This window comes from Henckelia pumila, chromosome 2 (assembly GCF_033568475.1).
Source record: "Henckelia pumila isolate YLH828 chromosome 2, ASM3356847v2, whole genome shotgun sequence".
Lineage (NCBI taxonomy): Eukaryota > Viridiplantae > Streptophyta > Magnoliopsida > Lamiales > Gesneriaceae > Henckelia > Henckelia pumila.
In genome coordinates, this window is record NC_133121.1 from 187,597,895 (window position 1) to 187,669,983 (window position 72,089).

The 72,089-nt window shown below is 36.6% G+C and overlaps 2 protein-coding genes across 2 annotated transcripts; both read left to right on the forward strand.

Moving 5' to 3' along the window:
* The first annotated feature begins 16,000 nt into the window (after nt 1-16,000).
* Nucleotides 16,001-28,136, forward strand: LOC140879200 (aspartyl protease AED3-like). The gene is made up of 2 exons (XM_073282873.1): nt 16,001-16,384; nt 27,669-28,136. The coding sequence occupies exons 1-2, from the start codon at nt 16,001-16,003 to the stop codon at nt 28,134-28,136; spliced, it is 852 nt and encodes a 283-aa protein (XP_073138974.1).
* A 1,341-nt stretch (nt 28,137-29,477) lies between these two features.
* On the forward strand, nt 29,478-31,586 carry LOC140879201 (protein C2-DOMAIN ABA-RELATED 7-like). The gene is made up of 3 exons (XM_073282874.1): nt 29,478-29,585; nt 29,978-30,073; nt 31,281-31,586. The coding sequence occupies exons 1-3, from the start codon at nt 29,478-29,480 to the stop codon at nt 31,584-31,586; spliced, it is 510 nt and encodes a 169-aa protein (XP_073138975.1).
* Nucleotides 31,587-72,089: the final 40,503 nt, after the last annotated feature.

Below are 72,089 nucleotides of genomic sequence, written 5' to 3' on the forward strand. Positions count from 1 at the left end.
ATATGTTACATTCCTATGTTATATTTTTTCAATGATTTATGTATAGTTGATAAGTTTTGAAATGATTTATGGAGCTTTGATAAATTTTGAATGATTTATATTATTTATAATGGTTTATTTTATTTGATTAAATTTGAAAGATTTATATAATTTATAACATTTTGTATATGATTGATGAATTTTGAAATATTTATATTGCTTATAATAATAATTTATACATGGTTATCGGTTAGTGAATTTTGAAAAATGTATGAATGGTTATTTTAAAGAAAAATTGGTAACTTCTTTAATATTTGGGTGTCTAACTCGCGGGTTAGGTTGGACCGTTGGAGTTTTTCCTACTTGTCAAGTCGAGGTTGTACGGTCTGATCTTTTTGACAACTTTATGATTGTTTTCCGTTATGTAATTCATTCAAAAATATTATTTTTCATTGCAAGTATAGATAAAATTGATCGTCTCACAAATCTAGATCTAAAATCATATTACGAAAAACTTACTCTTTCATATTGTGACAAATTTGATCTATTATATTCATTAGAGTTTGGATATGTTTCGTGTCTTTAATTAATTAATTTATTTTTATATATAAAAAAAATTGGTGAAGCTCGAGAGATTATAATTACTAATATCTTGAGGTACACATTGAGCCCAGTTGACTAGAGAAGCTAGGAGGATAATTTTTTTTTAAAAAAAACACTTTAATTAAAAATTATTGCGTTTCATTACAAAAACCATTAAAAAAACAGTTAAAAAAATATTTTTTTAAAAGCTAATTTTTATCTTTTTAGGTTTTTGTTTCTAACTATATTTTAAAATTTAAATATAATTATTTTTCAATATTTATCCAAACGACAAAATGTTTTTGATTTTTTTTAAAAAATAAAATAAAAGTACTTAAAAAAGAGAAATTATTTAAAAGCTTTTTTAAGTTATATATAACTTTTGTTTTCAAACTGACTCATTATATAATTATTATACAATCTATATTTTTGTATGCATTACATGCTTGTACATTATGTTTCTTTAATTCGAAAAAAGCGTAAAAAATAATTTTTTTAAAATAATGGAAAAAAATTTAAAATTGGTAAGGTGTATTTTGGAAAATATGAAATTGGAGAAGGGGGAAAAAAAAAAAAAAGAAGAAGAAGAGATTGTCGGTATCCCATGAGAAGGACTAATGCACAAATATAGAAGTTATATCGTTTAGTTAGTACTTGAAAGTACGGTACAGACAACTCTTTCATTTTCATGGGTGCTTCGAACCGGGGGCAATACCTCCTTTGCATTTCCATGGCCATGATTGGCCAATTTACATGTGGAGCCCACAATTTTCATGTGGGCTCCACATGTAAATTACTTGTGGCGGTAGATGAGATCCTAGCATATGGTTAATATCCAAATTATGCATCCAACAGTTCATATTTTTACACATAGACGTAATTAATTATATGTTGTTGACGTGATAAATTATGAGTCATAAGATCTATTATTGGGATATTATCCATATGCTAAGTTGAAATCTACCGCATGTGGCCCAATCATGACCATGCAATTATTAGCCCCTGGGTCGAAAAACCCCATTTTCATCTCTATCGTGTGATATACACTCTATTCAATTAAATTTGGCGGTCCATTTCTACGCATAAATAAAAAAATTATTTAAATTAAAGTACGTAGATTCTCTTATTTGATTCCATGTATGACTTTTATCACATGGACAAATGTTGTTTGCACAGACAATCGACAATCGTGACGTATGTTCAAATTATCTTTTTAATGGATTCATAATTAAATTGTTGTCATGTCACATGTGGCTTTATAGGATCCCAACGGACACAGATCACTGTTCATGAATAGTCTTTCTAGGTCGCTATCGACGGACGTTAGATGAGATCGAAGGTCAATGCCGATGCTTAATCATATTGAGCTTAGCCGATCATGTCGTCATGGGTCAGTTTTGGAACATATGGTTCTTGTTATAGTTAAAGGGCCGGATCTTTTATAAAGCTAAAGAGGCCTCCGCCTCAAGGCCCGATCTTGAAAGGGCTCAATTTTTTTTTTTTTTTAAAAAAATTATATATATGTTGAGTTGACATTCAGTGAAATTTTAAAAAATCTAATTAATGTTAAATAAAAATAATACCAATTTTAAATTTTTTTTTATATAATTGTTCAAGAATAATTTTTTTTTTTCAAATTCGGTTTGAATAATTTAAACAATAAACTTTTGAGTATTTTTTTTTAAAAAAAGTGGAGAAATTAATAAATAAACCTTAAGATTGAAGGACTCTTGTATGAAGCTTCAACTATTTTTTTTAGTAACAACAGACGTTCAGACATTAATAGTGAGGAGTTGTGTTTGGAGTTAATTATCGTAAAATGCTATTAAACAAATGAGAAAAAGTAACTGATATACTATAATATTTGACAAAACTGAATAATTTATTTTTAATACTAATATTGCCCATAAAATTTGTTAAACATATCAGGAACAGTTATATGAGCAAATTAAAGTAACTTCTTTAGTTGAAGTAATCAAGAATGAACTTTGATAAAAAAAAAGTGCTAGCTATATGTTGTATATTGACAAATAAATTATTGACAATTAGATTAAATAAATTTGAAAAATATTAGCGCATCTAAAATATCTATATGATTATTATTTATGTTATTATTTCAAATCTTTGTGGACATATTATTGATGTAATATATTATTTATGGTGAATTTATGTAGTGTTTATTACGAATCGAACTTTACCGTTATTGTAATAAGAGGGCCTATATTTTATCTTTCGCCTCAGACCTCCTCAAACTCAGGTACGACAGATTATGGTTTTTGTTTTAATGTGAGTAATAACGGTAATACTCGAATCATGTATTCGATAGTTCGTGTCTCTGTACATGGATATAATTGAAGTTACATTGCTGATGTGACAAATCATGAAAAATTAGATGTATTGTTAGGTTAATACGCTTAAAGTAGTGTTTAGTCCAAAAATAAATTTATCTTTCGACCTAGACTAATAAAATGCATTCGACCCAATTTCTGAAGAACCATATAATGCAGCAAAAGAAAAGGGCCGAGAAGAGAAGCCCAGGGCCGTGCAAGTAAGGCGGCACAACTCAATTCAAAGAGAGGAGAGCAAGTCAAGTAATAGAAGGAAAAACATGGCCCATGATGCAAAGTGGAGGGAAGTTGCCCAAGAAATAGAGGAAAAAGGAGACGGCAGCGACACTTGGACAGTTGGACATCCATTGAACAATCATCCAAAAAGCATACAACTGCAAAAAATTCTCTCAAAATTATAGCAAGCAATTTCTGCAAAATTCTAGGCGTTCAGGCCTCGGATTTTATCTTCTAAATTTCAATGTATATTTTCAGCATATGTCCTTAGTTCCTCAAGCAATTTCAGCACTGTATTTTGTATTTTATGGCAAGTACTTGTCCATTTTTAGTTTCTTAGAAACAAAGTTAATTTTTCGATTGCTATTATGAAATTTTCTTTGATCCATTTCTTGTGTTCTTCGTTGTTCAACTAGCGAAACTGAGACCAATGGTCAAACTGGAGATCATAATCGTTTGATTTAGAAGTTAGATATATTTTTCTTTATTTTTTGTAGGAAAAATTGTTTTTTTTTTGTTCCTGTATGTTTGTCACTTTGCGATTTTGGTCCTTTATATTTTTTAGATTTCAGTTTTAGTCCGCTATATTTATTATTTTGACGATTTTAGTCCTTTTTTCGATGTGGCACTGATGTGGAGCTGCTGTTTAAAGTGTCACGTGAGCATTTTCGAAGAAAAAAGACTAAAATTATCAAAAACCAGAGTATGCAAGACTAAAACTGAAATATGAAAACATAGAGGACCGCAATCACAAAGTGATAAATATACAAGTCAAAAAAATTACAGTTTTCCCTTTTTGTATTTTGGTACGCTCGTGTCTAGCATGTCCGCAACACCACGTTCGTCATTTTTTAGTGCAAACATAATTTTGACATGCCCGGTGGGACCTCGTGCCACCGAAGGAAAGAGGAAATATCGAGAAGGACGACAAAAAACAATCGTCGCAAGATGACAAGTCTGGAGAATATGTTCCTGAAATTGATGCTACTGAAAATATTGTTAAGCAAATGGTTGAGCATATTGAAAATAACAAGCAAACTAATGATAGAGGATCTGGTGGCAACCCAGAAATTTTGGTGGTTCTATCTAAACATCTTGATTCTATCGTCTCAAAAAAGTTCAAGGACATGGATTTGATGGTTGCTAATACCATGGATCGCATGGAAGCACATAAACTGATGATTATTGCCATGAGATACATGAGAGGTGCGATGAGCAGAATCAAAACAAGTGGAGAATCTTTGTCAAAAATCACCGAGAAATCTCAAGAGCAGATAATTAATCCGAAGAAAAATGCTGACGAGAGCCACAAATATTACAAAAGTGGAGGATCTAGTGGAGGTTCCCCGGCTGGTAATTACCGCTGCCCTAGAAACTTCAGATTTGGTCATCACGGTGAAAGGTACAATCCTCCTCACAAAAGAGAGGATGAACTTTGGGAAAAATTATTTTGAATAGAAAATAATTTTGATTCCATGCATTAATCACAACCCTCATACGAGGTCAGTTCATTTAAAAAATTCTTGGAATTTCTTGTTTAAGGAATCTTTCCAAGCTAAAGGTTGTGATATAGAATAGCATCTTTTGTTGCCTTGATTTTCTTCTAAATATTATGGCTAGTTGAGGCTCGTGTTGGACATGATTTTCTTCTAAAGATTATGTTCCGTTCTTGGTGCTTTAGTATTTGACACTCTTCTCTTAAGATATAACTATGCTTGTGATTATATCATAGTAAATCACAAATTTCTCAAACCAAAAATGATATAATCTCTCTTCTTTTGTTGAAGAAAAGCAACGAGCAATATGAATGCATAACGTGAGAAAAAGACAATCAGAAAAGTGGTTTAAAATGAGTTTAATTCTCCTATTTATTTTGGTTTTTTTAAGAAACATGTTCTTTCAGAAGTAGGGGTGTCTCTTCACTCAAAAAACGAAAAATTAACCACGAAAAAGACATATTTCTAATGAAATGACATTAGAAACTCAAAAAATAAGTTCATTATAGTAGTAACCAAAAATTTCTGTTTTACATAGTTAAATGGTTAAACATGTTTATTATAAAGAGAACATGATTAAGGGCTAATTATGATTAAATCAAGTGAAAAATCGACCTCAGAATGTTCATCATATTAGACCCCTAGGAAAATTTGGGTTCGAGTGGTTAAAGAACCACCGAATTTTCAATAGTACAATCGGAAGATCCGAACTGATGGAAGGGACCAAGTGAGTTCGGAAGCTAAGGGTCGAGTTTGAAACTTCCGAACATTGTATCGGAGCTTTCGAAGGTTAGGTTATGCACACTTGTGAGGCATCAAGTGTGTGTAAACACATGGAGATTCATGCAGATATGAACTTCCGAGGTTATGGATCAGAACGTTTGATCATGATCGAAGCTTTCGATCAGAAGCTATTTGATACGTGGCAAGCATACGAGTTCGGACCTTCCAAACTAGGATTCGGAGCTTTCGAACTCGGTCTATAAATAGGGAAAGACTTTGTAACAATCAGTGCATGTTTTAGTGTGTGTGAGTTTTGATTCAATATAAGTCTTAGTGTTTTAGCCTTATACTCGAGGGTCAAGTGATAGCGAAGTGCTACGGAGCTTGTAGCGGAGCTGTGATTGGGTCAGGGCCTTCGACATCAACGATTTGACGACGAAAGCAGGTATAGTCCGAGATCCCTAGTAGTGGGAGTATCTATTAGCTTAGTTAAGACCTTTAGATCAGTATTAGTAATATATATTATCTGACGCAGTGATGGACTGCAGATGATTGTAAATATTGGCAAGTTGTTGATGTGACTTCCCGTATTTTTAGAAATTTTCAAGTATTAAGATGTGGAAAAGTGTGGGAAAAATTTTGAAATACAGCAGTGCAGAGCATGCATCACGTTTGAAAGTTCATTAAATTATGCTTGAAATTAAAATCTATGTAAATAACACTTAAAAATTCTCACGACTCTAACGTGTATAAAAAATTTAAAACAAAAGATGCAATCCTAACAATCAACACCTGTTCTTATACGGACACGCAAAAATCTCTACTGACATAGCAAACCTGCACCGACAATTAAAATCTTAAGAAATCAGACGAAAAATTAGTTTCAATAAAATAAAATTAGTGCAAAAAATACTTTATAAAACATTCGTGAAACAAAGCATCAAATTATCATAATGAAATAACAACATAAAAGATTAAAAATATAAAATCATAAAAAACCATCATCACGAGACCGTCATTGAAAATACTTAAATCTAAATTTTTCTTTACCACTGATTTTTAATGGCCGCACATCAAAATAATGTAATAACAAAATAATAATAAATATAGGCAAAAATTTTTGCTTTAAAATGCTAGAGATTCGAACGGTCGTTCCATCTTTTCGCCTCTGGAACTCTTTAGCCTTTCTACCATAACTTCAATTCATTTACTTCTAATTTTCAACTGCACCAATTAAGTATAATGAGTCTAAAGACTCAACAAGAATTATTTATATACATAATAAATACGTAATAAAAATAGGCATGCTTTGGACGTGTAAAACATAAATATAAACATCGTTTATAAAAACATAAATTCAACTTCTTCATTTTGGAGTGATGAAATACATGCAATTGTGGTAACCACCATTTAGGAGCACATTGGGTTCCTGTGATCACGGTCGTTGTACAACAAGCATATGAAACATATTGACCGTGGTCAATATGCGTCTCATCTCGGCCTTGGCCACGTAAACTTTCATTCTTTGGAAGGGCCCCTCCGAGACTTAATTCGGAGTACCAATCCCGTACTGTTACCACAAGAACACATACAACATCAAAATATTTTTCATGCATCATCAAATCATAATCATAATTATGAACTTCGTCATGCTTTCTCATCATAAATGTCATCATCATAAACTTTCTCATAACCTCATCATTCTCATTATAAAACGTTTCCATCATAAAATTTCTTATTTTTCATGAAACATACTTAAAAACATCTTAAAATCATTATGTCATCATGAACCTTGAAAATAACTTGAAACTTGATATATCATGCTCTTGAATTCTTTCATGCTTGAAAATCATGCATGCTAAATAAAATAAAGATAACATTTCCATTAAAATTTCACAACATTTCATGTTTTTCATAAGAAACATAGCTTTCGTGAGTACATACTAACATATAATAACATTACATAACTAAACCGATCCATGTGAGTCGTTATTTCCGTTATAATTTCAAAACTTGAACATATTTCCATGAAAATATTTTAAATTAGTTCCAACACTTAAAAGACCTTAAAAATAGCTTTAGGACATCAAAAATACCTTACAAATATGTTTCGGGGTGACCCCTAGCGCCGAGGCACCATCTGGAGCTAGGGCCATTCCCAGGTGGCACCTAGGTGCCAGGGCTTTGGCCCCGGGCAGTGCCTAGGCGCTTCTGGATGGCGCCTCAGCCCTGCCTCCTGCAAAAAACATGAAATTTTCATGATTTTGATCCCTAATTTGATATTTTTGTTTTCGATTCAAAAATACTTACTCACACATTGAAACTTTTGATCATACACATGAAAAACTTAAAAGACTCGAAAAAGATTCAACCAAAAACAACTATCTTCAAAATCTTTCAACCAAAAAAACATACATCGTAACACACACTAAAAACTCTTGGATATGCGCCTTTTGATCCCTTTTCTCATAAAAACTTTACTCACACTAAACATCTCTGATATAAGTATCTTGAAATCATTTTCTCATCAAACATTAAAAATCTTTACACAAAACGTCATGAACGATTCACGTTTCACAGTACTACATCATTCTCTTCAAAATATCTTCAAAATCAATGTAATAAACATTACATACACATCAACATACATGTGTGTTTTTTTTTTTTTTTTATCAAAATACATATATTCTCGATTTGTGGTTTCAAAAAAGTTTAAAACTTTCCTTTTCTCCAAGGTAGAAAGTGATCGGTACTTCAAGATCTCGACCTAGCCTTGCCATGAACGGATCATCGAATGATTTCTTCTTCAAAACTCCACAAGTGCATATTTTGAATATTGGGGGAGAAGGGAATGGTTGGAGGCTAGGGGAAGAGAGAATTCTCCTTTTTGAATATCAACTATGTTTGTATCTAATGGGCCGAAAGCTGGCTCATTAAATAAATAAATACTAACTTTTAAAATTTCTCTTTCGCTTATTTTAAAACTTGACTGTAAGGCCCAACTTTATATAATTTACACCAAGAACACTTTTAACTTAAAACTTAAATAATATACACCACTTTTTAATCAGAAGCTGCATAATAACCATCTACCTCATTAAAATCCTTAAACTCCGTTCGTAGGCTACTCTCGATTCTTTCGTCACTGGAATTAAACTCATACCTAAAACATATTAAAACTAACTTGAAACTATTGAACATCAGACAAATTACATAATATTAAATCATGCAACACAACATTTAAACATATATTTTAATATCTAAAACTCAAATTTGAAACATAAAATCTCATGTAATATACATAACACAAAATCTTTTAATCACAACTTTTAAATCATGAATATATCATATAAAAGCATTTAATAAAACATAAATTTTAATAAATAAATAATATAAAATAAAATCATTTACAATTCATTTAAAAAATTTCTTTAATACTCGTGAGTAGATTTATGAATTTTTCAAATGTTACAATTGAGGTACGTAAAGAACTGATTGAGATAACCATTGATTATGCATGATTATATGTTACATTTTATGTGTCATGATCCATGTTTTACTTCTTTATTATATTATGTTGTGTGTTCATGTTGAGTTGTATCTCATTTGAGATAGCCTTCGTAGTAAGGTCACTCAGCTCTACATGGTAGTACACACTCATTGGCGCCTAGATTGAGCAGGACTTGACAGTTAACCAATTATCCAGTAATTTTCATGCTTCATATTATTTTTATACTCGTGCTTTTGTACTGAGAGAATAGAGTTTACGTCAATTTTATTTTCCATGGACACCTCATTCGATGAGGTAATTTCATGTAGCTCAGCAGATGGACCAGTGCGTAGTTGGTGACCAAGGCTGGGCAGCAGAGGTTGATATTAGAGTACTTAAGCAGTAATTTCGATTGGGTTTTATATTTCTTTATTTGAGTTTTCAGTTGTTTTTACAAGTTTTATTCTGCCGTGCGCTTTGATTGATTAAATATATGTAGTTAATCTCTGATTATGATTTTTGTTTAAGTTTAATTGCATGCTTAGTGTTAGATAATAGGTGATCCGCGGTTAATGTAGTGACTCAACCCGAAATAACCAATTAACCAAAGCTTAAATCATGCAAATCAACTTAAAAGCGGAAATCAAAAAATCCAGCGAAAATATAATTAAACAACTAAAGCCTACCGGCAGGATACAATCGGTCCAAACAAATACTAATAATAATCAATACTGTTATACAACCCCATGGAAGGTAAAACTAAAATCCCAAATACAATAGAAACATGGTACAGTACAAGTCCTCCCTGCTGTAGCTCAACTACCGCTACCACCGGATTCGTCCAACCTTAGTCCTGTCCAGAACAAAACGAGGACGTGAGCATAAAAATCCCAGTACGAAAGCATGAGTATACATGTGCTATGAATACTGATGCAAATGAAGGGTACCAAAAACCTATCCAAAAATCACTGCTCAGTCAAAGGCGCCATGGTATGTAGTACGCTGGACCGTCGCATCAGGAAGCACCCTCATACCATAAAACCGTGGAATAACCGGATCCAAAACTATGGTATCCACCACAAATATAACATGGGGCTGAGCGACCCCTCTACTGGTAATATCAATAAAATACAGGCTCAACGTGCCAATGCATGCATCATAATATCCGTGACATAATAAATAAACATATAATCAATGCTACATAAAACATGCAATCAAAGAAAATGCATATTCAACCAGGATATCTCGGATAGTACATCCGTACATCAAAGTAAGCAACCTACCGATACAAGCTCTATAGTCCAAGCCTATAAGCAGATAATCATTGTATCACTATAAATCTTCTAAAAGCTTTAACTAGACTAATAGATACTCACTTAGACTAATCTGAGTCTAGTAGTATACATGCGTCCGTCATTATCCCACTGATGGCGATAGCCCCACAACTTGGGCACAACTCCGCAAAAACTCCGGTAGCGCTCCGTCGCCCCTTGGTCCTCAAGAAAAACACGTAAAGGCCCCTAAAATCGAGCTAAAATGAGAGAGGAAGAGGAATTGGTGCACTGAAAATGGCCACCCTCGGCCCATATTTATAGGCAAAAATTGGATGGTCCGATCTCTGAGATCGGATCGTCCGATCCTTCTCAAGCAACCTCCTCCGAACACGTGTCCTGCCAGCTGCCGACAGGAGATCCGATCATTCGATCCCAACCTTCGAATCGTCCGATTTCTGCGTGTTGTCAAATCAAATTCATATCTCTTATCTGAACGCGATCGGATCGTCCGATCCTGACTTCAAATCGCCCGATCTCTTCAGAGCGTCCGAACCCCAATCCTAGCTTCCGAACTTGTTCGGATGGTCCGATCACTTGGCCTGTACAGTTCGGATCGTCCGAACTCTCAACCACTAGGAACTTCTCTCGGACCATTTTCGAACGTCCTGAATCCTATTTTCCAATCCTTAAACTCATTTAAGAACTCTTTAATATTGTTTTAAGAAATAGATTAGTTAAATTAGTAATCGGACTACTACAGTTAATCTCTGATTATGATTTCTCTTTAAGTTTAATTGTATGCTTAAATATTAGCAATGTTTCGTGAAACATTGCCACAGGGGCCTCCCACATGCTTAGAAAAATGCTCTCGCACAAGTGCGGGCCTATATACAAGTGCCCCCATAAAACCTTAGGCACCTAGGCCCCTGTGCATGCTTATGCATTAGCCTACGCAATAGTTGGGGCACCTCAAATTGGCGCCTGCGCCTCTTTTCATTTTTCCTTTCTTTTCCTATGCCCAAACAATAGCAGGGGCGCTGGGCCACCTCAAATTGGTGCCCCTAGCCTTTATTTATTTTCTCTTTTTCGAAATTTCTTTAGTTAATTTCAATATTAAGCACACATAATTTGTACATAATTAGTAATTAGTAATATGAATAGATTGAAGTAAATTCGTGAGGTAATATGTGAATAGATTTATGTAACTCATAAATTATATAGGGCAAATAGATAATTAGAGAATGAATTTTGCGAATTTGTTAGAAAAATAAGTAAATTCAAGTAATACTCTATTAATTTCTTATCTTAAATTTTGGGGAAAATATTTTTTCCCAGTAACTTGTCAAATTTTGCATTTTATTCAATTAACTTGTCAAATTTTACTTTTAGTGTATTAAACTTTTAATTTCCTCCAATTTTGGTCCTAGTCCATTTGCTCAAATAGTTTTACATATTAATTCGGTATTTTTCGACATCTCGTCAGCAAAATCTAGTATCACGACTGTATTCTCATGTAATATAAGCAAGGAATTAAGGATTTATCTTAGACAATTTTAGGCTATAGCCCACCCTAATTTTTTTTATTAATTACATCACTACAACAAAAAAACTAATAGACAAGAGTGAAAAAACTTTGTTAAAAGGAGGTCTGAAACCGATGTTAAAGCTCTGTTGTTAAAAGTGCGGTCAAAGACAAACCGTTGTCTTTTTGAGCCAACGACAACGGTTTTACAACGGTGAAAAACAGTTGTCATTGACTCACAAAGACAACGGTTAAAAACTGTTGTCTTTTTTATCGCACTTTTAACTACTGGACCTTTAACATCAGTTTTAAAAACCCATTTAACAACGGTTTTTCACCCTTGTCTTTTTTCAAATATAAAATAAAAAAATACAATTTCCAATATTATAAATTGCTCAAAATTTGAAATTTGAAAATAAAATATAATATACAATTTTTCAATATTGTAAATTACTCAATATTTATAATTTGAATCCTAATCATGCACATTTGAAAATAGAGCTATGCTAATATTTTGATAAACTTGAAACCGCATCGATATTTTTTTCTAAATAGAGATTCTTCATGAAAGCCGCATCCATACTTAGTCTACTAAAGCTTAAATTTCCATACTCAAATCCCAGAACATTATCTTAATTCTAGCACACAATTTCAAACTTTTTTGGGAAAATTGCATTTTTGTTTATGTACATTAATTTGTCATTTAGAGATTTGTGTCATCTATATTATCAAATTTCTGTTTTAGTGCTGCATTTTTTTATAATTCTAGTTTTTTTTCCATTGGAAGTGCTAATATGACACGTCAGTGTCACATCAGTACATGCATTGGTTCAACGCCAATACCAAGTTGGAAACATGATTTATGTTGTCAAGAAAACAAATATAGCGGGCCAAAGTTAAATTTGACAATATAGATGATAAAAATGATAAAGAGACAAATCTATTATATAAAAAAAAGCAAATTACCCATTTTTTAAGTAATACAATGCAATGACATTTTTGTTATATATATAAATATATATTACATTTTTTGTAATAATTATAATTTATTTTATTTAGTTCAAGCGTACCCTAACTCTAATTTCTGGATCCATCACCATTAGACAAAAACCCAAAACACCAAAGTTATTGAGCAAAACCTAAAATTGAATACTTAAAGGACCCAAGCTCAAAATTGTACACCCGCCAGCAAATATAAACTTTATTAATTTGAGGAATTCGTATTGATATCGAAATACAAATACAATCAGTTTTTACCAATTCTGAAATACAGACGACTAGGGCTGGGATACCGAACCAAAATACCGATTTTTCGGGATATCGTACCGAAATGTTTTCTATATATAGACATTTTTTTGGTATATCGAATTTTTTTCGGTATCTCAACGGTATAAGTATGAATTTTTACTGTACCAAAATTTTGGAATTTCGATATTGATTTCAATATAATTTTTTTATACCAATATTTTTTATACGGTATACCGAAAACCCACCCCTACAGACGACCACCATAATTTTCACAATCCAAGAAAATCTACGATAGATTTTTCATTAATCGATATTTTTTTATAAAGTCCAAACAATAATAATAATAATAATAATAATAATAATAATAATAATAATAATAATAATAAAGTACAGGAAAGTAGTACAAAATTAATTATATGAAGTCAAATACGTCTCTAAAATATATATAAATCAAAATGAACTTTTAGAAGAAAAAGTTTATAAAGTTGATTATTTTTATAATCTTTCCTTATATTGTGGATTTCAAAAATCTTTATTTCTTTAAATTAAAATTAAGATGGACTGCCAGGACGCCTTGTGCAATTGCCGCTAACACTGGATAAAGTTGAGAATTTACTTTCCACCAATTTAGAACATCAAAACTTTCAGTAGTCTCAATATATTGGCTCAGATAAATTTGGATCTCATTGTAATTAGTTGTTGTAGCTTTTCCCTTCAACTTTTGTCTTTTCAAACTTTGAAAGAAGTTGATTGCTCCAGTTTTGCCTATCTCCATCGGTCTCTCATCCGACTGTGCACTCGGTTCACCCTGTTCTCTTGCATACAAATCAAACAATTCTTGGAGAGAATGTGTTATTGACTTCTTTTGATCGTCAACTTTCTTCCCAAGATATTTAGCGTAATATTCAAAAAATATGTCTAATCCACCTTGGCTTTGACTAGGATCAAGTAGTGTTGCTAAACCATGCGAAATTGGGATATTCTCCCAATATTTCAAAAATTTATCTTCCATGTTAGAAATAAAATCATGCATAAATGAATCACCACGATGTTCCATAAATTTAAATATCATATAGAAAATCAAAGGCAAAAACATGGGAGAAGTGGGGTAGTGAATGCCAGAAAATTTTTCGGTTGCTTCTTTAAAAATTTCTAACAAAGAAACAACATGACTCAAAATATTCCAATCATCGTCAGTTAAGACTAAAGCATTTGCAGCAATATTATTATAGTATGGAGTAACTAAATCTTTAAAACGTAATAAAGTTTGAAGAAAATGATATAAAGAATTCCATCGAGTGTCAACTGGTGCAGGAAATTTTTTAAATCTAATCACATTTGATTCTACTAGTTTTTTCCAATCACGTCCATATCTTCTTTCACGTAATAATTTTTCACATGTTTTGAATTTTTCTATTACAGTACACAAGCGATCATCCAATGCACATTTAACACATAAGTTGATAACATGACAAGCACATCTAACATGAAGCAACTTTCCATCTAAAATCGATTTTTATGAATCCTTTATGTATCTAATTGCATAAGTCTTAGCAACATTACAAACATATCTAGCTATAGTGTATGCATTGTGTGACGATTCTAAATAATCGAGTGATAAAATTTTTTTTTGCATACACCAAGTTTCATCAATCCAATGGCATGTAACAACAAGATAAGATTCAAATTTAATATTAGTCCAAATATCAGTCGTCAAACTAACTCTACACGAAATATTTGAAAGATGCGATTTTAGTGTTTCCTTATATTCCTTATACATATCGAAACAATATTTTTTAAGTGTATGCCTAGAAATATTATGAAAACCCGGTTGAATAGTACTAGTAAATTCAACAAAACCTTCTTGTTCGGCTAGTAGGAAAGGTTGACAACATTTCGTAACAAATTTAACAATGGCTTTTCGAGAAATATCTTTAGTAATCGTAAAAGCTCTACCACTTGAAGGATTAATTTGTTGTTGAGTTGGTTCTCTACTAAATGGTTGTAGAGTATCCGGGTCAAGTTTATGTACCTTGACTAAATGTTTTTTCAAAGTACCAGTACCACCGGAACCACCACCAGTTTTGTAAGAATATTTGGTTTTACAAATTTTACATACGGCAAAAGAGTTGTTCGTACCTTGTTGTTCGATATCAAAGTGATCCCAAACTTTACTTCGTTTTGCTCGGCTTGTCGTCGTACTCGTTGAAATCGTGTTGCTTTCCCGAGCGGAAGATGGTGTCCCGACATCTAAATTGGGGATTTGCATTGCTTCTTCCTCCTCGTTTCCAGGTTCGACTTCATCAAAGTCGGGTATATAGGGAAAATCTTGAGCAAGATCGAAGACACGTTCACCACCACGACCACCACCACGGTTTGAAGATGATGCCATTGAATGTAGAGAAAGTAAAATTTAAATAAATATATATTTGAGATATAATTATAGAGAAAGTAAAGTAGATAATTGTGAGAAAATGGTTGTGTCAAAATAATGAAAACTATCTAGTATTTATAGAAATTTTTTGGGTATAAATTATAATTTTTTTTAAAAAATTGGCCCTCTAATTTGGGGGCCAATTTGCAATTAAACCATGCAGTAGCCGTTGGCAACGGCTACTGCATGGTACACAATTGCCAACAGATACAATGTATCCGTTGGCCAATTTTTTTTTTTATTTTTATTTATTTATTTATTTATTTTTACCGGTTCCGGATTCGGTTCCGGGTCGGATCCGGACTTATCCAGATTCGGTCCAGGAACCGGAACCGGAACCGGATGAACCGGTTCTGAAAACTCTGAACCGGTTCAATCCATTAGTAAATGGATTGGGCTCGGTTCCGGGCCCGGTTCTTCCATACCGGGTCCGGTTTCGGGCTTATTGGGTCGGGTCTGGTTCGGTTTCGGGCCGAACCGGCCCGTTAATCATGCCTACTGCCAGAAGTCAATCTACTTTGCCTAAAAAATCCGACTCTTTATCATATTCCCGCATTTGCCGAGTACAATTTTCACCTATAAATACGCATTAGTCTACCATCAAGTATTATTAAAAAAAAAACATGAGAATTTTTCTATTTCATTCATCATAGTATTCTTTGTTTCCTCAAAAGGCCAGAGGATACAAATGCATGAAGACTCAACCCTCCAAGTCATACATGCAAACCACCTATTCTCTCCATTAAGGCCTAAAATCCCTCTTTCATGGGAAGATGATGTTCTCCAAATGCAATCCAATGACAAATCTAGATTGCAATACTTGTCGAGCCGCGCCTTGGATCGACCCATCCTACCCATAGCCTTTGGCATCTCGGTTACTCACAATCCGACCTATGTTGCAATGGTTGGTGTCGGAACCCCTGCTCAAAACTTGCTCTTGGCCCTCGACACGGGCACGAATGCTGCATGGGTTCCATGCAGCGGCTGCATTGGCTGCTCCTCCGCAATTTTCGACTCTACCATGTCATCCACATTCAGAACTGTCGCTTGTGGTTCCCCACAATGCAATCAGGTATAAAATCATGCAGACAATACATACATTATGTGTATAGCATATTACTTAATATTTAATATATCATACAATTATTAATAAAGAAAATGAATTTTTTGGTTTCATTAAATTGTACATTTTTTTTTGTTTTTGTTCATTATTTTTTTATTGCTTGGTTTTGCCACACTAACATTTAATTTTAGGATATTTTGGTCCAACTGATGACGTGTGTAGCGCAAAATTCTTTATTTCTTAAAATCAAGAAATAGAAAATTGATACAAAGTGAATTTGAGAAATTAAATAAAGATTAGTGGATGCAATCTCTAAATAATCCTTTGATTTTCCTCTTCAATGACAATTTCTTGATGAATTTGAATTTCTTGAGTATTTGATCTTCTAGAAGAAGATTTGATGTCTTGAGATTTGATTTGATGTCTTGATAAAATTAATTCGATGGGTTAACACCTTGATATCGAATTAAACTTCAAAATTTGGGAAGAACGCGATGAACTCCTTTAATCACGCCTTGAAATTTGTTATCTTGAATTTGATGAAGAACACTATCTTCTTGAATTTGATTGATTTGATGAAGAATGCGAGCTTCTTGAATTTGATGAAGAGCACAATCTTCTTGAATTTGATTTATTTGTTGAAGAACACGAACTTCTTGAATTTGATGAAGAACACGATCTTCTTGAATTTGATTTGTTTAATGAAGAATGCGAGCTTCTTGAATTTGATGAAGAGCACAATCTTTTTGAATTTGATTTATTTGTTGAAGAACACAAACTTCTTGAATTTGATGAAGAACACGATCTTCTTGAATTTGATTTGTTTGATGAAGAACACAGTCTTCTTGAATTTGATGAAGAACACGATCTTCTTGAATTTGATTTGTTTGATGAAGAACACGAACTTCTTGAATTTGATGAAGAACACGATCTTATCTTCATGTCATTTTGAAAGACTGACATTTTATTTGAGTCATTTATAAAAATATCCTAACATTTAATTTTAGGATATTTTGGTCCAATTGATGACGAGTGTAGCGCAAAATTATTTATTTCTTAAAATCAAAAAATAGAAAATTGATACAAAGTGAATTTGAGAAATTAAATAAAGATTAGTGGATGCAATCTCTAAATAATCCTTTGATTTTCTTCTTCAATGACAATTTCTTGATGAATTTGAATTTCTTGAGTATTTGATCTTCTAGAAGAAGATTTGATGTCTTGAGATTTGATTTGATGTCTTGATAAAATTAATTCGATGGGTTAACACCTTGATATCGAATTAAACTTTAAAATTTGGGAAGAACGCGATGAACTTCTTGAATCACGCCTTGAAATTTGTTATCTTGAATTTGATGAAAAACACTATCTTCTTGAATTTGATTTATTTGATGAAGAATGCGAGCTTTTTGAATTTGATGAAGAACACAATCTTCTTGAATTTGATTTATTTGTTGAAGAACATGAACTTCTTGAATTTGATGAAGAACACGATCTTCTTGAATTTGATTTGTTTAATGAAGAATGCGAGCTTCTTGAATTTGATGAAGAGCACAATCTTTTTAAATTTGATTTATTTGTTGAAGAACACGAACTTCTTGAATTTGATGAAGAACACGATCTTCTTGAATTTGATTTGTTTGATGAAGAACACAGTCTTCATGAATTTGATGAAGAACACGATCTTCTTGAATTTGATTTGTTTGATGAAGAACACGAACTTCTTGAATTTGATAAAGAACACGATCTTCTCGAATTTGATGGACTTGAAGAAAAACTGTGAGACCTCGATTCTAATCGGCTAATAACGAATAATCAATAATTAAGCATCATTAATCAAAAGCCAAAAGAAAAGAAAATATTTTTTTTTTGAATGAATAGCGCCGCGTTCGATCGCACGAGTTCGTGCGATCGAGCGCACCACAAAAGTGCAAAGATCTGGTAAATAGTGCTGCGCTCAATCGCACGTACTCGTGGGATCGAGCGCACCAAGTTTTGCAAACTTGCTGCCTCACCAATTAAGGGCCGCGCTCGATCCGATGAACTCACGCGATCGAGCGCGCCTTCTGCCCAGAAAAACATCAGAAAACAGGGCAGGCTTTCAACAATTCAAACACTAATCAAATCTTCAATCTAAAACATGCCTCAACACTTCCAACATGCATATTAAAACACAAGATAGTTCTAAAGTTATACATCCAATCCAAACTAATAGAACATGCTTTCAATCTAGGTTTACAATCCAAAATACAAATAGAGTTTGAAACTAAATTCAACTCCTAAACCAAGGCCTCACTTCTATTCATTCGACGACCTAGCCATGCGATCTCTGACTCGGTCCTGCCCCACCTGTTGCCAAGCACACATACAAAGACAAGACAATAGCCGGATAATCCGGTGAGAATACAATTCCCAGTAAAATAGACAATCATGCATATCAAATAATATATCAAAACATGATATATATATATAAATACAAGACAAGCAATTCCAAATTCATCTCAAAACTCGATTCAAATGCATAAATGCAATGCATGCCTTTAAAATCTGGGATTATCAAATCTGAAAAATCAAAGGTACTCTGGTTATTCTTTTTCTCTTATTGGGATCCCTAGGACAAAATATACACAAATCACACCGACTCTCCCTTCGAGGTGGATAGTGCATAATTCAATCCTCTAGACTCTGCAGCAACTATAGAGAGTTACGTCGGTCATTGCAGTAAATCGCCTGCCAATGCCCCCTACTATAGTTCTCAGAACGTCTATCTTAAAAATGAATAAAGTCTATAGGCTCAATATGAATGCAATGTCAATCAATACTCATTCAATAAATACAAATAAAACAATTAACATGCAAATATGTGATTTTTTCGGAACACTCGAATCAAGTCGGATTCGAGTCAATCGTTCCATTCCAATCCAAGTCATCTTATACCTCTTCTCAAGACGTCGATGCTCCAAACCTGGAAACAACAACAATAAACTCATTCAAATACTCACTCGAATCCACTTCATACGATAAGAATTCGATACTATACCAGCTCCTATCTCCAGAACGATCCAACTTTGCACTCTCGCAATCCAACGGCCTTCAAACAATCTGCGAAATAAGTTATAAAGGCTCGAGATTAACATACAACTCAATCGAAGATCGGCTCAACAATTCAAACCGAACTATAGTCTAAAACTCAAACCGCCGGCATAACGACTAAACTTTGATCAAACCGAAAACACAGACAACATAATATCATTCCAATAAACTCAAATCAACCATCAAACCACCAGAAATGGTTCAAACCCAACAAATCTCCAAAACCCAATTTTTGAATAATCTTTCAAAAATCAAAACAATTCCGAACGACGTCCAAATTCAAAACCGAAAGAGAATAAACGATCAGAACTCTGCCAAGAACAACATATCCGAAACCCAATCGATTCTAACAACATTCGAAAAATGGAAAGTGTCCGATCAAAGAGAAACTTACGGTATAACGGAGCTCTCGTCGCCGTGATCGTTAATCTACCTTCAGAATTACATTCCAACGGACGGATCGACCGAAAACTGAAATCCCAAATCTTGAAAAGCTTGGGAATCGTTTCAATGGAGGGAGAGAGAGAGAGAGACGAGGGAGAGGAAGGAGAAGGAGTGGAGGAGGAAAAGTCAAAGCTCCCTTAAATATCTAACAAATTCCATTTTTGCGTTTTAGTCCCTGAAAATTCCAAAATTTGAAAAAAGGACCCCGATCAAAATCAAGTCGACTCTTAAATTCTGAAAAATCTAATTATCTCAATTAAACTCAATTAAGATAAATTCGGGACGTTACAATTCTCCCCCTCTAAAAATAGATTTCGTCCTCGAAATCAACACGGTTCAACACAAACTCTGTTTCTCAAATTACTCCGTTAAGTCCGTCCGTCAAAAGTCGACTCATCTGATCTTGCAGTCCGTCGTTCTGAGGATATTGAACTGAAATAAGTCGTAATCAAAACAACAAAAGTCTCTTCGGAGTCTTTTCCGAAAGAACGAGTGCAACGAGGATCTCTATCTAAACTGACTGGCTACGGCTAAGCATGACGTCCGAAGACTTCTGACAACATATCAATCCTCTGAATATCCGTCTGTCATCTGAAATAATACTGAATAACTGGAAAGTGCCAATCTCAAGATACGCTATTTTCCCCGAAACATCTGGCATAACAGAATCACTTATTCACAATATACGATCTTTGCGCTGACCTGAGACTCCAACTGCTATCCCAATCTGAATTCCTCCACGAATTCTCATATCTGCTCCAAACTCTAACCATAACTGCATAAATCGTCAATCAAAGAGAAACACCGATAGTAGATAAAACAAGAATGGATCTACACTCCAACCAGAAATGAAGAATCATCGGTTAAGAGAATAATTGTAGTAGACAAGATAAGAACAAATCTTCCGATTAAACACACTGATCTCATAAGATTCGATTCAGACCAAAGTGCATTCTCTGGAGGCTGAGAAATCGGCTCCACGACGATAAGAATTCTCGGAGAATCTGTTATAGAACTCATAATCTTCAACTCTCCGGTACAGACACGATAAGATCAATAAGAATTCTAAATTCATCCAATACCTCTGATAGATTCAGTTCAAAGGATATATAACACTGAAGGGGAATTTACAATCCAAACGGTACTACAACAAAATCAAAGCGGTCATACCTCATTCCAAATCCAATCTTCCATATCTCTTTCTCACTAACTCTCAAATGATGATTTTTTTATTTCAAGTCGTTGCTGAAACTAACCTCATAAATCAGAGGCAATCCCGAAATCTCATCTGGAAAATACCATCAAACTCTCTAACCACTGATTTATCAACCAATTCGGGCTAAATTCTAGGACATCAACTGCATACAAAGAGAATTCCTCCGTACAATTCTGAACTCCTTAGGGTTGGGGGTTGAAAGGTCTGGAACCTCATCAACAAGGCTTCCATCGGCGTTGGAGTAGCGTCCATTTTTCAGTTGTAGAACAACCTCGTTCAATTGAATTTCGATACAGAATGTTTCCTGTTCAAAATTTATCGAGGAATACATATCTCAAATTCGAGAGCATTAGGACACAAACATCTCAATCTCAATCATCTCGTGTCCATAATCTCTATTCAAAAATTTTCTTCTATCTCAGAAATATTCAATTGCAATTGAGAAACAATTACAGTTTATATTCCAGTTAATTCATGCTTTACAATTTACATCACAATCATGCAATTCAAATAATCTTCACATAATAAAGCATGCTCGGATAGTATTTAAATAAGTCAATTAACTAATTCAAACACATGAAAAAATTCAATTCATGTAGACTCGAACTACCCCACTCACTCTAGTTCAACCAAGAACTTATCGCTCTGATACCACTTAATGTGAGACCTCGATTCTAATCGGCTAATAACGAATAATCAATAATTAAACATCATTAATCAAAAGCCAAAAGAAAAAAAATAAATTTTTTTTGAATGAATAGTGTCGCGCTTGATCGCACGAGTTCGTGCGATCGAGCGCTCCACAAAAGTGCAAAGATCTGGTGAATAGTGCTGCGCTCGATCGCACGTACTCGTGGGATCGAGCACACCAAGTTTTGCAAACTTGCTGCCTCACCAATTAAGGGCCGCGCTCGATCCGACGAACTCGCGCGATCGAGCGCGCCCTCTGCCCAGAAAAACATCAGAAAACAGGGCAGGCTTTCAACAATTCAAACACTAATCAAATCTTCAATCTAAAACATGCCTCAACACTTTCAACATGCATATTAAAACACAAGATAGTTCTAAAGTTATACATCCAATCCAAACTAATAGAACATGCTTTCAATCTAGGTTTACAATCCAAAATACAAATAGAGTTTGAAACTAAATTCAACTCCTAAACCAAGACATCACTTCTATTCATTCGACCACCTAGCCATTCGATCTCTGACTCGGTCTTGCCCCACCTGTTGCCAAGCACACATACAAAGACAAGACAACAACCGGATAATCCGGTGAGAATACAATTCCCAGTAAAATAGACAATCATGCATATCAAATAATATATCAAAACATGATATATATAAATACAAGACAAGCAATTCCAAATTCATCTCAAAACTCGATTCAAATGCATAAATGCAATGTATGCCATTAAAATATGAGATTATCAAATCTGGAAAATCAAAGGTACTCTGGTTATTCTCTTTCTCTTATTGGGATCCCTAGGACAAAATATACACAAATCACACCGACTCTCCCTTCGAGGTGGATAGTGCATATTTCAATCCTCTAAACTCTGCAACAACTATAGAGAGTTACGTCGGTCATTGCAGTAAATCGCCTGCCAATGCCCCTACTATAATTCTCAGAATGTCTATCTTAAAAATGAATAAAGTCTATAGGCTCAATATGAATGCAATGTCAATCAATACTCATTCAATAAATACAAATAAAACAATTAACATGCAAGTATGTGATTTTTCCGGAACACTCGAATCAAGTCGGATTCGAGTCAATCGTTCCATTCCAATCCAAGTCATCTTATACCTCTTCTCAAGACGTCGATGCTCCAAACCTGGAAACAAAAACAATAAACTCATTCAAATACTCCCTCGAATCCACTTCATACGATAAGAATTCGATACTATACCGGCTCCTATCTCCAGAACGATTCAACTTTGCACTCTCGCAATCCAACGACCTTCAAACAATCTGTGAAATAAGTAATAAAGGCTCGAGATTAACATACAACTCAATCGAAGATCGGCTCAACAATTCAAACCGAACTATAGTCCAAAACTCAAACTGGCAGCATAACGATTAAACTCTGATCAAACCAGAAACACAGACAGCATAATATCAATCCAATAAACTCAAATCAACCATCAAACCACCAGAAATGGTTCAAACCCAACAAATCTCCAAAACCCAAATTTCGAATAATCTTTCAAAAATCAAAACAATTCCAAACGACGTCCAAATTCAAAACCGAAAGAGAATAAAGATCAGAACTCTGCCAAGAACAACATACCCGAAACCCAATCGATTCTAACAACATCCGAAAAATGGAAAGTGTTCGATCAAAGAGAAACTTACGGTATAACGGAGCTCTCGTCGCCGTGATCGTTAATCTACCTTCATAATTACATTCCAACAGACGGATCGACCGGAAACTGAAATCCCAAAGCTTGAAAAGCTTGGGAATCATTTCAATGGAGGGAGAGAGAGAGAGACGAGGGAGAGGAAGGAGAAGGAGTGGAGGAGGAAAAGTCAAAGCTCCCTTAAATATCTAACAAATCTCATTTTTGCGTTTTAGTCCCTGAAAATTCTGAAATTTGCAAAAAGGACCCCGATCAAAATCAAGTCGACTCTTAAATTCTGAAAACTCTAATTATCTCAATTAAACTCAATTAAGATAAATTCGGGGCGTTACAAAAACGACTTGAACATCTCTTGATTTCTTTGAAGTTTTTGAATTTGAATTGAGAGAAATGTATTGAATTCTTCTATTCCTTTGCTTCACTCTTCTGTGTTGTGTTTTTTTCTTGGTCTTTTGCCCCCTATTTATAGCTGAAGGATGGAGATTCTTACCATTTTGATTTGATGAGGTGTCGCAATTTGATTGGCTCCTCCTGATTTATTTAGTGATTATCTTTCATTAATCACAAGATTTGATTTTAAATACTAAAAATATTAGTATTTTCTTCCATTTGATTCAAGATTTGATTTCAAATACTAAAAATATTAGTATTCTCTTCCAATTTGTGCAAGATGCAATCTTGATTTAAAAATCTTGATTTGATCACAAAATATATTAAAATATCAATTAATTAACTATTTATTTTTTAGGAATTTAATATTCTCAAAAATAGCTAATTGTTTTATTGATATTTAATTATTTCGTACTTGCCATATTTGAAGGTTGACAAATTTAATTGTCTACAAATGCCCCCTCGAGACTTATTCATGATTGTTTTGGGAGTGAATAAGTCACGAAAATTTAGTTGCTGAAATTTGATATCTGAGGATGCACAAATCCTCATTCCAAAATTTCAATTTCAATATCTTCCAAATTTCTTCCATGTGGATTTTTTTTATTGTGTTTAACTTTCACTGAAAATATAAGGCATATTAATATTTTATGTGAAAAAAAAAACAACAAATTCATGACTGTACTCAGAATATATCTAAGTTGCCTACGCACCCAATACATGGATCAAGTCATAACGTAGTTCAAAAATTTGATTGTTTGAGAGGGGGTGTCCTGCACAGTTTATACTCATGCGGGCCAGGAGTATCTATTTCTTAACCACCCTAGACTAGGTGGGGATTTAATATTTTAGCCACATAAAATACCATAAGTGGGAGAAATATAGTTTAACCACATGAATTCACTATTGGTGGGGACATAACAGTTTAACCACGTGTAATACCTTTGGTGGAGTATATAACAGTTTAACCACATGTAATACCTTTGGTGGATACCGTTCACAGTTTATACTCTTGTGGGTCAGGAGTATTGGTGAAATACTCATCCTCTTTCCTGAAAATTTCTGTTTCTATTGGTCTGTGATACTCTTGAGTTGGATGCCCTTCCGCTCCATTTGTAGTTATGTTAAACTCCATGTCATGGGCTCGAGTAGCTAATTCTTCAAATGTCTTTGGCTGGATTCCTTGAAGTATGTACCGAAGTCCCCAATGCATACCTTGGATGCACATCTCAATTGCAGAAGATTCAGACAATCGATCTTTGCAGTTAAGACTCAAATTTCTCCATCGATTGATAAAGTCAATGATGGTCTCTTCTTTCCATTGTCGTGAGTTTGTTAGCTCAATCATGCTAACTACTCGTCGAGTACTGTAGAAGCGATTGAGAAATTCTTCTTCTAGTTGTTTCCAACTATCAATTGAACATGACTTTAGATCAGTGTACCAATCAAATGAATTTCCTTTTAGTGAATGGACAAATTGCTTGACTAGGTAATCTTCGTATGTTCCAGCATTATTACATGTCTCGACGAAATGAGCCACATGTTGCTTTGGATTTTTTTTGCCATCGAATTGCTGAAACTTTGGAGGTTGGTAACCAGTGGGCATCCTCAAGTCATCGATCCTTTGCGAGTATGGTTTGGCATAGGTGAGAGATGACTTTGAGCATCCATCGAGTTTTTCTTTGATAGTACCCATGATGAAGTCTTTTAACTGGTTCATGGAAACTGACCCATCAGATGAAAAATAGTAAGTCTTTAGTTTGTTCATTTTGTTTTTTCTTCAATGATGACTCAGTTCCATCATTAGTTTCATCTTTTTTGTCAATGTAACTTGTATCAGTATGATTTATCTTGTCTATCAACTTCATAATTTGGGAATCATGTTATTGAACATGTCTCGAGAGTTCCTCAATGGCCTTTGTCAAATTTGCTATTTGATCTTCTAAAGTTGTGGCATTTGTCATCATCACGCTTTCTATGTGAGAGTTCTGATGGGTCTCATGAAAATGGGTTTGCTCAGAAGATTCTTGTAATTTCTTAGACATGCTTTTTGTGATGACTCCAAGACTTCCAGTTGACTTTGTAGTAGAAATCTTCATGTTAGTGATCTTTTCATAGGTGGACATGATGGCTTAGAAATTTTGATGAAGAGAAATGATGAAGGGTAGAGACGATCCCACTGGGTGTGCCAAAATTTGTAGCGCAAAATTATTTATTTCTTAAAATCAAGAAATAGAAAATTGATACAAAGTGAATTTGAAAAATTAAATAAAGATTAGTTGATGCAATCTCTAAATAATCCCTTGATTTTCCTCTTCAATGACAATTTCTTGATGAATTTGAATTTCTTGAGTATTTGATCTTCTAGAATAAGATTAGATGTCTTGAGATTTGATTTGATGTCTTGATAAAATTAATTCAATGAGTTAACACCTTGATATCGAATTAAACTTCAAAATTTGGGAAGAACGCGATGAACTCCTTGAATCGCGCCTTGAAATTTGTTATCTTAAATTTGATGAAGAACACTATCTTCTTGAATTTGATTTATTTGATGAAGAATGCGAGCTTCTTGAATTTGATGAAGAACACAATCTTCTTGAATTTGATTTATTTGTTGAAGAACACGGACTTCTTGAATTTGATGAAGAACACGATCGTCTTGAATATGATTTGTTTGATGAAGAATGCGAGCTTCTTGAATTTGATGAAGAGCACAATCTTTTTGAATTTGATTTATTTGTTGAAGAACACGATCTTCTTGAATTTGATTTGTTGATGAAGAACACAATCTTCTTGAATTTGATGAAGAACACGATCTTCTTGAATTTGATTTGTTTGATGAAGAACACGAACTTCTTGAATTTGATGAAGAACACGATCTTCTCGAATTTGATGGACTTGAAGAAGAACGCCTTGAACATCTCTTGATTTCTTTGAAGTTTTTGAATTTGAATTGAGAGAAATGTCTTGAATTCTTCTATTCCTTTGCTTCAGTCTTCTGTGTTGTGTTTTCTTCTTGGTCATTTGCCCCTATTTATAGCTGAAGGATGCAGATTCTTACCATTTCGATTTGATGAGGTGTCGCAATTTGATTGGCTCCTCCTAATTTATTTGGTGATTATCTTTCATTAATCACAAGATTTGATTTTAAATACTAAAAATATTAGTATTTTCTTCCATTTGATTCAAGATTTGATTTCAAATACTAAAAATATTAGTATTCTCTTCCAATTTGTGCAAGATGCACTCTTGATTTAAAAATCTTGATTTGATCACAAAATATATTAAAATATCAATTAATTAACTATTTATTTTTTAGAAATTTAATCTTCCCAAAAATAGCTAATTGTTTTATTGATATTCAATTATTTTGTACTTGTCATATTTGAAGGTCAAATTTAATTGTCTACAACGTGATAGTTTGACATGCCATCATTTTTCGGTGTTACGTCAGCATTTTCAAGTATCACGTCAGCAATTGAACAAAAATAGTCTAAAACTAAAAGTTAATGTACCGAAACAAAACGTCTTTGAAAAATAATTAATTGACCAAAAAATAGACAAGTTTTCCTCGTTTAATATCTAAATAGATATATAAAATGAAGAGCTAGCTTAGAAACATCAATCCACATGACACATATTAATTTTTTTTATTTTTGAAAAAAACATCAGTGTATTATGTATATACTATGATCATCTAATTAAATTAAAGATCATTCTGAACATTAAAAAAGGACTAAAACTTCAAAAAAATAATCTTGACATATTTTTCGAGTTTCAGGTACCCCACCCTAGTTGCGATGGGAACAGTTGTGGTTTAAACTTGACATATTGTGGCAACTCCCATCTCACCGCGAATCTTATCCAAGATACCCTAACCCTATCCGACAATGTCATCCCCGGTATCACCTTCGGTTGCATTCAGAAGACCGACGGGCCGTCGATACCAGCACAAGGCTTATTGGGCTTGGACCAAGGCCCAATATCACTTATATCCCAAACTCCAAGCATCTATCAGTCCACATTCTCTTACTGTTTGCCCAGCTACAATTCATCTGGCTTTACTGGATCACTAAAACTAGGCCCCAAGTACCATCCCATACATATCAAATCCACCCCATTGCTTAGAAATCCAACAAGACCATCCCTCTACTATGTCCATGCCGTGGCTGTCAGCGTCGGGGCAAACGTCGTCAACATCCCTCCTTCCGCGTTTGCACTCGATCCCAACACGGGAGATGTCAACTAAACTAATTTTTGAAGAAAGTTTATTTTCATCACCATTGTTTTACATTTTAAATCAATATTCGTGCACTTTTCGTTTATTTCTCTACCCGCGGTTCCTATTTGATTATTTCTAAATATTTTAAATGTTAAATCATGGTTGCAATAGATGTCAACTAAACTGCTCGTTCTCTTTTGGCTGTCAATATCAGTGGACCGACAGTAGTTTTGCAGAATAAGGACGACTGACAGATTAGAACACTGGTAAAGATAGCTTGACTGAAAATGAATAAAACACAATTAAAGGTTTATGGATGTTTTGTTTGCCTATTTTCTTCGCTCGCAAGCGTACCAAGTTAAGTTTTAATAAATGATTAGTAAAATATCATTCTCTCAGAGACTGAATAATTAATATTACACTGAATGATCGTGAATAACCTAAATTAATCATATTTTGCATAGATTACTATAATTTTCTAAGAAGCTCGAGGACTAAATTAATATTTGTGTTAAATTAATATTTGTGTTCATCAATCTTAAAAAGCACCCTTATACACAATGGTTCCGAGTCTTTGTTCTCTTTTTTCTCTTAAAAAATGTAAATAAACAATTCTTTTAAAAAATATGATGTATTTGACCTAAAAAAATAAGCTAATTGACAACGATTTTCCAAAAATTGTTGTCTTTGATTAGCCCGTTTGGATTTCATAGGCATTTTTCAAAAAAATGCTTTTTTAAGATCTAATTTTTTGCTTCTGAAAAAAGTTCTAAATTTGAGTTAAAAAAGTGTTTTTAAGCACTTAAATGATCATTCAAACACCTTATAAACTAAAAAAAGCATTTTTTTAATTTAAAAAAATGTTTTAATTTTATAAAAAAATATCGTTGTTAAAACCTAGATAATTAATTAACTCAAATTATCATATTATGATTCGTTAATTCTAAACCATATTAAGCATATTTTCCCAAGCTACGAGGGATTAGGGCAATTTACATGTTTTCATTGAATATATATACTAAACTAAAAATATAATTTCAACATATGATCACTCAGTCATAAAAAGTTGGTAATTTTAAGCATAGTGGATGGATGAATTGGATGGGTGGGAAGGCATATATTAAATCTTTGTATTAACCTCACACATTAATCTAATTTTACGGTACTTGGGGCTTCCTTGACCGGCTAGATCGCCTTAATTATCTAGACACTTTGAGGACCTCTTTTGTCTTTGAACTTTCATGTGAATTAATTATTTTCACAACAAATTAAGGAAAAGACTTTGTTTCGAAACTAAACAATACAAGTAAAGGACCAAAAACTAAAACAAAACAATTATTATTATTATTATAAAGCTTTCCAGAATCCATGGATGCGTTGGGATTACTTAAAATTTGGGTTCGTCGAGGTATCGATCTTGCTGTGCGAGACACTGTTAGCAGCGACCCCTACGTCGTAATCACCTCCGGTACTCAGGTTTGTTCATTATGAATTCCCCATATATATGACAATATATAAATATATATTTATGTTCTCCATTGTTTTCTAGTGCACATACTATATGAATAAAACACAAAGTAGGAAAGCATGGATTTACATGAAGTTTTCGCACTACAAGCTTTTCACAAGTTTGTGAAGAAGTCATAGCTAGCCTAATAGTAACTAGATCATTTACCTTGCTACTAGCATTCTCGATGAGGATTCGTTCCCATTTGATGTTAATTCCATAAGAAATATTTTGAATAAAATAAATAATATATGTAATATATAAATTTAAATAATTAAACAAAAAAAGACGTATATTTTACCTGTACTTTATCAAATTCATATGACCTAATTATGCATGCATTCGCATAAAATTGTTGCAGAAAGTGAAGACAAGCGTTGTTAAGGACAATTGCAATCCTGTGTGGAATGAAGATCTAACCATTTCCATCAAGGATCTAAGTGTTCCTATCGTTCTAGTAAGTTACTACGATTTCACTAAATTTAAATAATTAAACAAAAAAAGACGTATATTTTACCTGTACGTTCCTATCGTTATTCTATTCAATGCTCTTCAATAATTTTTATATGAGACTCATATTATTTGAAAACCTTTGAAAAAAAATCTCCATCGTCCTTGCAAGAAATGAAGTTTAAATAAAATGAATATCTCTAAGATCAATCATTCTATGTTGATGAAAAACTTAAAAATTTCATAACAAGCATCATCAAACGAGTAAACTTTTTTATGAAATCAAAAACTTGATAGTTCATAACAAATGTATATACACCATTCTACCTGTGCCAAAACAAGTCTATGTGAAAATTCATTATTACTGTGGTTTATGTGAAAAAAAATTATTTGATTTGATCCAACCAACATTAACAGAATAAGAACTGAAAGTATCATTGTATATATACACACATACACACCATCATGAATCAAACAAAAAAACAATTCAAAAAATCTTAACCATCGTGAATCAAACCAAAAAATCACAATTCATCAATTGTACACAGATGTACATAATCATGAATCTAATTTATCTAAATCAACCCATCATTCACGATTCAAAAATCAAAACCTTTAAAAAACCTAAAATCAACAATTCAACATACCAGAGAATAAAAGTCGGAAAGCAAGAACCCAGACACAAACGATTCTAAATCTGCAAATAATAAACATAAAATAAGCAAATCGAAAATAGCAGAGCATAGGGAATTTACTAAGGACTGCATACTTACGAGAGATCTTCGTGGCAGACTAAAAGAAATTAATGGAAAATCGAAATGCTCACACGGTGTGTGTTCCTTTTCTCACGAGTCCAGTGCACAGTCCGCTCTTGCCCTATAAAAGTTGGGCTTTTTAATTTTTTTTAATGGGCTACCCGGGCTCATCATGAAATATGTATATCCCAAATTAGCATATAAATTTTTGTTAAAAATATAAAAAAATTTTAAAGTAGTGTTGGGGTGGCCCAACATGTGCCTCCGCCCTTGATTCTATTAAAGTATTGTTTGAGAGAGATAGAAAACTCTTTTCAACTTTTTCTTTAAAAAATTCTACAAAATTTCAAAATTTTGTTAAGAAGAAGCTGAGAAATAATTCTTAGATACTTTCTCAAGCACTACCTAACTCCAACCCCAATTCTCTACCATGCCGACCGCGTGTCATATATTTTTCAGTCTGTGTACGACAAGGACACATTTACGGTGGACGATAGCATGGGAAATGCTGAGATAGACATCAAGCCCTATATAGAATGTCTGAAAATGGGTTTGAAAGGTTTGCCGGATGGCACGAAAGTCGATAGGGTTCAACCGGGCAGAAACAATTGTCTGTCGGACGAGAGTTGCGTCATTTGGAACAAAGGGAAGATGACACAAGACATGATTCTAAGATTGAGGAATGTTGAACGAGGAGAAATTGAAGTTCAAGTGGAATGGATTGATCTCCCTGGCTGCAAAGGCCTAGGCTTCAAAGATTATTAAGGCTGGTTTGTTTATGTTTTATTCTATGTTGTAATGATTATATTGTTTGCAATGTTAATTATGAATGCAGGCTTCGAACTGTGTTCGGTAATTTTGTGCTGGTGTCTGAATACATTGAGAAAGAACCAGAAAAAGGGTCGTTTCTTTTTTTAAGGGAGATCGATGAGGATTCATAAAACATTGTTTTTGGCCGAAAGAGTTTAATTTTATGAAGGGATTTGACTTGAAAATAAATTTCAAACCTAGATTTCGTATAAAATCATTTTGAATGAATTTGAGGTCTATCACAATTGTCGAGACATTAAGCTAAGTGAATATAAAATGAATTTCAAGATTACATGCATGAAATTAATTTTATTAATCCAAGTAAATTAAATGAATTTGAAAAGGATTATTTGAAATAATTCAAAAATTTTTGTGAAATAGTCTAACGAGCAAATTTTGTAAGAAGAATACCTTAATTGTGTCAACGATTAATTGCACAACGACATTTCACGTGTACTGTGACATTAATCTCAAAGTCTTTATCAATGAATGAGAACGAATATAGTGATAAAGAGTGTTATGATAATATTGCAGAGTTTCAAAATTCAAATATATATATATATATATATATATGTATATTGTTCAATTAAAATTTTTTATAAAAATAAACCACTAGTTGACATACACGACGCACCATAAATTCCTTCGATCCAAAAGTACTCTTAATTAGTTATGAACTTGCTCAATTTCAATTTCACTACCCGTCAATGGTGAGGCTAGCTATCATTTATAAACTTGAAAAAAATGACTAAATGACATAGAGATGCAGAACTTTAAAAATAAACACGATAAAATTCCTAAGGATAGCTAGACATTATCCACCGATATTCATCTATGGAAATGAATATTAATTGTACAAAAGGATTAAAGCAATGAGAGTCTAGAATGCTGAGAAGAAAAAAGTGACATCAATAATTCTGTGTTGTTAAATATAACATATCGATCTTAGTATTCACAACCAAAAGATATATATACGAACTCAATATCTCGAATACTCGAACGAAGGAAATGGGGATGCCATTACTTTGGAGAAGCAAACATATATATGCTTCTACGTGCATCACACTTTACTCTCCGATTTATTGCATAACCAAATTTTTGCAATTCAATTTTTTGTAAGCCTTGCTATATATATATATCAAGTTTCTATGAAGTGTTTTAGTGAAAGTATGGGGAAAGGAAGCATTTTCAAAGACCAGAATGTCTATGTCTATTTAATTAATAAATATATTGTGATAATAATTGAATCCAATGCATTGCTACTCACAAATTTCATTGTGCGGACAAACATTAAAATTTAACGAATAAACAAGACATGTATACAAGCAAATTAGATTGAATTACCAACCATGACCTAAATAAAAATAATAATTATGGAATACCATAAAAAAAAGAAAGAATAGTAATAAAAAAATTAAGATAATTAATCTCTCAATCATATATAGTTGCAAGTCAAGCGGAAGAAAATAGACTTCGACTCTCGTTCTGGAAAAAAACATAATTACTCATTACAATAGTCAACCATTCTTATAACAAAAAATCGTGTAAAAAAAAAACAATTGCTTTCCAGCAATTGCCCAAAGTAATAAAATAAATGTACACTACAACAAAAATGCTTTTTCGCAGCGTGCAAATCGCCTTTCCGCAGCGCGCATTGCAAGCTGCACAACTACAAACTGTTAAAAGTCATGGGTCATCGACGGCGCGCTATGCATGCCGCAAAAGAATTATTGGTAGCACCCAATACACGCCGAAAAACATTATTGGCAGCGCTCAATGCACGCTGCGAAAGAGTTATTGGCCGCGTGCAACGCACGCCGCGAAAAACATTATTAGCAACGCACATTTGCACGCTGCGGAAGCATTTTTTGCAGCAAGCATGTGCACACCGTTGAATTGTATTTTTCATATTTAATTTATTATTGCATTATTATAGTATACATGTACAAATTGAAATAAATTGAAACTCAATCAATGATCAATTCATAATCAATCATCATCAACACATTTAAAAAAAAAAAAAAGATATATCATACAAACTAATTAATTCCTCATTATCCAAATAAGATATACACATTATCCTCGTCAAGAAGGTGGAAGATGGTGCAGTAAATAACTTAGAAGATGTGGCATTAGTAGTTCTGATAGAACCTTGGCAGTTGGATACTTGATTTGATGTCAGGGAGGACAATGTTTCCGATGGCTTCATTAAGCAATTGTTCCTACAATAGTAAAATTTGAGAATATTCTAAGTAAGCAAGAGACGTATGATATATCCACCTGCAATGACTCGATTGGGGTCTCACTCCAAGTATGCTGCCGAATCGTTCGGCCATATTTGGAAGTTTTAATGTGTTCACAAGCTTTATGGCATCTGTTGCTGATTTTTCTAGATAAAAAATTTTCACAAATTCATTTGCTCTTACAAGTTTGTTGCCTGAAAAAAGTACAAAACATAATAAACACAATGGAAAACAGAAATTATAATCAGTGTGTACTTGTGAAAAACTCACCGTTGCAACAGGACGCGATGAGACTCAAGATGCATGTATCTAAGGAAGTTTCCAGATTGAAAGACTCATCTTCAAGAGAGGTTCTATCATGGCCGAGAGCTCACAGTTCTTTTATGCTTTTCTTAATCTGTGAAAATATTCTCGTTCATGATCAGCAATCACACAATAATAGGATTCTTGAAGAAAGCACAGGGATGGAAATGAAGTGAATCCATCTATACATTGTCTAAACATTTATATAATTTATAGTCTGATTATCTGATATAACATTGGCAATATAGTAGCAGAACCATTTACCGATACTAAAATATCTTGTGCTGATGATGCTATAAACAACACAAAGCAAATCCAACGAAATAGTGACAGTGCAAACTTGCCTCAAAAAGACGATAATGGAATTATATAATTCTTTGTAGTTAAGATGCTAACTTAGTAAGGCTGCAATTTATGAATAATCATAATGCATAAGGGAAGGATTCAGGAGACTTGCAAACAATGCAAAATAACTTTCATTTGAAGTATTTCTTTTCAATCTGTCCACTACGAAATTAATTTAAACTAAAACCATCACTAACAATTTATTTGGTCGGCTAAGTCAAGGAACCATATTTATCAAGCTCCTAAGCCCCTTATATCCAGAAAACTAAAGAAACTTATCCATCCTGAAACTAACCACCTAATGTGTTAACTTCTGATAATGTGTAACTTTTGAGAATATGTTGTATCATAAAAGCATTATTAATTTATATATAAGTATCACTACTAGAAAAAATTGCTAACGTGACACTTTTTTGTTGACATTTTTAAAAAAATGTTGTTACAAAAACTTTACACTGACACTTGCAAAAAACTCTTATTATAAAAAATAAAAAAACTTATTAGATTAGTTATAATGACACTTTTAATAAATGTCACTTTATTCATGGAGGGAATTTTTCCCTCTTTGTAATTTTAATAAGTTCTTTTTTCCCTCCTAAAATATTTTAATGTTAAATAAATAAAATAAATAATAGATAATAGACACTTTTTGGACAGAAATTGGAATATCAAAGATAGCTAGGGTAGCGCTCCTCTCCTCTCAATCAGATCCCCAATCTCTTTTCTCCTCCAAAATCTTTAGCTTTACCGGCCAGTAGCACCTACATCCATTGCTTGGATTTAAACCCTTTGTTTTCTATGCCTCACGGGTTGTTGAGGTTTGTTAGGTTTTCATTTCTTGAAGATGACTTCTTTTTTGGGCATGGGTGCGTGGTATTTTCTTTTGAATCGGAACTTATATTGTCTTGAATCTTTATCGTTTATTCCTGTTAATTTTTTATTTTAATTGTTTATTCTAGTTATTTTCTTGATTGAAGAATTCTGGTTCATGTCCATTGATCATCTGTCACTTTTTTTTTCCTTTTTCTTGTTTTCATTCGTCTATAGTGTGCTTTAAGGTCAAAATCGATCAATTTGCCAAAATACTTGAATATGCAGTTTAAGGTATTATTTTTCCTTTAGCTAGAGTTTTCATTACAAACTCATCACTCAATTGATGATAGAACTTTCTTTCTTTATTCTCAGGTTTTGCTCAATGTTTGTAGTACCTTTGGTAGTGGTTTTAGAACTCATATATATTCACTAAATAAAAAAAATTAATCTCAATCTCAACGTGTTTTATTTTTGAATTAGAAACCTGCTTGAATTGGTTCTCTTCGATTTTTAAGAAAGATACATTCAGGAAATTGTTCAGACAGATTGATTGGAATTGCTCCGAAATAAAAATTTAGTTAAAAATGGTTGCATTTGGCATATGAGTTAAACATTTTCTCTTTTCATCAATTTTTCATCGCGTTTCATCGTCTTTCATACCTTTCCCAAGGGTAAAATTCAATCTCTTCGATTTAAATTCGTTTCGTCAATCATATCACATTAATATTGACTGATATTTGTGTTAATGTGTTAGGCATCGGGTTCGGTGGAGTTCGAGGTACATTTTCAACTACTTATAATTTTCTGTAAAATTAATTAGTGTAATGATTTGAGGCTACTTTAGTTGTGATATACATAGTGAAGCTTTCTAGCGAACATTGCAGTTAGACTATGGATCAGAATGCATATAGTTCATTTGTTCATTCATTTTTTGTGTATTGCGTTGTTTATTATTATTTTTGTTCATGCATACTCTAATATTTCACACTGTATGTTTTCATCTTTGTGTATGTATACTTGTAAGACATTCTAATAGATAGTTGAATGATTAAGACTTTCTAGAATAAACTAAGTGTACAACTGTATTAATAAAAAGAAAATTAAGGGATTGCTAGAACCATTTGACCTAAAATTTTTCAATAACCACTCATCTCAAATGGCTGATCTAGATTATTTTATATCTTTGGAAAGTGATGTACTTGTTACCACTTATGATGGAAATATGGCTAAACATGTTGAAGGGTGTCACAGTTCTGTTCTCTTATGTATTCTTGGATCAATTCTTTCAAAATCTTGTGTTGCTATTTAACACAATATCTCATTTAGGCTTGATTCATTACATCTGGAATAATAAAGATTATGCTATCTGTTAAAACTGCCCAGATATTTAGGTTTCAAGAAGACGATTCTCTTGAACAGACGAGTTTTGGTACTCTCAGCTTATGTAAGAGAAGCTCATTTGAAAGACTAAATGAGGAGTCCAAGGAAGCATGTTGTCATAGATAATAGACTAAGGAATAAGATTACTTCTATGCCGAAGACCGAAAGGGTTTTATGTTTGATTAACCCCTTGTTCTGAACTTATGGGTATTTGAAATGCAAATGCTTAAAATTTGGACATTTTTAGTCTACTTCTGCTGTACAGAGTGTCAAAATCACTACATGTAGGTAGCTTTGATGCTTTATCTCATTATTTTTGCTTAACCATGTTGGTTCTGACTTTATTTTATTTGTTTAACTTTTAAGGCTTCATATGTTTCATTTCTTTTGCTCTTTCTAGTAAGTTTGTTTTAATTCTCGGGCTACTCATGTTTGATAGTAGAACTACAGATTATGAGTCTTGTTAACTTTTTAAGAGTTTTAGATTTTTTGATGATTTGTTACGACCATGATTTTCCTGGTTTGAAACATTTTGCAGATCATTATCTGAATATTTTACCACTACTTTCACATTTTTAGTGATGTAGTATATTAAATGTAACTGTGATTAACTAAATCAATCGTTAGCCTGCTGTTCGAAACTTGAACTGTAATGTTTGTACTTCTTCCATGCAAATGTGAGATGGGTTCTTTTTAGTGATTCCTGCGTGCACTTTACAGGTACCGACTGTATGAAGAAAAAGCTGATTGGATTGGATTATTTATGTAACTGATGTTGGCCAAGATGAGCACTTCGAAATGTTCTTCATAGTAAGTTTGAACGTTTGGTTTCTGGTTTGTGTTCTGTCTATATCATTAGAACTCTGTTCTTATTTTTCCTGTATTAGAGTTTAAGTCTATAGAGCTTTATTGACTGGTCTTTCAGGCTACCAGACAAGCTGGTTGGCTTCCAGGGAAAGACGATGGATAGCCTAAAGCTAGTCATGTAGAGTTTGGGCTTGTTTCGGGAGTGGGTGGAAAACAAATCTGTAGTCAAAGTTCTGGAACGGTCAAACTAGTTGATTTACTCGAGATTGTTCAGGTTGTGAAGGATTTACGCTCTGAAGAACAACGTTGGTTTCTGTTGTTATTATTAAGTCATTTGATTTTTTTGTACTTAGCTTGTTGTTACATTATGAGAAGGCAAGGTAGTTTGTTGAAGTATTATGAGAATGTTGTATGAATTTTATGTATCTCAACTTTGGTTGTTAATATATTGTATTTTTATATTGTGTTTATTAAGTATTTCGATAAATTTCAATAATTTATAATTTTTAGAATTTTGAGTTGCTTTTAAATATTGAATTTTTTTATGTATTTAAAAAATATTAAAAGATATAAATGACCTAAAAATTTGTAATGAATTTACATATATGAAAAGATGACATTTATAAATGTCATTATAAATCTTATAGTGTATTTATATATATGAAAAGATGACATTTACAAATGTCGTTACAAATCTTATTGTGACATTTTTTTGTCATTATAGCAATTATTCATGACATTAGTGGTGTAACTATTTTTATGTTATAATGACACTAGGAAATGTCACAAACCTTTGGACGACATCACTATAGACGACATTTTAACTTAATGTCACTATATAAAAAATGTCAGGATAAATAGTATACAATGACACTTTTAAATGTCATTAAATGCATATTTTCTAGTAGTGTATATATAGGCTTCTATGTGTTTCATCATATTAATAATTAATATTTGAATAATAATATAATCATCCTCAATAATTTATATGTTAATGAAACCTCTCGTGTCTAATTCTCACTTTTAATTGCAATAAGAAATTGCCTTATTACGTTTATAATGGTCTAATTGTACATTTACAGTACACATGCAACCTGAATTGACAAATGAATTATATTCTCTTAGTACATAGAGTCCACTAGGTTATTATGATAATTTATTCTTCCAACACCTGCTAGAAAACCTTGCATTGTTCCTTCATAAATCAACACACAGATGTACCTGAAGAGTGGGAGCCAACTACCCCTAAAGACACCCTACATTTATATTTAGTTTCAACACTCAAATGAGTTTATATATATATATATATTTAGAATTAAAAAAAAACAAAAAAAAGTCACACATCCAAGGTCAAATATTTGACCCTTGGAATCAAACAAACTTAGTTGGCCATCATCACTAAAAGTGGTAGAAATCAGGAAAAATCATGAAAATGATGATGAACCTTGAATCTGGATGAGCTCTCCATTTCCAGTAAATCGGGTCATCGCCCCACGCAATTCAAATAACGCCTTGCTCCAAGAATATAACATATCTTTCCATCCCTTCCATTTGGAAAAATTTATGTCAAGTTAAAAATAAGTTCAAATTGCATCAGATAACAACGCACAGATAAGCAAAAATTACTCAATGCATTCCTAGACAAGGCAAGACATACCCGATAAATCGACGATGCTATTGTTTCTTGATAGTCCAGCATCACGAACTTCTCCAAAAAAATACTCGATGTATTCCTAAACAAATGACCTTTGGTAAACATCATCTCGAAATACAGTCACGGATTTAGAGGCCCATATCAAGAAATCATGGAATCACAATGAACAATAATTGGCAAGAGTGTCACTCGAATAGGGCTTTGTTCTCGGTTATAAATTGGGGAAAATGGCCGGGCTAGCTTGAAATGGACTGAAATCATGAGCAAAACCAGCGCGCCTTAACAAATCAAAGGTACACGAAAAGAGCTACAACTCACGGTGGTTGCTGACTAATTTTCGGTGGATGAGCGGCGGCGTAAAATGAAGAGGAAAAAGTATTCAGCGATTTGTGGAGATACCGATGGGGTTTGGGATTTGGGATTTGGGTTGGCTTTATTATTTTTAGAAAATGTGTTTTGCTTTGAGTCGTGCGATTTGGAGCTACGTAGAATTGAAAGAGGTTTGGAAAATTGGCAGCTTGCTTGTAAGCTGTGCTGCGAAAAAAAAATCAAATCAAATCAAATTTTAAATGAGTTTATTAACAACGTACACAGTCAACCGTAAATATTTATTTTTAACAGCTCACACAAAGTGCACCGTTTAAATACATATCTACAGCATACTTTTCGTGCATGCTGTTGTATTAATAATTTTACTAATATTAACGGCGCACGTAAATGCGCACGCCGTAAATAACAGAATTGACGGCGTGATTTTATTGCACGCTGTTTATGTCGCGCTGCGAAAGCTTATTTTTGTTGTAGTGGTAACGCTAACATGAAAATTTTCAATATAAAATAAAATAATAATTAATTCTTATATCCAACTGTAGTGTTCATAGAAGTAATGAGCCGACAATATCAGAGTATATAGTTGATAGTTAGTTAAGGGTAGTTAGTTAGTTCATGGAAGTTATATCTCATGTATATAAATGCTAGCACTTGTAAAAGGACTTTGCTTTTTTCTTCGATCAATCAATGAAGGGATGAAGATTCAATTCATTCTGAATATTATTTCTGAATTCTATATCTGTAATATGGTATCAGTTGGCATGAAAATTTCTTCGTTATTCATCTTCTTCCGCTGATCTCTCCATTAATCTTCCTCCCATGGCGAACACACATCCCCCTGCTTGGAATCTGCCGCCACGATCTGTCATGGATGATCCGATGAGTCCATTCTTCCTTCATCATTCTGACAAACCAGGATTGATTCTTGTTTCGCAACAACTCACAGGTGAGAATTTTTCATCTTGGAGAAGATCCATTAAGATTGCTCTATCTGTTAAAAATAAATTAGGTTTAATAGATGGATCAATTCCCAAACCAGCTGCTGCTGATGTGAATTTTCTTAATGTCTGGACTCGCAACAACAAAATTGTAATCTCATGGTTATTGAATTCCGTATCCAAAGATATTTCAGCGAGCATCCTATTTTTTGAATCTGCGCTTGATATCTGGAATGATCTCAAAGATCGATTCCAGCAGAGTAATGGCCCTCGAATCTTTCAGATTCGTCGTGAATTGCTTTCCCTTCGCCAAGATCAGGACTCTGTAAGTATCTACTTCACCAAACTCAAGTCACTCTGGGAAGAGTTAAATCATTTTTTATCGACATGTGATTGTGGAAAATGCGTCTGTAATGGGGTCAAGAACATCGATGCATACTTCCACATGGACTACACTATGACTTTTCTAATGGGTCTCAATGAATCCTTTGCACATGTTAGAAGCCAAGTGTTGTTACTTGAGTCGCTTCCTCCCATCAATCGGGTATTTTCTTTAGTTCTGCAAGAGGAACGCCAAAGAATGGTTGGTTCTTCATCCACCACAAATTCCACAGAGTAAGTCCTTATTGTACAGTTTGCAAAGCTCCGGGACACACAGTTGACACATGTTACAAAATACATGGATATCCACCGGGTTTCAAACATCACAATTTCAATTCCAATAGGGCTTCCAACTCTTCTGTCAATCAAGTTTCCAATGATACATCTTCAAGAGCTACAAATTCATCTTCAAACATACTTCAAAATCTGGACAAAACACATATGGATCAGTTGATGAATATGCTTATACAACATATCTCACCAAGTGACAGAAAGAGTGAATCCCAGGAAGGTAACAATATCTCAGGTACTTGTTTTTCAATCTCAGTTCCAACCCTCTTGAAGTCCCCAACATATTGGATAGTGGATTCTGGTGCATCCAAACACATATGTGCAAACATTGATTCTTTTATCTCTCTTAAGGCAGTAGAAAATTCATGTGTAACACTGCCAAACCATGAGCATGTTGATGTACATTACAATGGTGATATTAGATTGGGATCATCTTTGGTTCTTTCAGATGTGCTTTACATTACAGACTTTAAATTTAATCTACTTTCAGCCAGCTCTCTACTTTCCAACACAATCACGGTGATACATTTCTTTCAGGACTCATTCATAATTCAGGATCTCCCAAGCAAGAGGACGATTGGCAAGGGTAAACAAATTGAGGGGTTATATGTACTGGACACAAAGAGCACATCTTCTGAAGTACTTATAAATCAACTAGATGTTTCTATTTGGCACAGTAGACTTGGACATCCTTCAATCAAGATATTAAGTCATCTCAAAGGGAGTTTGAACATCCACAAACTTGACTCAATATAGAGTACACCATGTCATATATGTCCATTAGCAAAACAGAGACGACTACCATTTGTTGCACATCATAATATGTCTTCAAATGCATTTGATCTCATTCATTGTGACATTTGGGGTTCTTATCATGTATCTACATGTAAAAATCAAAACTATTTTGTGACTTTAGTGGATGATTGTACTCGTTTCACATGGGTGTTTCTTATCAAACATAAATCTAAAGTGTTGCGCGTGGTTTCCAGATTTTGTAGCTTAGTTGAAACTCAGTTTAATGTCAAAATAAAAGCCTTTCGTACAGACAATGATAAAGAATTGGCTTTTACAGAGTTATTTCAGCAAAAAGGCATACTTCATCAATTCTCTTGTGTTCAAACCCCACAACAAAACTCTGTAGTTGAGAGGAAACACCAACACTTATTAAATGTTGCCAGAGCATTATTTTTTCAGTCACATGCAACCACTCGTTTTTGGGGAGATTTCATATTAACAGCCACATACTTGATCAACAGAGTACCATCTCCATCCACTCATAACAAGTCTCCATATGAGTTACTGTATCACAAGGAAGTTGATTATTCTCATCTTCGGGTGTTTGGTTGTCTTGCATTTGCATCTACACTTGCAGCAAATAGAGAAAAGCTTTTGCCTCGAGCTCGAATCTGTATTTTCTTGGGTTATCCTCCTGGAGTAAAGGATACAAACTCCTTGATGTTAAGCTGAAGGAAACATTTATATCTCGAGATGTGGTGTTTCATGAACACATTTTTCCATTTCATCACGTGCTTCCAACAAAAATTTCGATTGATCTTTTCCCAATATGGTTTTTCCCATACCAGAAACCACACCTGACTTGGTACCTCATGACACAATGACAGATTCTCACTTTCATAGAACATTGGAAGGTGATATTCTTGTGCAAGATTCATCTCCTTCCATATCTATTGCACCTCAGCAAGCACCACTGCGCACCTCGACTTGCATCTCTCGACAGTCTTCTTACCTCAGAGACTATCATTGTCAACTATTGACAGGCTCACCAACAATCCAGGCCACTGTTAGATATCCTATCAGTAATCATATTTCTTACAATGCATTGTCCAACTACCATAAAAATTTTGTACTCAATGTGTCTTCACAATATGAACCTACATTTTTTCATCAAGCCGTGAAATTTCTAGCTTGGAGGAAGGCCATGAAAGAGGAACTTGATGCACTGGAATTGAACAATACGTGGTCCGTAGTGCCTCTCCCTTTGGACAAGCAATCTATAGGATGCAAGTGGATATACAAAGTGAAGTATGCATCGGATGGCTTGGTGGATCGACACAAGGTTAGATTAGTTGAAAAAGGGTACACACAACAAGAAGGAGTTGATTTTTTTGAAACGTTCTCTCCCGTGGCTAAACTTGTCACTGTCAAAGTATTGCTTGCGCTAGCTGCTAGTCATAAATGGCATCTTGTACAATTGGATATCAATAATGCTTTTCTTAATGGTGATCTTCTTGAAGAAGTATACATGGATCTTCCTCTTGGTTATTCACTTGATCTTTCACAAAATTCGACATCTCAGAAACTTGTTTATCGTTTACATAAATCTATATATGGATTACGACAAGCATCTCGGCAATGGTATACCAAGTTTTCTTCTACTCTTATTGATTCAGGTTTTGTGCAATCTCAAGCAGATCACACTTTATTCACCAGAGGCTCGGGATCTTCATTTCTTGCATTACTAGTCTATGAAGATGATATCATTATTGCAGGGCCTTCCACTGAACTTATTACAACAGTAAAGTCTGATCTACAAACCAAATTCAAACTGAAAGATTTGGGTAATCTGAAATATTTTCTAGGACTTGAAATTGCACGATCTTCCACAGGAATATTCTTATCTCAATGCAATTACACTCTTACTCTATTAGAAGATACTGGATTCGTTGCCAGCAAACCAGCAACTGTTCCTATGGAACCTCGAGTTCGTTTAACAAACACTGATGGTGATCTTCTTCAGGACACGACTCAATATCGGAGACTCATTGGCCGATTAATATACCTGACGATTTCAAGGCCTGATATTATGTTTGTTGTACATAAGCTCAGTCAAAATGTATCAAGACCTCGTACTTCTCATTTAACAGCAGTTCATCAGTTGCTCAAATATCTTAAGTCCATCCCGGGTCAAGGTGTTTTCTTCCCAACAAATTCTTCTTGTCATTTACGTGCATTATCTGATGCAGATTGGGCAGCTTGCATTGATACGAGGAAATCAGTTACTGGTTTTTGTGTCTTCCTTGGGGATGCTTTAATATCATGGAAGACAAAGAAACAAGTCACTATATCCATGAAGTAGCCCGGTTCCATTATACAAGATTAAGTGATTTTAAACATGTTAGAAAGTGACATATAATTTTAAAAGTGTCAAAACATTTTAAAGGAGACCTTATTTGGTAAAAATAAGTGAAAAATCATATCCGGAACGTCCGAAAATGGTAGGGTAGGTCCCGTTGGTCCAAAAATGAGTTCAGAAGGACCAAAATAGTTCAGAGCATACGTAACAGTTCGGGCCCTCAGAACCCGAGTTCGGACCGTCCGAACTCCGCAGGGTCCAGGTGTCTAAAAGGCTCGTACAAGTGGCAGTTCGGACCGTCCGAACTCCGCCTATAAATAGGGCCTCCGAAATTCAGAATTTTCACACCAAATTTAATTTCTCTCTCGGTTCTTAGGCTTTTCTAGGGGTTTTGGGGTGTTTCCAGCCTTCCTAGGCTTGTTCCGGAGGTTGGCAGGTGCTCTGGGGTTGCGGCGGAGCGGTGCCCAAGTTCTGGGGCAGTCATCATCAGCGGGCTGACGACGGACGCAGGTATAGCTCTGGCTCCATATAGTAAATAGGGAGTATGCTATAGATTAGTTAAGGCTTTTATAATAAGGTTATAATGTACGAGTATTCTTTATTATAGTGCGGATTATAGGCTTGGACTTTAAAGCTGGTATAGCTTGCCTAGTAGAACTAGGGTACATAAGTACAGACTGAGATAGCCAGCTGAATATACATGTTTATGTGTTGCATTATTATCTGTCATGATATGCTTGATTTATTGTTCATGATTTGTATGCAGCATTTGCATACCATGTTGAGCATGTTATCCTTTTGAAATAGCCAGTTGTTCTAGGGTCGCTCAGCCCTAGGGTTATTGTTATTTTACGATCGGGTACCGTGTGACACCCACTGGACCGACGGGGCAGCGTGTGCAGTTTTACCCAGGACGGTGATAGTCCAAGATCGGGTTCAGTATTTATGGCCCCCACTGGATCTTCGGAGCAGCGTGCACATATTGGAGGCGCCTGTGTACTGAGCATGATTTTACAGAATTGATCCCAGTTTACCCAGAGCATTCATAGTTCATGTTGCATGTATCATATAGACTTGTATATTCAATACTTTACGTACTGAGCGTTAGCGCTCACGTCCCTGCTTTTATCTCGGACACCCCATTTGACGGGGCAGGTTTGCAGGTGGATCAGGAGCGAGATATGTAGTTGGTCGGTGACCAGGGCTTGGTAGCAGGAGTCTTCAGAAGAGTTTTAGAGTTTAAGATTTTAACTGTTATTTATTCGATTTGGTTGTATTTAAGATTTAATTATCTTGGGGCTATATATCTTTTATAGTTTCCGCTGTCTTTTCTCTTATTATGTTTAATTAAGTTAAATGCATGCTTAAGCTTTTGATTAGTAGGTGATCACGGTGCGGATCACTACATTTATGGTATCAGAGCATGCATAGTAATCTTGGGATCTAGATTGTTGGAATTGGGTTAACCTTTAATCATCGTGTAGATGGCGGGTCATGGTGATGAGAGTAGTCACGGCAGCATAGGTGGACGCTGGGGTGATCAGGACGATCGAGAGCATCGTCGGGGCCGTCATAACCATCGTCATGATGATCACAAGCGTTTCAGCATGCATAGGTTTATGCAGATGGGACCAAAACCTTTAGTCAGAGGAGAGTCACCGGAGGATGCGGGGAACTGGCTACGACGTATGTGTAGTAGCCCGAACCCTAATTGAGTAATTAAAGGATTAATGCTAATTAAATAAATTGGGAATTGGACGGATCGGAAGCTCCGAAGGGACGATCGGAAGCTCCGATCGGGATCGGAAGCTCCGATGAGGATCGGAGGCACCGATGATATTACGTCATCCATGACGTGTGGCGGGATCGGAAGCTCCGATCAGGACCGGAGGCTCCGATCACCCCTATCCGGAGTCAACAAGTAATATTTTGACACGTGGCAGATCAGGATCTTCGGAAGCTCCGATGGCAGGATCGGACGTTCCGATCGAGGTTCGGACGTTCCGATCAAGGATCGGAGGCTCCGATCGTTGTCTATAAATAGAAGGCCGAGATTTCATTTCTCCTTGCCAATTCCGGATTTCCTCTCTATTTCTAGTCATATTCGAGCTGTTCTAGTCTTCTTAGGCTTGGTCCGGAGGTCGGAGAGGCGTTCGATAGTCGTAGCGGTTTTGTGCCCAAGTTCTGGAGGCATCGACATCAAAGGGCTAACGACGGACGAAGGTATAGCTTTTGCTTCCTATAAATATTTAGGAGTATGCAATAGCTTAGTTAAGGCTTTTAGAGCACTGTAATGATAGTAGTATCATTTCGCTGTGTAGGCGGACTTTAGGCTTGGACTTAGAGCTGGTAGTGCCTACCTGGTATTTGAGGTACGAAAGTACTGTTCGAGATATCCTGACTGAGTATGCATGTATTATGTGACCGCATGATTTATATGCCATGATATTATGCTGCATTCATTTGCATCTTGCTGTATCTCCTTCGAGATGTCTGTTAGTAGGGTTGTACCCTATCCTGTTAGTGGATGGACTTCCATCGATTTGGGTCCGGTGTTTCCACGGTTATCTCGGTATGGGAGCCACCTCCTGAAGCGACGGCACAGCGTGCTACATACCAGGGCCCGGTCTGTCTCTGTTATCTGATCCTTGACCTCGAGTCTATAGGGAGTTCACTTTGCATGCATGTATACTCTTACTCTCGCACTGAGCGTTTTATGCTCACGTCTCGTACTCTGTATTTTTTTGGACACCCTATTCCATGGGGCAGGTTTGCGATTGGACGAGGAGGGTGGATCCTGGAGGGGCTAGTCAGTGGTTGGCCAGCTGGAGCTTCGTCTAGGCTTTATTACTGTTGTTTGGGTTTATACAGCTATTCGATTTGGTTGTATAATATTGGATAATTACAGATTCCTTTTCTTGGGATTGTATAATGTTATTGGTTTCCGCAGTTTTATTCTGATATATGTTTTATTAATTTAATTGCATGCCTAAGTTCTGTTTAGTAGGTGATCCGGGTAAGGGTCACTACATTTATGGTATCAGAGCATGCAAAAGATTTCTTGGGATTTAGTCTCATCTTGAGGTATTTTTGTAGATGTCAAATCGTGACGACCAGAGTTCTCATGGCAGTGTTGGTGGGCGTTGGGGTGATGCCGACCGGGAGCCTCGTCGAGAACGGCGTCATCGTCACCATGACGACGAGCGTTTCACTGTGCGTCGATTCTTAGCTATGGGTCCTAAGCCCTTAGTTGGAGGTGAGTCTCCGGAGGATGCGGAGAACTGGTTAGACCGCATGGAGACGACTTTTCAGACTTTCCAATGCACTGATGAGCAGAAGGTGGAGACCCTTGGCTATCTTCTGGATGGGCGTGCGCGCAGGTGGTGGAGGTTTACTTCTGCACCTTTTGTTGCGGCGAGAGGAGTGGCCACCTGGGCCGAGTTTCGCACAGCTTTCCAAAAGCGGTATTTTCCTCCTGCACTCCGACAGTCGAAGGCAGGCGAGCTACTGAGTCTGCGACAGGGAACTATGTCTATCGATGAGTATCAGCAGAGGTTCTTTGATCTGCTATCCTATTGCCCCGAGATTGCTGATAGCTCAGGGATGAAGTATAATCTGTTCCTTCAGGGCCTTAACCCTGAGATCCATGACCGTGTGGCGGTTGGTGATGACATGTCCTACGAGGGTTTGGTGAGCCGTTGTCACCAGGCGGAGGACAGCATTCGGCGGAACAGGTCTTTCTCTCAGTCGAGACCTGCTAGTTCTTTGGCCCCCCGTGCCCAGTCATTCAAGAAGTCCGGGTCTACTTCTTCCTCTGGTTCGGGAGGTGTTGTCCGTTTTGGTAAGAAGGACAAGTGTGATCACTGTGGAAAGAACCATCCATCCGACAAGTGCCGCAGAGCTTCTGGAGCTTGTTTCCGTTGTGGAGAGACTGGTCATATCCGGAGGGATTGCCCACTGTCTGGGGGAGGCGGTTCTGGTTCTGGTTCAGGATCGGGTTCTCAGGCTACCGTACAGCAGAGGTCGCAGGGACAGTCTGCTGGGAGTTCTCATTTGAGGCCACGAGCTTCTGGCCAGGTGTTTGCCCTGAGACATGATCAGGCAGTGGAGGAGAATGAGAAAGTCATCGCAGGTACATTTATGCTTTATGGTATACCTGCTCTTGTACTTATTGACACTGGTGCATCTTATTCCTTCATTTCTGCACGTTTTTTTAAGAGGCATAAGTTACCATGCATTGCACTAGACGTAGTGATGTCTGTTTCTACTCCGACGAGCCAATCTGCTTTGGCTAAGCGTCTAGTGATGGGTTGCCCTTTAGAGTTCGAAGGGAACATTCTGTTAGCGAATCTCATGGTCTTGGCGATGGACGACTTTGATTGCATTCTGGGAATAGATGTGCTGACTACCTATCGAGCTTCAGTGGACTGCTATCAGAGATTAGTACGCTTTCATCCGGAAGGGAGTGAGAGTTGGTTTTTCTATGGTGAGGGAGCGCGACCCCCGATGCCTTTGGTATCAGCTTTGAGAGCCTATCGAGCTCTAGAGTCTGGCGGGGAAGGCTACCTTATCTATGCAGTTGATTTGTCCGCTGAGAGTATTGGGATAGAGAGCATTCCTGTTGTGGATGAATTTCCAGATGTGTTTCCTGATGAGATTCCGGGTTTTCCTCCTGCTAGGGAAGTCGAGTTTGGCATAGAGTTGATGCCGGGTACTTCGCCTATTTCTAGAGCACCGTATCGTCTGGCTCCGTCAGAGATGCGTGAGTTGAAGAATCAGCTACAGGATCTTTTGGACAAGGGGTACATTCGTCCTAGTGTATCTCCTTGGGGAGCTCTTGTTCTCTTCGTGAAGAAGAAGGATGGGTCGATGCGGCTGTGCATTGACTATCGGCAGCTGAATCGAGTCACTGTGAAGAACAAGTATCCGTTGCCTCGTATTGATGACTTGTTTGATCAGCTGCAGGGTACTTCTATTTACTCCAAGATTGACTTGAGATCTGGGTATCATCAGTTGAGAGTCCGTGATCAGGACGTAGCCAAGACTGCATTTCGTACTCGCTATGGGCATTACGAGTTCCTAGTGATGCCATTTGGTTTGACCAATGCGCCGGCTATATTCATGGATCTGATGAACCGTGTCTTCAGGGAGTATTTGGACAAGTTTGTCGTGGTCTTCATTGACGACATCCTGGTTTATTCGCGTAATGCGGAAGAGCATGTTTCTCACTTGCGGTTGGTACTACAGACTCTTCGAGATGAGCAATTGTACGCCAAGCTGAGCAAGTGTGAGTTCTGGATGGATAGAGTGGTTTTTCTTGGCCATATCATATCCAGGGAGGGGATTTCTGTTGATCCAAGCAAGATTGAAGCGGTACTTAATTGGTCGCGTCCGACGACGGTTGCTGAGATCCGTAGTTTTCTGGGTCTAGCAGGGTATTATCGTCGCTTCATTCTGAACTTCTCTCAGTTAGCTCGACCGTTGACGCAGCTTACCCGCAAGGGCATGGATTTCGAGTGGTCCTCCGAGTGTGAGGAGAATTTCCGTGAGCTTCGACGGCGGTTGACTTCTGCGCCGGTGTTAGCATTACCGTCAGGATCTGGAGGGTATGTAGTTTACACGAATGCTTCTCTTCAGGGGTTAGGTTGTGTCCTGACTCAGAATGGGCATGTGATCGCATACGCTTCTAGACAGCTGAAGCTTCACGAGGACAACTACCCAGTCCATGATTTGGAGTTGGCAGCCATTGTGTTCGCTTTGAAGATCTGGCGTTATTATCTGTATGGCGAGAAATTTGAGATCTTCACCGACCATAAGAGTCTCAAGTATTTGTTCACTCAGGCAGAATTGAACATGAGACAGAGACGTTGGATGGACTTGCTTAAGGACTATGATTGCGAGATTAAGTACCATCCGGGAGCTGCTAATCTCACCGCTGATGCTTTGAGTCGCAAGGTGCGACTATCCGCACTTCAGACTTGTTCGATGTCTAGTGCGATCAGTGACTGTTGTACTTCAGGTTTTACCTTCAAGCATAAGAAAGGTATGCAGAGTATCCAGATGTTTGCGATATTATCTGAGCCAGCTTTGTACTCGCGGATCCGAGATTCTCAGATGTCTGATTCGAAGACCCAGCGTTTAGCTCGTCTAGCTAACGAGGGTAGCTCATCTGGATTTCATTATCAGTCAGATGGCTTTCTGTGTTTGTCTGGTAGGCTTGTGATTCCACAGGATGAAGAGTTGCGAGAGGAGATTTTGTCTCAGGCACATCGCACTAAGTTGAGTATTCATCCTGGGAGCAACAAAATGTACAAGGATCTACGTACTCGTTTCTGGTGGAAGGGAATGAAACGTAGTGTCTATCAGTTTGTTTCCAGATGTTTGGTGTGTCAACAGGTCAAGGCAGAGCACCGACGACCTGGAGGATTGCTTCACAGTCTGCCTATTCCTGAATGGAAATGGGAGTTTATCACTATGGACTTTGTGACCCATTTGCCGGTATCCCCGAGGAACTGTGATGCTATCTGGGTTGTGGTGGACCGACTCACCAAGTCAGCACATTTCATTGCCTATAGCCGAGAGTACTCTGTGGATCGCATGGCACGGATGTACATTCAGGAGATCGTTCGACTTCATGGAGTTCCTGTGAGCATTGTCAGCGATCGGGACCCCAGGTTTACTTCTAGATTCTGGGGGAGTGTTCAGCGTGCGATGGGTACTACTCTCAGTTTGAGTACAGCCTATCATCCAGAGACTGATGGTCAGTCAGAGCGCACTATCCGTACGTTAGAGGATATGCTTAGAGCGTGCGTCTTGGATTTTGGTTCAGCCTGGCAGGATCATTTGCCGTTGATCGAGTTCGCTTACAACAACAGCTATCACACTAGTATTGGGATGGCACCTTTTGAAGCGTTGTATGGGCGACGTTGTCGTACTCCACTCTTCTGGGAAGAAGTGGGGGAGAGACAGGCTGAAGGACCAGAGTTTATCCAGCAGGCGATAGACATTGTTGATCAAATCAAGAAACGGATTAAGACTGCCCAGGATCGCCAGGCCAGTTATGCTAATATCAAGCGTAGGCCTTTGCAGTTCGAGGTCGGGGAGAAAGTGTTTCTGAGAGTGTCACCTTTCCGCAAGATTCTCAGATTTGGCCTTAAGGGCAAGTTGTCTCCCAGATTTATCGGTCCGTTTGAGATCTTGGAGAGTATTGGCGATTTGGCTTATCGACTAGCATTGCCACCGCATCTATCTAGTATTCACGACGTGTTCCACGTATCTCTATTGCGACGGTATGTGGCGGATGAATCTCATATTCTGCAGCGGTCTGAGGTTCAGGTAGACAAGGATTTGACTTATGTTGAGAAACCTCTTCGCATCCTTGATTTTAAGGATAAGGTTTTACGGAACAAAGTCATTCCTTTGGTTTTAGTTCAGTGGCAGCGCCGAGGCACTGAGGAAGCTACTTGGGAGCTTGAGGACAGGATGCGTAAAGACCATCCTGAGTTGTTTTGATTTCATTCTTTAAAGTTGTATTCAGTTGCAAACTCTGTAAACGTTTGTTTGAATAAAGAATGTTTCTGATTTCTGTATTTGCATTCGGTACTTAAGATCTGATTTCGAGGATGAAATATCTTAAGTGGGGGAGAATGTAGTAGCCCGAACCCTAATTGAGTAATTAAAGGATTAATGCTAATTAAATAAATTGGGGATTGGACGGATCGGAAGCTCCGAAGGGACGATCGGAAGCTCCGATCGGGATCGGAAGCTCCGATGAGGATCGGAGGCACCGATGATATTACGTCATCCATGACGTGTGGCGGGATCGGAAGCTCCGATCAGGACCGGAGGCTCCGATCACCCCTATCCGGAGTCAACAAGTAATATTTTGACACGTGGCAGATCAGGATCTTCGGAAGCTCCGATGGCAGGATCGGACGTTCCGATCGAGGTTCGGACGTTCCGATCAAGGATCGGAGGCTCCGATCGTTGTCTATAAATAGAAGGCCGAGATTTCATTTCTCCTTGCCAATTCCGGATTTCCTCTCTATTTCTAGTCATATTCGAGCTGTTCTAGTCTTCTTAGGCTTGGTCCGGAGGTCGGAGAGGCGTTCGATAGTTGTAGCGGTTTTGTGCCCAAGTTCTAGAGGCATCGACATCAAAGGGCTAACGACGGACGAAGGTATAGCTTTTGCTTTCTATAAATATTTAGGAGTATGCAATAGCTTAGTTAAGGCTTTTAGAGCACTGTAATGATAGTAGTATCATTTCGCTGTGTAGGCGGACTTTAGGCTTGGACTTAGAGCTGGTAGTGCCTACCTGGTATTTGAGGTACGAAAGTACTGTTCGAGATATCCTGACTGAGTATGCATGTATTATGTGACCGCATGATTTATATGCCATGATATTATGCTGCATTCATTTGCATCTTGCTGTATCTCCTTCGAGATGTCTGTTAGTAGGGTTGTACCCTATCCTGTTAGTGGATGGACTTCCATCGATTTGGGTCCGGTGTTTCCACGGTTATCTCGGTATGGGAGCCACCTCCTGAAGCGACGGCACAGCGTGCTACATACCAGGGCCCGGTCTGTCTCTGTTATCTGATCCTTGACCTCGAGTCTATAGGGAGTTCACTTTGCATGCATGTATACTCTTACTCTCGCACTGAGCGTTTTATGCTCACGTCTCGTACTCTGTATTTTTCTGGACACCCTATTCCATGGGGCAGGTTTGCGATTGGACGAGGAGGGTGGATCCAGGAGGGGCTAGTCAGTGGTTGGCCAGCTGGAGCTTCGTCTAGGCTTTATTACTGTTGTTTGGGTTTATACAGCTATTCGATTTGGTTGTATAATATTGGATAATTACAAATTCCTTTTCTTGGGATTGTATAATGTTATTGGTTTCCGCAGTTTTATTCTGATATATGTTTTATTAAGTTAATTGCATGCCTAAGTTCTGTTTAGTAGGTGATCCGGGTAAGGGTCACTACAGTATGGAAGTTTGTTTTTGAGAGTTTTGATGCACCGAGGAGAAGCGGATGGAGACTCTTAATTTCCTGGTAGAAGGACGAGCTCGGAAGTGGTGGGATTCTACTTCTGCGCCTTTTATTGCAGCCCGAGAAATTTCTACCTAGGATGAGTTCCACACGGCTTTTCATAAGATGTATTTTCCTCCTGCTCTCCGACAAGCGAAGACACATGAGTTGCTAGGTTTGCGACAGGGATCGATGTCGATCGATGAATACCAGTTGAAGTTCTTTGAGTTGGTTTGATAGTTCTGTTTTGTGATAACAGAAAGGTAATAAGTTGTAGTTTGAAAATTATGTGGAATTATGATTTGGGATTCTCTGGTGTTAATTCCAAGTATTTTATGATTAATTTTCAGCGGTGATGAATTAATAGATATTTGCATAACAAGGGGTTAGAGTTGTGCTGGTGATCAATTATAGGCTTTCTCCTGAAACGATTCAGAAAGTCAGTGGTTGACATAGTGTCTGAAATGACTCAGTGTTAGGGTCGTTGGTTATTGATGATGGATTTTCATCATAGATTCAGTGATAGATTATACCAGGTGCTGAGGACTATGCAGGATTGTTCAAGACGGGATATGAAGCGCGACCTATGCCAATGTGTTCTCTGGGAAGTTTATTCCAGATAGGTTATTGGGGGAGGCTACCTGAGTCTAGATATTTTGCACAGTTATAGCAAGGAGTATAATTATCAAAAGGAATGTTTTTATGAATTTTTATTGGTAATGAATTAGTGCCAAGAGATTTGAACGCTACCGTCTGACTTTATCAGAGATACAGATTTTTGTTTACGTTAACAGAATAGTCTTGAAAAGGATTCTTTGACAAGTGTACATTATGGATGGATATTTTTCACTGGTGGTACTGGGGGAGACCAGGAAATTTGATAAGTATTGTCTGGCCTTATCAGAGTTGCAGATAGAGATCAGGGACATGATCAGCATGATGATTTGGGTTTCTTATTAAGCGATTGTAAGAATTATTTGGGTGGTTTCCATTATTTCTCTGGAAGTCTTTTGTACTTCAAACAGGTTATTAGAAAGTTACCCCAGTCTAGAGACAATGATGTTACTAGTAATTATTTGGATCCAGTGCGGTCTTGTAAAATGATATGAGAGAATAAAGAACTTGTTGTTCTTATTCAAGTCCATGTCGGTACTTAAGATGTATTTCGAGGAAGAAATTATCTTAAGTGGGGAAGAATGTAGTAGTCTGGTTTCATTTTACAAGATTAAGTGATTTTAAACATGTTAGAAAGTGACATATAATTTTAAAAGTGTCAAAACATGTTTAAGGAGTCCTTATTTGGTGAAATTAAATGGAAAATCAGATCCAAAACGTCCGAAAATGGTACGGTAGGTCCCGAGGGTCCAAAAATGAGTTCAGAAGGACCAAAACAGTTCGGAGCATACGGACCAGTTCGGGCCCTTCGAACCACTTCGGGCCCTCCGAACCAATTCGGGTGGTTCGAACCCGAGTTCGGACCGTCCGAACTCCGCAGGGTCCAGGTGTCTAAAACTCTTGGACAAGTGGCAGTTCGGATCGTCGGAACTCCGCCTATAAATAGGGCCTCCGAAATTCAGAATTTTAACACCAAATTTCATTTCTCTCTTGGTTCTTAGCTTTTCTAGGGGTTTTGGGGTGTTTCGAGCCTTCCTAGGCTTGGTCCGGAGGATGGCCAGGTGCTCTGGGGTTTCGGCGGAGCGGTGCCCAAGTTCTGGGGCAGTCGTCATCAGCGGGCTGATGACGGACGCAGGTATAGCTCTGGCTCCTTATAGTAAATAGGGAGTATTCTATAGATTAGTTAAGGCTTTTAGAATAATGTTATAATGCATGAGTATTTTGCATTGTAGTGCGGATTATAGGCTTGGACTTTAGAGCTAGTACAGCTTGCCTAGTAGAACTAAGGTACGTAAGTACAGACTGAGATAGCCAGCTGAATATACATGTTTATGTGTTGCATAATTATGTGTTGCATTATTATCTGTCATGATATGCTTGATTTACTGTTCATGATTTGTATGCGGCATTTGCATACCATGTTGAGCCTGTTATCCTTTTGAGATATCCAGTTGTTCTAGGGTCGCTCAGCCCTAGGGTTATTGTTATTATACGATCGGGTACCGTGTGACACCCACTGGACCGATGGGGCAGCGTGTGCGGTTTTACCCAGGACGGTGATAGTCCAATATCGGGTTCAGTATGTGTGGCACCCACTGGATGAAAGAGTGGGTGCCCGGTGAGCCAACTTGTGGCTAAGGGCTTTTATGACTCTATGTATAAAATTTACACTTTTATAATGACATTTACTTTATCTTTTTTCATATTATTATATTGTGACATATTATAAGATGTTTAGATGAAAACCTTGAATATACTATAGTGTATGTAAGATGTGGTAGCACATAGGAATGACTATCATGAAACACATCTTATAGTCACTGTATATTCTAAACAGTTCCTAGTCGATTGAGCCGTCCGTTAATAAGGATAAGGATCGCTCAAGATTGAGACTAGAATTTGTGATGGCGAGTACCACGTTTCATTGGTATGGAACATAGAGATGTTCAAAGCATGCAAATGGATATTCATATGATGAATGATCGAACTACCCTATCCGAACTTTTCAAGTAGTTATCACTTATCGAGTGGATAAAGTCAGCGGTTTTGGTTGTACACCATTAGTCCTTACTACTTGAAACATCATTGAGACTCTATATGCTAGTACTGTACTTTGACTCGTTTACCGACTCTATTGGGGTCATCAGGTGTCGGGATTGGGTATAGTTACGACACATATAGGAGTCGATGCTTTGTTGTCAAGGATTCACCACATACTTGCGAGTGTGGATATCCTATGCAAACTGAGGAGATATTAGTGTGACGAATCTCTGGCCAGAGTACATGATGTGTTTTAGGTTACTTGGTTTCCTAGTAGCACATGCGATGTCACTATTTTATCTTCAAGATGTATTGCATAGTTATCGAATCTAGAACGACTCTCGATTTACCAATGGTTGTTGATTCGATCGGGATATATGGATGAAGGGACCGTACTGTACGCTAACCAAAATCTATTGGTTCTTGCAGGCACTATCAGTGATACCTAGGGAATCATGGGGCGATGTTGCTAGGCGCTCTTACCATGATTCGATGGGCAAGTCGAAAATTGTTGTTCCGAGTTACAAGGAGTTGTGAGCCCACGGCTAGCTGTATCTCTGAACCATTGAGGGTCACACAAGTAATGGATTTTTAATCCCCATTGAGATAATTAAATTTAAAGAGTTAAATTTAGTGAATAAAGAAGTGGGACTTCTTATTTAAAAGTAGAGGGAGTAAGATTTCCTAAAATGACATAGTGATGGACATTTTTGGAAACCACTGAATTCGGATTCAGAAAATTTATCTTGACTTTAAAAGATGCAGAAATGGTTTCTGTGAACATTGGTGAAATTGGTTTATTAATCTGAGTCACGATGAATTTTATATTAATTTCTGAACATGCGGGCTTTGCTTGTCAGGCTTGAACTTATGACTAATGGGCCCTAAGCTGTTAGCAGCCCACATTATAAATAAGTTATTGCAGTACAGAAATTACACATAACTGGTCACAAAATTTTTGAAAACCCTAGTTTTTCTCTCTAGGTGTGGCCGCCCCCTCTCCTCTCTCTGTTCGAAAATTCTAGCCTGTGAATTTCAAATTTGCAATCTGGTTTAACAGATCAAATCTGTTAATTTTCTCTTCGTAGAAACTTTTGATAGACTTTCTAGTGCAGTCTATCAAAGGGATTAAATTTCCGTTCGTGGACCTGATTGAAGAAATGTTTGTTCATCAGTTCCTGGGATATACAACAAGAGCAGATTAATCTCTTGGTGTCCATAATCTCGCTTCGAGATTTTAAGGTAAAATTTATATTGTTTAAATTTTATGTTATTAATTTTAATCATAGGAATTTGATACCCATATGGAATCGTTTCATATAAAATTTTAAAACTTCCGCTGCACCGGGTATCACTTTCTTTTTCGATCCGGAGAACGACCGTGTTCCAACAGTGGTATCAGAGCCAGGTTGTTCTCGGATTTTACGATTAAAATTTTATCGATTGTACAAAGCCTCGATTTTTCAGAAAAATAAAACGAAAAAAAAAAATTATTTTCGGGGCTGCCCGCTTCCCGAAGGCAGCGAGCAGCGCCGCGCGCAGCTTGGCTGCGCAGATGGGCTGCACGCAGCAGCCCTGCGCGAGCTAGGGCAAGCGTTGCCCTAGCCCGTGCAGCTGAGCCGCATGGAGCGGCCCAACGGCTGGGCTGGACGAGTCCAGCCCAGCGACGGGCGGGCAGCCCGGGATTGTCCTGGGCTGCCCAGAAATTTTTTTTTTATTAAAAATAAATTTTTCCTTGAATTATGAATTCTAGCCCAAAATGGTTTTGGAACCAGTTTTTGGCCCGATTGAAAATTGTTTCAGTTGGTCCACGAGGCAATGGGTCAAAATTGTTTGAGCCCAAAATTCTTTAAGAAAAATTAATTTTTGGATAAATTTTGAATTTTGGAAATTTATAAATTTAATCCAATAAATTAAATATTTAATTATTAATTTTGGTACAATTGATAATAAAATATGATTTTATGTATAAAATTGGATTTTATATGTAAAATATGATTTTATGGATAAACTAGATAAAATATGATTTTATATATAAAATAAGATTTTATGTATGAAATATGATTTTATCTATTTATATTTATTGACATTGCATGATATCCAATAAATTAATTTTTGAATTAAAAATTATTAGATAAGGATGATCGATTGCCATGACCAATATTATAGGTGTATGTTAGGTTGTTTACATTTGGTTTTAATTATTGTTGTTGGATTTATTAATGGGCCTGGTTTATGGCCCAATATGAATTGTCATATGTAATAAAAGTGGGCCTGGTTTATGGTAGGTTCCTACACCTATAATGTATCCCTTTATTTGTCATAGTAATTTATTGTAAATTTACTAGAAATAGTGGGAGATTTTGAAGATGGAGGTGGGCCCAACAAGCAATGATAAAGACTGAAGAAATGTAAATTGGAAGCACAATGTAATAGGATTGCATTGCATACTTGCATATCACCTAGGATTGGACTTAGACTCGTGATTGGCAACCACGGGTCGATTAGTAATGGAATCGATCATCCTAAAATAATATATGATATTATTGTTGTATGCATGTTTAGACTAAATTGTATGAATCCCGCAAGCATACAAATTTTAAATAATGAGACAAATTTTTGAAATTAAAATCCCTCATTTTAAATATGATTTAAAATTGATATCAAGATAAACAAAAGGGCATTTAAATATTGTTTAAATGTTCCTACCTTCCATCAACGATCAATGTATGAGATGCTACCTGCGAATACGGTCCGGCTCATATTATTGGGGGGGGAGGGGGGGGGCCCGTTCGTCGGAAAGCTGTACATTGGATCGACACATGTTGTAAGTTGGATGGAACTCCCATGGGATTGGCTCATATTATTGGGGATTCACATGGCGACCGTCCATCACAACTTAATATTGATGGGTCATCTTGACGTGTCACAATAAACGACGTCATATTATTGGGCCCTTATTGGACATGAGGTAAAAATATGGAGGTTGCTTTGGAAGCAATTGGGCTCTACCATTTGAAAATTTTGATTGGCTGATATTATTCGGGACTATAGTTTGTCAATTGGACTCCATGTTCCCACTAAAGAAAATGTTTCTCATTTTCACTAGAGGGTAGTGAAATCGTTAAAATAGTAAGAGTGAGATTCATAAAATAAATTTTGCCTTATTTTATGTCTTAGTAAATTAATTAAACAATCACTGATTGTTGTCTGTTTCTTTTCAGTATTTCATTAAGATGAATTCGCGCAATCCACTATTCTCTATTCTCGAACAAAACAAACTGACTGGCGCAAACTATACGGAATGGTTCCGTAAGTTGAAGATTGTCTTGACCTCGGAGAAGATGTTCTACGTGTTAGAAAAATCTCCTCCGAAAGAAGCACCAGCTGATATAAGTCCGGAAGAGTTGGCCAAACTTGATAAATGGTAGGACCATGATATCAAGGCCAAATGCTATATGCAAGCTTCGATGTCTGATGAACTCCAGAGGCGATTTGAGGATACCGTGAATGCTGCTGACATTCACGCACAACTCAAGTAACTTTTTGGGGCTCAATCGAGAGCTGAAAGGTTCGCTACTATAAAAGAGTTAATGACGTGTCGCATGCGTGAAGGAACTTCGGTCCGTGATCATGGGGTACGCGTGATTTGTCTCATTTAGAAGTTGGTAAGCTTGAATTGGTATTGGAGCATGAACTCAATGTGGACTTATTACTTCTCTCTCTTCCTTCATCGTTTGACGGTTTTGTGATGAATTTCAATATGAACAAGATAGAGGCCTCCCTTGAAGAGATGGTCAATATGCTTGTAACTTATGAAGCCACTTTAAAGAAGGATAAACCGGTTCTCTTGGTGGGCTCCTCTTCTTCTGCTAAGAAGGGGCCAAGTACAAAGGGTAAGAAACGTTCTGCCCCATCCAAGAAAACTGGACCCGAGAAGAAGAACAAGACAAAGGCTTCAAACGTGGAAAAATCCAAGGATGTTTGCCATCACTGCAAGAAACCCGGTCATTGGAAACGTAACTGCAAGGAATATCTTGAGCAGTTGCGAACTGCGAAGGGTATGTTTTATATTGAAATAAATGTTTCACTTAATACTACTTCTTGGGTATTGGATACCGGATGTGGATCTCACATTTGCAATGATTTGCAGGTGATGACAAGAAGTCGCAAGCTTAGGATGGGTGAGACCCAGCTGAGGCTCGGAAATGGTTCTAGAGTTGAAGCCAAAGCTGTGGGAGACGTTTATTTAATTTTGCAGAACGATTTTAAGTTACTTTTGAGAGATGTTTTATTTGTTCCAGACTTGATTAAAAACATTATTTCTGTTTCTATGCTTGATAGAGATGGTTTTTCTTGCAATTTTGTGAATGAGATTTGCAATATTTACAAGAATGAATGTTTAATTGGATGTGGACAACTTGAAAACGATCTATATAACTTAAAATTAAAAGACGTTCCAATTAATTATGTTGATAAACCGGTAACAACAAATAAAAGGAAAATTGATAATCAAAACCCGGCAAACCTTTGGCATGCTAGGCTAGGTCATATTTCTTCAAGGAGGATGAACAAGCTAGTGGGAAAGGGCATGTTTGATATGTCTAATATTAACTCTCTACCTACTTGTGAGTCCTGCCTCAAAGGAAAAATGACTAAATCTCCTTTCACAGGAAAGCCAGAGCGTAGTCAAAATCTATTGGATTTGATCCATACAGATGTTTGCGGACCATTTAGTATTGGTACAAAATTTGGTCACACCTACTTCATTACCTTTACTGATGATTATTCTAGGTATGGGTACTTATATTTGATGAAATATAAGTCTGAATCATTTGAAAAGTTCAAAGAATTCAAGGCTGAAGTAGAAAACAAACTAGGTAAGAGTATTAAAGCACTTTGATCAGATCGAGGTGGAGAATACTTAAGTACCGAGTTCTTGGATTATCTAAAAGAGAATGGGATTCTCTCTCAGTGAACTCCTCCTATGACACCTTAGCTGAATGGTGTTTCGGAGCGTCGCAATCGAACCTTGTTGGATATGGTTCGATCTATGATGAGCTTCACTGAGCTCCCACCTTCGTTTTGGGGCTATGCTCTTGAAACGGCGATATTGTTGTTGAACAAAGTCCACACTAAAGCAGTGGACAAAACACCATACGAATTATGGAATGGCAAAGCTCCTAAGTATTCGTACTTGAGGATTTGGGGATGTCCTGCTTACGTGAAGCAGACAGTGGGAGATAAGTTGGATAGTCGATCCACCTTATGTTATTTTGTAGGGTATCCGAAGAATTCAATCGGATATTATTTCTATCATCCTACTTAAACAAAAGTGTTTGTTTCAAGGAATGCTACCTTCTTGGAGAAGGAGTTCTTATTGGATAAGAAAGGCAAGATGATGGAACTCGAAGAAATTCGAGAAGAACCCGAGATACAAAATAAAGATCCTATACCTCAAGAATCATCACAAGACACGCCTATTACTAGAAGATCCGAGAGGACTTCTAGGCCTCCTATTAGATATGGTCTTCTTCTTGAAGGGGATCAAAGTGAACCCGACATTGGATGTGATCCAAGAAACTTCAAGGAAGCAATTTCTGATGCGGATTCGAATTTATGGCTTGAAGCTATGCAGTCGGAAATAGATTCGATGCATACAAACCAAGTTTGGTCTTTAGTAGATCCTCCCGATGGAATTGTTCCAATAGGGTGTAAATGGATCTACAAGAGAAAACTTGGGCCTGATGGAAAGGTACTGAACTACAAGGCACGATTGGTGGCAAAAGGTTATACTCAAAGACAAGGAGTTGACTATGATGAAACTTTTTCACCAGTCGCAATGTTCAAGTCCATAAGAATCCTTATTGCCATTGCTGCATGGTATGACTATGAGATATGGCAAATGGATATGAAGACTGCATTCCTTAATGGAAACATTAAGGAAGAGATCTATATGAGGCAACCTGAGGGATTCACATCCATGGGAAGCGAGCATAAGGTATGTAAGCTTCAGAGATCAATTTATGGTCTCAAACAAGCATCAAGAAGTTGGAACCAGAAATTTGATGAAACAATAAAGGATTTTGGTTTCATCAAGAACCCGGAGGAACCGTGCGTGTACAAAAAAGTAGTTAAGGATGCTGTGACATTCTTAGTACTTTATGTTGATGACATCTTACTCATTAGGAATGATGTAGGGATGTTGCAGTCAACAAAGATATGGTTGTCAGGTAGATTCTCGATGAAGGATTTGGGTGAGGCATCCAATATTCTAGGGATACAGATCTATAGAGATAGATCTAAGAGAATGATAGGACTTACTCAAGCTACCTACATCAACACTATATTGAAAAGGTTTTCAATGGATGAGTCCAAGAGAGGACATCTACCTATGTGTCATGGAGTCTCTCTATCCAAGTCTATGTGTCCCAAGACAGATGAAGAGATAGAAAAAATGACACACATACCATATGTGTCAGCCATAGGGAGTATCATGTATGGGATGATATCTACCAGACCGGATGTGGCATTTGCTCTGAGTGTCACGAGCAGATATCAAGCTAATCCCGGTCAAATGCATTGGAAAGCCGTGAAGAATATTCTTAAGTACTTGAGAAGAACTAAGAATGTATTCATGATTTATGGAGGAAGAGAACGGAAATTGGAAGGCTATACCGACTCTAGCTTCCAAAGTGGCGTGGATGACTCGAAGCCAACCTCTGGATTTGTGTTCATGCTCAATGGCGGTGCTGTCTCTTGGAAGAGTTCAAAGCAGGACATCACAGCGGATTCCACCACTGAGGCAGAATACATTGCGGCATCAGCTGCTGCTAAAGAGGCCGTTTGGATGAGGAATTTCGTCCAAGAGTTGGGCGTTATTCCTGAAGCTGTTGGTCCAGTCCCGGTGTACTGTGACAACACGGGTGCCGTTGCTCAGGCAAAGGAAACAAGGTCTCATCAAAGATCCAAACACGTACTGAGGAAATACCACATCATCCGGGAGATCGTGGAAAGAGGAGACATAACTGCCGAGAGAATGGCCTCTGCAAACAATATCGCTGATCCACTTACTAAGCCCTTGCCAGGACCATTATTTGACAAACATCGCGAAGTAATGGGACTACGTAGTATGAATAGTTGGCTTTAGGGCAAGTGGGAGATTGAAAGAGTGGGTGCCCGGTGAGCCAACTTGTGGCTAAGGGCTTTTATGATTCTATGTATAAACAATCTTTTGTTTAATATAATTTACACTTTTATAATGGCATTTAATTTATCTTTTATCATATTATTATGTTGTGACATATTATAAGATGTTTAGATGAAGACCTTGAATATACTATAGTGTATGTAAGATGTGGTAGCACATGGGGATGGCTATCATGAAACACATCTTATAGTCACTGTATATTCTAAACAGTTCCTAGTCGATTGAGCCGTCCGTTAATAAGGATAAGGATCGCTCAAGATTGAGACTAGCATTTGTGATGCCGAGTACCACGTTTCATTGGTATGGAACATAGAGATGTTCAAAGCATGCAAATGGATATTCATATGATGAATGATCGAACTACCCTATCCGGACTTTCCAAGTGGTTATCACTTATCGAGTGGATAAAGTCCGCGGTTTTGGTTGTACACCATTAGTCCTTACTACTTGAAACATCATTGAGACTCTATATGCTAGTACTGTACTTTGACTCGTTTACCGACTCTATTGGGGTTATCAGGTGTCGGGATTGGGTACAGTTACGACACATATAGGAGTCGATACTTTGTTGTCAAGGATTCACCACATACTTGCGAGTGTGGATATCCTATGCAATCTGAGGAGATATTAGTGTGACGAATCTCTGGCCAGAGTACATGATGTGTTTTAGGTTACTTGGTTTCCTAGTAGCACATGCGATATCACTATTTGATCTTCAAGATGTATTGCATAGTTATCGAATCTAGAACGACTCTCGATTTACCAATGGTTGTTGATTCGATCGGGATATATGGATGAAGGGACCGTACTGTACTCTAACCAAAATCTATTGGTTCTTGCAGGCACTATCAGTGATACCTAGGGAATCATGGGGCGATGTTGCTAGGCGCTCTTACCATGATTCGATGGGCAAGTCGGAAATTGTTGTTCCGAGTCACAAGGAGTTGTGAGCCCACGGCTAGCTGTATCTCTGAACCATTGAGGGCACACAAGTAATGGATTTTTAATCCCCGTTGAGATAATTAAATTTAAAGAGTTAAATTTAGTGAATAAAGAAGTGGGACTTCTTATTTAAAAGTAGAGGGAGTAAGATTTCCTAAAATGACATAGTGATGGACATTTTTGGAAACCACTGAATTCGGATTCAAAAAATTTATCTTGACTTTAAAAGATGCAAAAATGGTTTCTGTGCACATTGGTGGAATTGGTTTATCAATTTGAGTCACGATGAATTTTATATTAATTTCTGAACATGCGGGCTTTGCTTGTCAGGCTTGAACTTATGACTATTGGGCCCTAAGCTGTTAGCAGCCCACATTATAAATAAGTTATTGCAGTACAGAAATTACACATAACTGGTCACAAAATTTTCGAAAACCCTAGTTTTTCTCTCTAGGTGTGGCCGCCCCCTCTCCTCTCTCTGTTCGAAAATTCCAGCCTATGAATTTCGAATTTGCAGTCTGGTTTAACGGATCAAATCTGTTAATTTTCTCTTCGTAGAAACTTCTGATAGACTTTCTAGTGCAGTCTATCAGAGGGATTAAATTTCCGTTCGTGGACCTGATTGAAGAAATGTTCGTTCATCAGTTCCTGAGATATACAACAAGAGCAGATTAATCTGTTGGTGTCCATAATCTCGCTTCGAGATTTTAAGGTAAAATTTATATTGTTTAAATTTTATGTTATTAATTTTAATCGTAGAAATTTGATACCCATATTGAATCGTTCCATATTAAATTTTAAAACTTCCGCTGCATCGGGTATCACTTTTTTTTTCGATTCGGAGAACGACCGTGTTCCAACACTGGATCTTCGGAGCAGCGTGCATATATTGGAGGCGCAAGTGTACTGAGCATGATTTTACAGAATTGATTCCAGTTTACCCAGAGCATTCATAGTTCATGTTGCATGTATCATATAGACCTGTATATTCAATACTTTATGTACTGGGCGTTAGCGCTCACGTCCCTGCTTTTATCTCGGATACCCCATTCGACGGGGTAGGTTTGCAGGTGGATCAGGAGCGAGAGATGTAGTTGGTCCGTGGCCAGGGCTTGGTAGCAGGAGTTTTCAGAATAGTTTTAGAGTTTAAGATTTTAACTGTTATTTATTTGATTTGGTTGTATTTAAGATTTAATTATCTTGGGGTTGTATATCTTTTATAGTTTCTGCTGTCTTTTCTCTTATTATGTTTAATTAAGTTAAATGCATGCTTAAGCTTCTGATTAGTAGGTGATCACGGTGCGGGTCACTACATTTATGGTATCAGAGCATGCATAGTAATCTTGGGATCTAGATTGTTGGAAGTGGGTTAACCTTTAATCATCGTGTCGATAGCGGGTCATGGTGACGAGAGTAGTCACGGCAGCATAGGTGGACGCTGGGGTGATCAGGACGATCGAGAGCATCGTCGGGGCCGTCATCACCATCGCCATGATGATCACAGGCATTTCAGCATGCATAGGTTTATGCATATGGGACCAAAACCTTTAGTCGGAGGAGAGTCACCGGAGGATGTGGGGGAACTGGCTACGACGTATGGAAGTTTGTTTCCAAGAGTTCCGATGCACTGAGGAGAAGCGGATGGAGACTCTTGATTTCCTGGTAGAAGGAGGAGCTCGTAAGTGGTGGGATTCTACTTTTGCGCCTTTTATTGCATCCCGAGGAATTGCTACCTGGGATGAGTTCCACACGGCTTTTCATAAGCTATATTTTCCTTCTGCTCTCCGACAAGAGAATACAAGTGAGTTTCTGGGTTTGCGACAGGGATCTATGTTGATCGATGAATACCAGTTGAAGTTCTTTGAGTTGGTTTGATAGTTCTGTTTTGTGATAACATAATGGTAATAAGTTGTAATTTGAAAATTATGTGGAATTATGATTTGGGATTCTCTGGAGTTAATTCCAAGTATTTTATGATTAATTTTCAGCGGTGATGAATTAATAGATATTTGCATAACAAGGGGTTAGAGTTGTGCTGGTGATCAGTTATAGGTTTCTCCTGAAACGATTCAAAAAGTCAGTGGTTGACATAGTGTCTGAAATGACTCAGTGTTAGGGTCATTGGTTATTGATGATGGATTTTCATCATAGATTCAGTAATTGATTATACCAGGTGCTGAGGACTATGCAGGATTGTTCAAGACGGGATAGGAATCGCGACCTACGCCGGTGTTTTCTGGGAAGTTTATTCCAAATAGGCTATTGGGGGAGGCTACCTGAGTCTGATATTTTGCACAGTTATAGCAAGGAGTATAATTATCAAAAGGAATGTTTTTATGAATTTTTTATTGGTACTGGATTAGTGCCAAGAGATTTGAACGCTATCGTCTGACTTTATCAGAGATACAGATTTTTGTTTTCGTTAACAAAATAGTCTTGAAAAGTATTCTTTGACAAGTGTACATTCTGGATGGATAGTTTTCACTGGTGGTACTGGGGGAGACCAGGAAATTTGATCAGTTTTGTTTGGCCTTATCAGAGTTGCAGATAGAGATCAGGGACATGATCAGCATGATGATTTGGGTTTCTTATTAAGCGATTGTAAGAATTATTTGGGTGGTTTCCATTATTACTCTGGAATTCTTTTGTACTTCAGACAGGTTATTGGAAAGTTACCCCAGTCTAGAGACCATGATGTTACTATTAATTATTTGGATCCAGTGAGGTCTTGTAAAATGATATGGGAGAATAAAGAACTTGTTGTTCTTATTCAAGTCCATGTCGATACTTAAGATGTATTTCGAGGACGAAATTATCTTAAGTGGGGGAGAATGTAGTAGCCCAGTTTCATTTTATAAGATTAAGTGATTTTAAACATGTTAAAAAGTGACATATAATTTTAAAAGTGTCAAAACATGTTTAAGGAGTCCTTATTTGGTGAAAATAAGTGGAAAATCAGATCCGGAACGTCCTAAAATGGTAGGGTAGGTCCCGGGAGTCCAAAAATGAGTTCAGAAGGACCAAAATAGTTCGGAGCATACGGACCAGTTTGGGCCCTTCGAACCACTTCGGGCCCTCCAAAACACTTCGGGCCGTCCGAACCCGAGTTCGGACCGTCCGAACTCCGCAGGGTCCAGGTGTCTAAAAGGCTCGGACAAGTGGCAGTTCGGACCATCCGAACTCTGCCTATAAATAGGGCCTCCGAAATTCAGAATTTTCACATCAAATTTCATTTCTCTCTCGGTTCTTAGGATTTTCTAGGGGTTTTGGGGTGTTTCCAGCCTTTCTAGGCTTGGTCTGGAGGTTGGCCAGGTGCTCTGGGGTTGCGGCGGAGCGGTGCCCAAGTTCTAAGGCAGTCGTCATCAGGGGACTGACGACGGACACATGTATAGCTCTGGCTCCTTGTAGTAAGTAGGGAGTATGCTATGGATTAGTTAAGACTTTTAGAATAAGGTTATAATGCATGAGTAGTTTGCATTGTAGTACGAATTATAGGCTTGGACTTTAGAGTTGGTATATCTTGCTTAGTAGAACTAAGCTACGTAAGTACAGACTGAGATAGCCAGCTGAATATACATGTTTATGTGTTGCATAATTATGTGTTGCATTATTATCTGTCATGATATGCTTGATTTACTGTTCATGATTTGTATGCGGCATTTGCATACCATGTTGAGCCTGTTATCCTTTTGAGATATCCAGTTGTTCTAGGGTCGCTCAGCCCTAGGGTTATTGTTATTATACGATCGGGTACCGTGTGACACCCACTGGACCAACGGGGCAGCGTGTGCGGTTTTACCCAGGACGGTGATAGTCCAAGATCGGGTTCAGTATGTGTGGCACCCACTGGATCTTCGGAGCAGCGTGCTCATATTGGAGGCGCCTGTGTACTGAGCATGATTTTACAGAATTGATCTCAGTTTACCCAGAGAATACATAGTTCATGTTGCATGTATCATATAGACATGTATATTCAATACTTTACGTACTGGGCGTTAGCGCTCACGTCCCTGCTTTTATCTCGGACACCCCATTCGACGGGACAGGTTTGCAGGTGGATCAGGAGCGAGAGATGTAGTTGGTCGGTGACCAGGGCTTGGTAGAAAGAGTCTTCAGAAGAGTTTTAGAGTTTAAGATTTTAACTGTTATTTATTCGATTTGGTTGTATTTAAGATTTAATTATCTTGGTGTTGTATATCTTTTATAGTTTCCGCTGTCTTTTCTTTTATTATGTTTAATTAAGTTAAATGCATGCTTAAGCTTCTGATTAGTAGATGATCACGGTGCGGGTCAATACAATCCAGATCCTCCACGGAAGCAGAATACAAAGCTCTTGCAAGCACCACAAGTGAACTTTTATGGCTGATGCAACTACTCAAAGATTTACATGATTCTTCACCCACATCTGCTAGAATTTACTGTGACAATCAATCGGCTATTCAACTTGCCACTAATCCTATTTTTCACGAATACACCAAGCATATAGAGATTGATTGTCACTTCATTCATAATAAAATCTAAGACGGTGTCATCAAGTTGCTACCTATTCGTTCTCATCTTCAACTGACTGACATGTTCACTAAGCCACAGCCACGCATGTCATTACATCAGCTCATGTCCAAGATGTTCCTCAGCAACATATATCGTCCATCTTGGGGGGATATCAGAGTATATAGTTGATAGTTAGTTAAGGGTAGTTAGTTAGTTCATGGAAGTTATATCTCATGTATATAAATGTTAGCACTTGTAAAAAAGACTTTACTTTTTTCTTCGATAAATCAATGAAGGGATGAAGATTCAATTCATTCTGAATCTTATTTTTGAATTCTATATCTGTAATAGACAAAGAATTAGAAGGCATAAAATTTTAATAAGTTGCTTATCACATAAGAATGAGGGACCCTTTCAAGAAATCACTGACCTTCACTCTTATATATAAAATTATTTTTTTATGGCGTTCTTTAATAATTTTATTGCTCGAAAAATATCAAAATATTTATTCAATGCAAAAACGAGGGGGAAAAAAAGAAAAAAAAGGAAGAGAGAATCAACGAATGAGAGAAACAACCACTATAAATGCATTGCAAACGTATAAGATGAAAAACAATGAATGATAAATGACTATATTCATGAATATCATATTATGGAGGTTAGAATGACAATTATATATATTCCTCTAATAGAAAGTGTTGAGCAGGGACAAAGTAGTAATAACACAATTCAAACTCAGTATATATATATATATATATATATATATATATTATAGAGATTAGTCTCGCAAAAATTCAAGAATGAGACACTAATGTAATGTGCATAATCTATCATGGCCAGCTGATCAAGCCATACAAAAAAAACTCGATCATCTAACTTTTGAATTTTTTAACATGGATCTCTAACTTATTCGACTTGATGCATTAAAAAGTAGTATTATTTTCTATGTAAAACAATATTACTCTTAACTCTAGACTTGGACTGGGTCAATCCATATGACATATCAATATTCGTGAGACTGCTTTACATGAGACCTACTTGATACCATATATGCAACTTAACTTGTGTTTTTTTTAAAAAAAGGTGGCATAGCCACTTATTATATAAACACAACAACACAAACACCAAATAGAGAGGGAGACTAGACCAAGACCTCTTCAAATGGTACAAAAGTACATCAGAACATAAGATATAAAAGACTACAAGAGTCCATAATACAAAATAAGTCATCAGTGGGCAAGGAGAAACTTGCAGTAAATGCCCACCTAAAAAAAACCAACATCAAAACAGCTACTCAAGGAGGACGCCCTGAGGAAGCACGCTGTCGACGCTGCTGAGTCAAAGATCCATACCGCTTCTGAGAGCGCGTGCGAACTGATAGGAAGGGGGAATGACTCGAAGAGGCAGCAGGAGCCGTCGAAATCTTCGCCTTTCTTCCACTATCCGTAGTAACATCCAACACTGGAGGACATACAGGATCTGTAGGAGCAAATCCCAAGCTCTGAACATTAGTAGGGACAACTGGCAGTGGTGTAACAAAAGGCACCACCTCTATCTGTCCAGACTCATCTTCAATGACCAACTGCGAGTCCGAAGCAGAACTAACACCAATAGTAGGGATGCCACCCGAAGCAACATTCTGACCAACGTCCTCTTTGAAGTTCCGGAGGACTTCAAAGGAATTCCTCAAAGACTGAGGTAACACACGACGCGGGGGCTGACGATACCGCTATCTACCTCTCTGAACAGTCCATCCATCTGTAGTAACAGGCTGAATAACACTGGAAGGAGGACCCAAATCCTGCTGCATGGTGTGCTCCTGCGAACAGGGGGCCCATTCCGAGAACACAACTCAAGGGAATGACCCAGCAATCGACAATGAGTACAAAAATGGGGAACCTGTTCATAAACAACCTCAACTGTTTGACAGTGATCACCCCATCCAACCCAAATATGCTCCTGACGAGCCAATAGAACATCCATCTCCACACACACACGAGCAAAGGACCCCCTGGAACCATCAGCAGTAATCTCATCAATCTTAATAGGGTTACCTAGGATCTTTGCTATCGGGTATAAACTTTTTTTATCATAAAGGTGCAGGGGTAAATTCAAAAATTTTACCCAAACCGGAACCACTGAAGACTCCTCCTCAAACATAAACTCCGGAGTCCATTTAGAAAATCGGATCGTAACAGACCGAATGGAGACTTCAGGTTTCCCCCAAAACATCAGGTAATCTTCCTCCAAAGAAAAATTAATGAACATAAAACCGCGAGGAAGGAATTTCATCGTATGGGAACCCACCAAACCAATACTGGAAATTTTTATTGTCTCAAGCTTATAAAAATATATAAAAGTAAGATTATCACACATCCCATTCATGATCTTCAATTTATGTTACAGCTTCATTGATGACACCAAAATTAATATGTTACTACAAAATTAAGTGCTGTAATGAATTCGCTTACAATCCAAATCTCCAATTCGTCATGTTCCACATCATACAATTACTCTATGGAACGATAAATAATTTGATCAACATTTTTTTTGCTTCTTGTTTTAATTTTATCGTGAAATTTTAATTTAAATTCATAAAATTATCACAATTAGTTTATGAAATAGTTTATTACAAACCCACTGCTTAGCTAGACAACGGGTAGATTTGAGGACTGAAGACTGACTGAGGTAGTATATGGTTGCTTTTGCTATATTTCCAAGAAAATATTGTATGAACCCTTGCTTGAATTAGCATCTCAAATATCTGACATAATTATATTAGAAGAGATATCTCGAGTTCATGATGAAGACTCAAACGCAGTAAGTACAACCCCAAATCAATTTTTTTAAAAAAAAAAAATAGAAAAAATCATTGTTTTCAACTTTCATTGGATATTCGCTTGAGATTCTATTATACAAGGAGGTCTACACTCTACCATTTGGCCATACGCTGATCAGGAGAAAATCCTACAAACATTATTTTTGTCTTTTCGATGTGTTTGGAAGTCACCAAACGAAAATTATAAATTGGACGTCTTTCTAAAACTAAACTATATATATATAAAAATTAATTTACAACTTTTATTTATTATCATGTTGTAAATTTATCAAAGTGCTTCAATTTTGTTTTATATAAACAACCAAAAGCAATCTATCAAATTTTTTATTTCCAAAATGTCAAAGATCATATAAAATAGTTGATGTCTATATCAGTATACTAGAGCATATTTATATGTGTGTGTGCATTTGTGTGTGTATATATATACACACACATATATATATATATATTGTAAATTAAAATTTATTTTATGCTGGAACTCATTGTCTTATTCTGATTTTCAACCTCAATTTCTTCACTTGCAAGGAAGGAATTTTTGAGGAGGTCTCCACGGGAATGAATGTACTTTAAATTCAAGTCTTCTTCCCATGCATAAAAAGGAGTGATTACTAATTCTAGCGATATCCAGTTGAATCCAGAATAAACTAATTAACCAATTGCTCCACTATCATATTTTGTTATGGATATATATATAATTTCAACTGTACATTT

Excerpts from the sequence above, each read along its gene's own strand:
- LOC140879200 (XM_073282873.1), top strand. The coding sequence starts at position 16,001 with ATGCATGAAGACTCAACCCTCCAAGTCATACATGCAAACCACCTATTC. Across the intron at positions 16,385-27,668 it reads GTTCCCCACAATGCAATCAG|GTACCCCACCCTAGTTGCGA; the intron begins GTATAAAATCAT and ends TTCGAGTTTCAG.
- LOC140879201 (XM_073282874.1), top strand. The coding sequence starts at position 29,478 with ATGGATGCGTTGGGATTACTTAAAATTTGGGTTCGTCGAGGTATCGAT. Across the intron at positions 29,586-29,977 it reads TAATCACCTCCGGTACTCAG|AAAGTGAAGACAAGCGTTGT; the intron begins GTTTGTTCATTA and ends AAATTGTTGCAG. Across the intron at positions 30,074-31,280 it reads TAAGTGTTCCTATCGTTCTA|TCTGTGTACGACAAGGACAC; the intron begins GTAAGTTACTAC and ends TATATTTTTCAG.